The following is a 72,089-nucleotide window of genomic DNA, read 5'->3' as shown; positions in this document are numbered from 1 at the left end:
ATACGAAAAAAAAAAAAAAAAAAAAAAAAAAAAAAAAAAAAAAAAAAAAAAAACAATTGTATTGACAGCTCTTTCATTTGGGTTTGTTTATGTCAGGAGGATGCTTCCCTGTTCCCTCTGAAGTCTGGATCAATTGAGACATAGTTTAAAAAAGTAGATACGAATGTTGACTTACAACAATGATGTCGATAAACATTACACTATTTTTCAAGTAATGATTCATTTCTGTGTATCTCTACTATGTCAAATGACCCTCTAAAGTGAAAGGCTTTTTAGATGATGATAAAAGCTTAGTTTGCGAATGAGCGAAAACAAGTTAAGACATGATGAGAAATGAGCAATTAAAGGCAGAGAAAACTGACAACAATTTCAAAGAGTTTTCTTTTAAAAGGGGACAGAACAATGGGACCAAAGCTGGAAGTGAATGTGGGGGCTGAGACAGCTTTCTTTAAAAAATATGGGATCTGTGATATAATATTTGGATGCTGAATGCTGTTATCTGGTATGTAGCAAAATATTGATGTTGCAGCAGACTGGAGTCAATTGCATGAGCAAAGTCCTTGGGTAGACAAGGAGGCATGGGATACTGTGCCCTGATGAAGTATTACTTTACATAGCAGCCAGGACAGATCACCCGTTATAGCAATAGAGGAGTTGGGCTTTGTAGGGAAGAGCGAATTTAGTAAGGAAATGTGGTTAGGTTCCTGAGAAGTACAGAGTGTACAGTTGAGACTTGTGGCCCTAAATTTAATGTTAGACGAGTCAGTCAGTATCATTCCTGTTTTTCTGTAGCCACATTTGGCTGCATAGACAAAAGCTCCAGAGATTTATGTTTGAGGAGTGCTAGAATTTTGTCAATAAAGAAGAGAGAGAAGGACAAGGGAGTTACATTTACATATATTTAACTCCCTTGTTAACAGATGCTGTACTCTAGAAGCTATGGTGGGTAAGAGGAGAAGGAGGCAATAAACAGTTTAAAAAGCAGTGGGTTAGGCTGGGTGCGGTAGCTCACGCCTGTAATCCCAGCACTTTGGGAGGCCAAGGCGGACGGATCACAAAGTCAGGAGTTCAACACCAGTCTGAACAACATGGTGAAACCCCATCTCTACTAAACATACAAAAATTAGCTGGTGGTGCATGCCTATAATCCCAACTACTCAGGAGGCTGAGGCAGAAGAATCACTTGAGCCTGGGTGGCAGAGGATGCAGTGAATCAAGATCGTGCCACTGCACTCCAGCCTGGGTGAGAGAGAGAGACTCCATCTCAAACAAACAAACAACAATAAAACAAAAACAAAGCAATAGGTTCATTGTGTTATGAAGATCTTCATATGGTCACAAAGTTGGTGGAATGGATGTAGTAATATCAGCAATCTGGAAAGGCAGAAGAGAGTAAGAGATAGTTCACTTATTAGAGATACTAAGGTTTATAAAGTTGATCTTAAAATTTTTGCTAAGAATTGATATCATGTAGACCAGACAGTCAATAAAAATGTAGATGACTAATTGAACATCAGAGGTTTTAAAAATTAAAAGCAAATTGCTGAATAGTTCATGAGTCCAAAAATAGATCATGGTATTAATTAGAAAATGCCTATGTACAATAAGGAAAACGTTACATATCAAAACTCACTGGTCACAGCTCAAGTAACACATAGAGGGACATGTATAGTCTTAAAAATTCCATGAGGAGGGTGAGCTGAAAATAATGAGCAAATAATTCCAGATAATATGTTAGAAACCCAAATAAAGTAAAAGAAAATAATAAAGATAATAACAGGAATGTATTTAATAGAAACGTATGGAATAGAGAATCAACAAAGACAGAAGCTTAATATGTAACAAGATAATTAAAATTGTTAGATCGCAGGTAAATTTATCAAGAAAATAAAGAACAAAGAAAACTCAGTGGGGATGAAAAGATGATATAATGACACAGCAGTGGAGATTATGAGGTTAAGAGGATATTATAGACAATTTTATGACAAAGTATTTGAAAATGTATGCTATATAGACAAAATGCTAGAAAAAGAGACATTAGCAAATGTATTCAAGAAAAAATACAAACCTGGTTTTGTCTCATAACCATAAAAGAAATGAAATCTGCATTTCAAAGTCTTTCCATGAAGAAAACATAAGGCCCAGGTGGTTTTATAATGGATTTTTATCAGTAGTTTAAGGAAGAGATACATTTAGTATTTGCAAAATTCTTCAGTAAATATAAACAAATAAACAAAATATCCTTCTTTCCATGAGGCTAGTAGAACCATACTAGCAAAGAAAGCAAAGAGTACTATGAAAAATGCCAAGTACAGCCCATCTCACCCAGGGACGTAGATGCAAAAGTCTTCAAATATGGAAGGTAGGCCGGGCGCGGTGGCTCAGGCCTGTAATCCCAGCACTTTGGGAGGCTGAGGCGGGTGGGTCACGAGGTCAAGAGATGAAGACCATCCTGGTCAACATGGTGAAATCCCATCTCTATTAAAAATATAAAAAATTAGCTGGACATGGTGGCACGTGCCTGCAGTCCCAGCTACTCGGGAGGCTGAGGCAAAAGAATTGCCTGAACCCAGGAGGCGGAGGTTGCGGTGAGCCGAGATCGTGCCATAGCAACCCAGCCTGGGTAACAAGAGCGAAACACACTCTCTCTCTCTCTCATATATATATATATATATATATATATATATATATATATATATATATATATATTTGGAAGGTAGATCTTCCAGTATGTCCACTAACTGAGCCACTTCTCACTGCCTCTATCATTACCACCCTGAGATGAGCCACAATCACCTTTGCCTCAAATTAGTATTCTAATGATACCCCTGCTGTTTCTTTGCCCCACATTCAACACAGCAGCCAGAGGGATCCTTGTGAAATGCGCTCAGGTTTTATTCTCCTGCTGCTCAGAACTCTCCAGTGGCTCCACATCTCAATCAGTGAACTCTAAAGCCCTCACAATGGTCTTCAAGGTCCTAGAGCAGAGGCAGGCTAACGGTGGTCTGTGGGGCAATTTCAGCCTGCTAACTATTTCTGTATGGCTCATGCGGGCCAATCATTTAAAATTTTTATTTTAATATTTGAAAAAATAAAGAGAAGAAAATATCATGATGTGAAAACTGTTTTAAATGCAAATATCAGTGGTTTCAAGTAAAGTTTTATTGGCACACACGGACACCCATTTGTTTATGTAGTATCTAAGGCTGCATTGTGTAACAGTGACACTGACACCTTTATTTGTTGAAAATGCAAGACATGCTTCTGAAATTGCTGCCCCCTCTGCCTGGATTGCTCTTCCAGTTAACAGAGTGGCTCAAACCCTCGCCAATTCTTTCACATTACTTATCACTGAGACCTTCTTGGCCACCCACTATAAAATTGAAATCATTCCATCCTGACATGGCAAGTCCCCACTCCATTTTCCTGATTTGTTTTTCTCCATTGCATTTGTCACCATCCAAATTTTTTTCTATATTTTACTTATATATTTTGTTTATCTTTTTGTCTCATGATGGGGAGTATTTTTCTTTCATTGACTACTGGCCTGACATATAGAAACAGCTCAATAAACGTTGAGTAAAAGAATAGGTAAGTTGGTATTTAATAAAAATAGCCAGAATTATTGCATAGTCACTATAAGTTAGACACTGTATTTTAAAATATTTGTCTTGAATTCACAGAGCAATAGTGCAGTGTGGGCACCAGTAGCCCCATTTTCGGAAGCAAGTAGCTAAGGTTGAAAGAAGTGACATACCGAAATTTAAGGAGGAACACAGAAACTGAGGTCACTAGTGAACATTATGGACCTTAGAAGAAAGGCATTAAGAGAGGGGGAGATTATTTTGAGAAGATTCTGGGCTGACCAAGTCCCCCTGGTATCCTGTGCTATTAACATATTTAAGATACAGATTTTGCTGTTTTGAAAAGTGATTTAAACAGGGACAGGGATCTTTATTCTATTTGCAGAGAAGCGAATCAGATTCTATAGCAATTCAAAAGAAATTTAAGTTTAGAAAAAGACCTCTGAATAAATCAGTCACTAGGCAGGGATGACAAACCTGCTTATCATGTTTTGGTAAGTGCCGCCTGTCATGGTGATACCACAGATGACGACTATAAAATAAATATCACATGGAGTTCAGAAGAGCTATGGAGATAGAATGCAATGCAAAGACCCAAAAAGTAGTTCGAGTGAAATATTTCATAATATTCAAATGAAACTAATAACGGTTATTATGGATCAACACTGCTGCACTGAGGGACAAATATTCCATTTGCTCTGAGGATTGAGGAGTCGAATTTTATAGTTGGTAATTTTATGGCTGCACAAAGTTCTTTTTTGGAACCATGTAGCAATATTTAATATTTCAGAATCAAATATTGTATTTATTTGTTTCTCTTTCTTCTAGGGAAATTAAAGTTGCAACTGCTTTTCCTGAAGTTTATCAAGGATGACAAGTGAAGTTTTATGAATATGATTTCTACATCATCTCTTAAGGTTTCTGCAGTAAATATCCATAAGGTAAGTCAAATAAGTACATGAAGTTATTTCAGTGCCTGATGCTTACCTGTGGGATCACATTAAAACCACCTGGAAACCTTTATAAAGGGCTTATGTCTGCCTGGCACCGGAGATTTAAATACATTTCAAAAAATCAGCTTTTTGTCTCCTTTATCTTTTGCGATCTATTTTTTGCTTCAATTTCATTTATCTCTGCTATTATCTTTGTTATTTTTTTTCTTCTGCTGGATTTGGATTTTTTCTGTTCTTGTTTCTCCAGTTCCATGAGGGTTTCTGTCTTCATGACCTGTCTAGTGCTGCCAGTGGGATCTTGAAGTCCCCTGTATTATTGTGTTGCTGTGTTTCTCATTTTTAGGTCTAGTAGCAATTGTTTTATAAATGTGGGCATGCCAGCGTTAGGTGCATATATAAGTAGAATTGTAATATTTTCCTGATGGACCAGTCCTTTTATCATTGTATAATGTTCCCCTTTGTTATTTTTTACTGTTTTTCCTTTAAATTTTATATTGTCTGATATAAGAACAGCTACTCCTGCTCGCTTTAGGCATCCATTCCCATGGAATATCTTTTCCCACCCCTTTAATTTAAGTTTATATGAATCCTTATGTTTTAGGTGAGTCTCCTAAAGATAGTCATTACTTGGTGAATTCTTATCCATTCTATACCTTTTAAATGGAGCATTTAGGTCATTTACATTCTATGTGAGGTGTGAGGTACTATTCTATTCATTGTGCTATTTGTTGCCTGAATACCTTGGTTTGTTTATATTTTTGAGACAAAGTCTTTTTTTTTTTTTTTTTTTTAAGACGGAGTTCCACTCTTGTTACCCAGGCTGGAGTGCAATGGCACGATCTCGGCTCACTGCAACCTCCGCCTCCTGGGTTCAGGCAATTCTCCTGCCTCAACCTCCTGAGTAGCTGGGATTACAGGCACACACCACTATGCCTAGCTAATGTTTTGTATTTTTAGTAGAGAAGGGGTTTCACCATGTTGACCAGGATGGTCTCGATCTCTTGACCTTGTGATCCACCTGCCTCGACAACGTCTTGCTGTTTTTCATGTAGGATCTCAGCTCACCGCAATCTCTACTTCCCAGGTTCAAATGATTCTCATGCCTCAGCCTCCCAAGTAGTTGGGATTTCAGACTTGGGCCCAGCTATTTTCTGTTTTTTAGTAAATACAGGGTTTCACCATGTTGGCCAGTCTTGTCTCTAACTCTCAGTCTCAGGTGATCCCTCCATCTTGGCCTCCCAAATTGCTGGAATTACAGGGGTGAGCCACTGTACCTGGACAGTTTTTCCTTTCATTGTGTAATTGTTTTATAGGTCCTCTGGGATTTATGCTTTAAGGAGGTCGTATTTTTGCTGTATTTCAGGATTTGTTCCAACATTTAGAGCTTCTTTTAACAGTTACTATAGTCCTGACTTGTTAGTGGTGAATTTTCTCAACATTTGTTTCTTTGAAAAAGATTGTATCTTTCCTTCAGTTAAGAAGGTTAGTTTCACTGAATACAAAATTCTTAGCTGATAATCGTTTTGTTTAAGGAGGCTACAGATTGAACCTAGCTATAGGATTTCTGCTGAGAAATCTGCTGTTAGTATGGTAAGTTTTCCTTTATAGGTTACCTGATGTTTTTGCGTCACAGATCTTAAGATGCATTCCTTTATCTTAACTTTAGATAACCTGATGACTCTATGCCTAGGTGATGGTATTTTTGCAATGAATTTTCTGGGTGTTCTTTGAGCTTCTTGTATTTGGATGTCTAGATCTCTAGCAAGGCCAGGGAAGTTTTCCTTAACTATTTCTTCAAATATGTTTTCCAATATTTTAGATTTATCTTCTTCCTTCAGAACACCAACTATTCTTAGCTTTGGTTATTTAACATAACCCCGGACTTCTTGGAGGCTTTGTTTGTTGTTTTTAATTATTTTTTCTTTGTCTTTGATGGATTGGGTTAATTTGAAAGCCTTGTCTTCAAGCTCTGAGGTGTCCTTTTCTACTTGTTGGATTCTATTGTTGAGACTTCCCAATGTATTTTGTATTTCTGTAAGTGTGTACTTCATTTCCAAAAGTTGTGGTTATTTTCTATTTATACTATCTATTTCTTTGGAGAGTTCATCCATATCCTGTAACAGTAAAAAACATTATTTAAGTGGGTGTTCACCTATCTTTGGTGTCTTCCTGAGTAACAATAGACCTTCTGAATTTTTTTTCTGATAATTCAGAGGTTTCTTCTTGGTTTGGACCTATTGTTGGTGTGAGCCCCAAATATCTGAGACAGGTCTCAGTTAATTTAGAGAATTTATTTTTCCAAGGTTGAGGACATGTGCCCATGACAGCCTTAGGAGTTCCTGACAATTACCCAATGTGGTCAGAGTACATCTTGGTATTATACATTTTCGGGAGACATGAGACATCAATCAACATATGTAAGATGAACATTGGTTTAGTTTGGAAAAGCAGGACAACTCAAAGTGGGGAGGAGGCTTCCAGGTAATAGGTAGATAATGGTTGTATTCTTTTGAGTTTTTGATTAGCCTTTCTAAAGGAGGCAATCATATATGCATTTAAATCAGTGGGCAGAGTGTGACTTTAAATAGAATTGGAGGCATGTCTGCCCTAAGCAGTTCCAGCTTGAGTTTTCCCATTAGCTTAGTGATTTGGGGGCCTCAAGATTTTTTTTCCACACTGGTGAGCTACTGTGATCTTTTGGGGGATTTAAAGAACCTTGTTTTGTCATATTACACCAATTGATTCTGTGGATCCTTCTCGTTTGGGTAGACTATGTCAGAGGGAAGATCTGGGGCTCAAGGGCTGCTGTTCAGATCCTTTTGTCCCACAGGGTGCTTCCTGGATGTGGTGCTTTCCCTCTTCCCCTAGGGATGGGGCTTCCTGAGAACTGAACTGCAGTACTTGCTATTTCTCTTCTGGGTCTAGCCACCCAGCAGAGCTACCAGGCTCCAGGCTGGTCTGGGGAGTGTCTGCAAAGAGTACTGTGATATGATCCATCTTCAGGTCTCTCACCAATGTATACCAGTACCTGCACTGGTGGAGGTACCAGGGGAGTGAAGTAAACTGTTCATTCCCCTGGAAGTGGGGGCTCTTTGCTGTGTTTTTGTTTAGTGCATTAGTTTTGTGCTGGTTGGCCTCCAGCTAGGAGGTGACGCATTCAAGAGTGCATCAGCTGCAGTAGTATAGGGATGATATAAGCTTGTCCTAGGATTAGCTGGGTAAGTATTTGGGATTATCTGGTGGTCAGGGTGGTCACAGAACTCCCAAGAGAACATATCCTTTGTCTTCAGCTACCAGAGCAGGTAGAGACAGACCATCAGGTGGGAGCAGGGTTAGGCGTATCTGAGCTCACACTCTCCTTAGGTGAGGCATGCTGTGACTTTTGTGGGGTATAGGACTGTGATAGTCAAGGCAATGGAGTTACATTCTGATGGGAAATATGATTGCCTGTGCTACATCATACAGGCCACTAGGGAAGTGAGAAAAAGCCATTAGTGACGGGCCTCGCCCTGCTCCTATACAGCCAAAAAGGCTGGTCTCACGCCCACCATGCCCCCAGCCCCCACCCAACAGCACCACGTTTATTTCCAGGCAGCCAGTGAGCAGGACTGAGAATGTGTGCTAGGCTACAAGACTCCCCACTGAGAAAGCAAGCAGGGGCTTTCAGGTTTCATGCCTCCCCACCTGCTGTGGCTTCCGTGCTCAGGTCTGCAGTTCCAGTCCCAGTTCATTCTCTTTCCCAGATACATCAAGGAAACTTTACATTCAGTCAAAGTTGTTACAAAGTTGAGCTAAAAGTTTTTTTCTCCCTCCAGTCTTTCCCCAATTCCACTGGTAACCCTCCCCAAGGACCTTTGTGAGATCAAGTCAGAAATGGCTTCCCTGGGGACTGAGAGTGCCCAGGGTTTGTATTGCTGCTTCCTCTACCTCTGTATTTTGCTTGGCTCTCTAAATTTGTCTCAGCTCCAGATAATGTCAAATTCTTTGTCCATAATATGGACCTTTGGGTTTCCCAGTGATTTGTGTTAGGGGGCAGACATTCCCTTTCTCAAACTTTGGATGCTCACAGTTTTTTGGCCGTCTTATGGAGCCTGCAGCAGCAAGCTGCCTCCTTCAAAGGGTCTGTGGATTCTCTGGGCTTTCCTGCTATGTTTCCGCAGTAGTTCTTGGAGCAAAAGTTCATGATGTGAGTCTCCACATGCTGCTGTCTATCCAAGCAGGAGCTGGAATTTAACTCTCCTTCCTATCTGCTATCTGCCATTTTTCTCTAACTCTCAATTAATTATTTTATTCAGACTTCTAATGAATTGTGATATGAATTCCCAGAGACTAAGAATCAAAGTAAGGAATGCAGGGATTTTTCTACTTCACTCTTCAAAGTGCCAAGAAAAGACCAGTAATATTCACATGAATGAATTTGATTTCATTTCACCAGATATTAGATGTTGAAAGGAATTGACTAACAGTGGTTAAGAGTACAGGTATGGTAGACAGTCTGCGTAAGTTCAGTTCCCAGGTCAGCTACTAATTAACTCTGTGTATTGTGATAAATTACATACCTTCTCTATTCTACAGTTTTTATAACAGTTCTAACAATAATTTCTAGTGTAAAATAAGACAGTTTTCTCTAACAAATATTATTAGAGTTGTTTTGTGCTAAATGAAAGCTATAGCAGAAAGCCTCAATGAGAATGATGAAAAGGCTTAGCTTTACAAGGAATCTGTTCTGGATCCAAGAAGACTCTTCCACTTTTCCTGGGGAATCTCATTCACTCCAATTAAAATAATTCTCATTTGTATGTCGATTCTCTTAAATCAATAGTCCCAGCCCTGATTGTCTCTTAAGTTCAAATTCCATACTGTACTTAGAAATTTCTCTGGGTCATCTCCAACTGGATGTCTCATAAAAAATTGCAATCATCATGCCTATACTCACATTTACTCAATCACATTCCAGTTTATTCTACCTCTTCCATTGTCAGTGTTCGATAATAGCCTCACCATCTACCCCAGAAAAACTTACTATTTCAAGCCCTCTTCACCATCCTTGTCATGTCTGCTTTATTCTAGGCTTAGAAGGCAGCATGACAGAGTAGAAAGAGTGATGAGTTACTTTTTACTTGTAAAATCATCATGTAAAATCTACCTTTGGCAGCCAGAAAAAAAAAAAAATGGAAAGCTTACAGACTACAAGATCTATTCCAACTCTGCTACTTACATGATGTATTGCCTTGGCAAAATTACTAAATCTTTTATCCTCAGTTTACTCATCTGTAAAATTGTGATCCTAATACCTACCTTGAGTATGACGACCTGAGTAATGGAGACAGATAAGCGCAAGGAATGTAACCCTCCCTTTGAATCTGTTGTTACATGTCATCTGATCTTGTAAGCAGCCTAGCTGAGCAGCCGAAGAGCAGTTTAAAATAATTTTCTTCTTTACTAGCATCTCTTGATGAGTGTTGGTGTGAGATCTAACTCACAATCCATTGGACTCAGCCTTAAAGTCTTCTTCTTCCGTTCCTTAATTCCTTTCAGTCACATCTTCCTCAGAGCCATTCCCATGTCTGACATATCTCTTCAACTCCAAACTTGACTCAATATGATTAAAAACAAACAAGCATACAATCAGACCAAAAACAAAACAACCTTTATGTCATTTTTTAGCTCTTCTACTTCTTTATATCCACTCATCCTCTCTCCCAGAAAGCAAGATTCCTTAGGTTTCCAGAAGGTAAAGAAGCAGAGCAAGTGGCTGTGTGTGCTGGTGGTGGGAAAGAAGGACAAGGGGAGAAATCAGGAGGGAAAATGTAAAGTTCTCTTTTTCTTGGAGTGAGTGGCAGGCTGTAAACCTTCAACATTCAACAAAGCAATGTGTATGCTGTCACGGAAGCCATTATTCAAACCATTAACTGCTCTCCTCTATTGCTATAGCCTCCTAACCTGATCTCTATCTCGCTCCAATCTCTCAACAATCAAGCCGTCTTTTATGCTACCACTAGAGTATATATTTTTCCTGAAAAAAAAAAGCTCTTGAGATAGCAATACTTCCCTGCCCCTCCCACCCCAGGCTGTCCACCAACTATATGATAAAGTCCAAAGCCTCTAGCCTTCTATATGTTTTTGCTTTTTTTTTTCAAATTGTCCAATTCCACTGATTCCCTTCCTGCCCCCACCCCTGTGACTTAATCAAGGTACTAACTAGTGAGAACACATTGTCTTGTAAGTGTCAATAAATCTGCACATAGTATTGCCTTTGACTGGAAGATAATTCTGTCTTTTTTTTTATGTGTAGGTTTGTGTATTCATACTTGAGAGCACTAAGTACTAGGTTTTTCTCTGTTTTTGGTTATGCACAGGGAGGTCTACTTCTGATCTTTTGTGTAACACATTCATTAGATGACAACTACTTAGCAAGTGCCTCCATGCCCCAGGTCACAACATATCTCCTAGAGCAGATCCAGGAGTGGAAATGTTGCTTCTCTTTATATTTCATATCCTGTATTCTCTCCGCTACACCATGTTGCATTTTTAGTATCAGATTCTATCTTAGGAATTAAGGATGAAATCATTGTGGAATGGTTATCTGTTATGAAAATCTCTTAGTGTATATATGAAGTCTGCTTGACTTAAGTTATAACTAAAGCTTTCTGACATTCCTTAATGACACTATGAAACAGAATCCTATAGCTGGTCCCATTTGCATTTTTCTATAACTGTGTCTCACCCTGTTAACCACAACTGAGACATAATTTTTTATTTATTTATTTTTTTGCTGGTGTTTACATGCATCCTTTTCTGTAACAATTGAAAGTGCATTAATGATTATACTATGCTTTCTGACAAGGAAAAAACATAATGACCTTGTACAGCCTCAGGGAGGCAAGTGGATGAAACCCCAGCTGGATCACAGAGTTCCAATTTACTGCCACTCTGCTGATTACATGCTTGCATATTTCCTGAAATAGTGAAAAGCTGTCAAGTTGTAAAGCAAATAGACATGATGGCCAATAGTGACGGTTTGTAACGTGAGAGAATATGATGAAGTGAGCATTGGATAGCTGTATCGATGCTCTCAAACTGTGAGGAATGTTTATACCACTTAGGAATCATAAAGTAAGGTATTTTTTTTTTTGAAGTGTTCCTATTTCAAGGTGAATAGGTGAATGTGGCTGATAGAACATCAGCTACCAGAAAGCAGACCAAGAAATAAAGATACTATTGCATCCAACATCACAGTATTTGGAAAGTCTATACTTAACGGCATTCGTGTTTACCATGCTTGCTTTTTATCTTAAAGGTACTCTTATAAACTCTGTTTAATTTAATCCTAATGGCAACTGTAATGTAAGGACAGTAATAATTATAATCCTTGTACCCATGAGGAAACAGAGGCACAGAGTGCAGATGACTTGACCAAAGTCACTCAGCTTGTAAACAGTAGAGCTCAGGTCTATCATTTTACAGTATCACACTGCTGACTTTCTCTTAAATAACACATCTTTATAAGACCAGAAGATTGAGAGAGACGAGCAGAAAAAAAGGGAATAACCAGCTATGAAATTTTGCTGTTAACTAAATGCTGTGCTAGCTGCTTTTTATCTTCTTTTAACCTCTGGAAAATTCTATTAGGTCCTTGTCTTCCTGCAACTGAAGAGGTTGCCAAGATTTCACAGTTTCAGTGCTAAAACCAAAAAGATATAGTCAACATATATAAAATGTTGTGAATTTCATTGAATGGATGTGAAATTTGAGTCTTGGCATGATTGGGTGACTTGTCCCCAAAAACGTATGGGGTTATTTTGTCTGTCGTTGTTGTTTGTTTATTATTATTATTATTATTTATTTATTTATTTATTTATTGAGATGGACTCTTGCTCTGCCACCCAGGCTGGAGTGCAGTGGCATGATCTCCGCTCACTGCAACCTCAGCCTCCAGGGTTCAAGCGATTCCCGTGCCTCAGCCTCCCAGGTAGCTGGGACTACAGGTGCGTGCCACCATGCCTGGCTAATGTTTTGTATTTTAGTAGAGACAGGGTTTCACCATGTTTGCCAAGATGGTCTTGATCTCCTGACCTTCTGATCCACCTGCCTCAGCCTCACAAAGTGCTGGGATCACAGGCATGAGCCACTGTACCCGGCCAAAATTTCACTGTTAGCTAAATGCTGGGCTAGCTGCTTTTAATCTCCTTTCAACCTATGAAAAATTCTATTAGGTCCTTTTCTTCCTGCAACTGAAGAAGTTGCCAGGAGTTAGAAGTTTCAGTGCTAAAACCAAAAAGATGTAGTCAACATATGTAAAATATTGTGAATTTCGTTGAAAGGATATAAAATGTGAGGCGATGTTTGTACCTATGGACAAAATAATTTTACAATCATGCTCTCAATAAAATTCATGTTTTAAGTGCATGTTTGGTGGGAATCAATATTCTATATTGGAAATATAATAATGAGAAGTAATTTTATTTAAAAAATGGTTTAAAAGAACATTTAATTAAAACATGAAAATTTACATTATCTAGAATCTGATATTTTATTACAGTTTTACAGCTTAAATTACAATAATACAGGAAGATATGGTATGAAAATTAAACCTTGAAAAGAGAAGGGCTTAAGAAGAGATAAAACTGAAAATGTACAAAGAGATGTCAAAAGGTTATTTTTTATATTAGCTTTAAAATTGTTGGTTGAAGAAAAGTTAGGAAAATGAAAAACCTTATTAAACTGTTACCTAAAACTATAAGATTCACTATCCTGGGAATAGTTATTAGAAAGGGGAAGTCCTGTGACTGAGGAATGGTTTGATATAATTACATAGGTGAATCAAAGCATCAGAGAGCAGGCTGGTTGGAAATAAGAGTAATTTTCTGAAACCTGTTGACCTACCTGTTGGAGGATGGGTACAATCTGTGAAAATAGATTTGGTTTTAGAACTGTTTGTTTTTCCAGTAATAAAGTTCTAATTTGCATGGCTGCATCATCAATTTCCGTATCTTTGGCAAGAAAACTAAAAAGACACAGAACTCAAAAATGTAATGGTACATACAATTTGAAACCTTATACATGCAGGCCACAGCTAAAACCTAATTTTCCTTTTAGGGAGGCTGTCTATTCAACCTAAACCCTCATTAGGAAAGTCTAACTATGAATGCTCACCCAAGGGTCCCTGACAATGCTGCCACCAGGAATCTTCAAGTGTCACAAGTTATAGTGGTTTTGACAGAGTAGTCTAGGCACTTGGAGAATTTATACAAAACCTATTTTCTGAAGGAATTCACATAAGTGAGAGGAGACTGACAATTTATACCAGAAATCATACTATATATAAACCCCAAAATGGCATTTAAGTTACAAATGGCTTCAATAACATGTGAATTAATAATAAAAATCCCTATGAGTAAAAAGTACTTTGTAAACTTAGTTTCAACACGATGTAATTAAATATACAATATAATAGTAAGCTACTTAATAACCTCTTATTTTTATCCTTGTTTCCTTAAGAATTTTGGTTAAGACCATTACTCCTCACAACTTTATGTATAAGTTTTTTCCTTTTCCCATTTTTTCTCTAACTAGTTTCTGGCAGCAGCCTAAACATAGATACTCCTTTAACCTAATTAAGAATGCATTAAGTTAATTAGGTCATGTATAATATTCTTTCCATATCAGTCAGCCTCAATCCTGGAGACTTATTTTCCCTCAGTCAATTTTCTGGCATTTCCTTTACCTGTCATGTCTCTAGAGAGTGCCTGTCAGTTTTCTTCATCCTCTGTCAGAAAATGGAGCCCAACCTCCTCTACCCCTTCTTTATCTAAATGTTTACTCAATTTAATGCTACACAAGAGTGTAAGCAGCTTATGTTCCTGCTTTCAAACAATTCCATTACATATTACTCAAGGTATCTGTTACCAGTAGGAATGTTGAAAGCACTCAATTAATATTCATTGACTTTGTTCTTATTAAATACAGAAATGCTCATCTTGTAAAAATCTACCTTTAGCAGCCTGAGAAATTGAGTGGACTCATTTAGGTGCTGACATCCCCACCTGACAGTATGAAAACTACAAGGGATGCAGCTATTCTGCTGAAGGATTATATGCGAAACTATCACAAACTTGTAACATACTAATATTAAACCATGAAACAAATAAAATGCCTGCAATGTAGCCAAATTTGCATAAATATAATAATGAAATTCTGAGTGGCTTCACTCTGTGAGTTTAGAGTTTAGCAATTGCACTTAGCTATCGCGTGCGTATTTCTTCTAAGGTAATATCACAACTATTTTAATTCCCTTCCTCAAATTCAAAGAAGATAATTTAAAATCACAGTAGATCACGCCTGGCAGAAAATGGGCACACATTACTGTTGAGTGACGAATCGTGACTAGAAAGAGATGTATTTTTTTTTTTTTTTTTTTTTTTTAGACAAAGTCTCACTCTCGCCCACGCTGCAGTGCAGTGGCATAAGGTGCCTGCCATCATGCCCAGCTAACTTTTGTATTTTAGTAGAGATGGGGTTTCACCATGTTGGTCACACTGGTCTCAAGCTCCAGACCTCAGGTGATCCACCTGCCTCAGCCTCCCAGTGTGCTGGGATAACAGGCATGAGCCACCATGCCCAGCCTATATGTATCTTTCTTAAGCTAATTTTTATAAACTTACACCCCATATCATTAATGAACTAGATAAATGAAAGTATGCCAGGCACAGGTGATCTGGTCTTCTTGGAGTCATTGAGCTACTTTCTAAAATCCTCTCAGGAGAAATAGATCAAAATGGCAGCATAGAAAGTTCCACTATCCCTGCAGAAAAGCTCATCCTTCCAGAAAAGCTGTGACCCTTATTATAATTTCCAACTTCTGGTTTTCAGTTTCTTGGAGACTTTTGTCAAGCTGGCAAATGATAATGGCTGCCAAGTGGTAATGGCACAGAAGTGTGGCTCATGCATTAACTATTTTGTAACTGTTAACTCCCTTTTATTTTTAAGTTCTGATAACTTGTTTATTATGCCTAATTATCAAATTTCACATATCTTTTAAACTACAAAGGCTATGAAGAAAACACAATTTTAGAAAAGCATTGTTTTCATTCTAGCTTTGTTTCTTTTTTTTTTTTTTTTTGAGACGGAGTTTCACTCTTGTTACCCAGGCTGGAGTGCAATGGCACGATCTCAGCTCACCGCAGCCTCCGCCTCCTGGGTTCAAGCAATTCTCCTGCCTCAGCCTCCTGAGTAGCTGGAATTACAGGCACGCGCCACCATGCCCAGCTAATTTTTTGTATTTTTAGTAGAGATGGGGTTTCACCATGTTGACCAGAATGGTCTCGATCTCTTGACCTTGTGATCCACCCGCCTTGGCCTCCCAAAGTGCTGGGATTACAAGCGTGAGCCATGGCGCCCAGCCCATTCTAGCTTTGTTTCTAAGATGATGTAGTGACAGCAAACTGATTTTTGTTTAGCTGGTAACAAATAGGAGGAAATAAAAGTTGTTCAAAAGAGGTAGAGAAATTCTGAAACCAAAAGAACTGAGCAGGTGGATGTATTTCCTCCTAGAGGGATAAGGAAAAAGACATACAGTATGAAATTCAATAGGACAAGAAAGGAAAAAAGCATATGTCAAATAATAAAATTAAGAAAAAATAAAAAAGATGATGTGTAGGTGAAAAAGACATCTAGACTTCTATTACTGACCTATAGCTGAAGTCTAGGGTGGTTGCAAAGCCTAAGTGGACATCTGGAGGAGGAGATGAAGATGGAGAGAGAGGAAGGAAGCAGAGTGGGTGGGGCGTGCAAAATAGAGCAAGAGAAGGAGAGGCAGAGGGAGGGAGAAGGAGGATTGGAGAGAAGATGGGAGCAAGGAGGGAGAGAGTGAAATGAAGAGGGGTGTTGAAAGAGGAAGGGTGGGAGGAGGAAGAAACGGAGCAGAAGAAGGGGGGATGTAGATAGAAGAAAAGGTTGGAAAGAAGGGAGAGAGGAAGGGAAACGGATGTGGAGAGAGAATAAGGGAAAGGAAATGAAAAGAGAAAGAAGAGTAGGGAGAGAGAGAGAAAAGAGAAGGAATGAGAAGAAAGAGAAGGGAGAAAGAGGGAGGGAGAGAGGGGAAGAGAGGGGAAGAGGTTTTTGATAGCTACTTTTGGTCCATTCGGTTCTTGATTGCACTCTACCACCTGTATTCTTGCCAACCAGCCAGTGTATGGCATAAGCAAATGTTTAAAGTTCAATTGAACATGCTCTCATTCATGATTAATTAGCTGAGTTGAAAGAGGACTGATGTTTCAATCAGAGTAAGTTTCTGCACCTGGTATTTGGAAGGTCTTATAATACCCAAATATATTTGATGCAATTGGATTTGAGAAAAAGATTTAGTAACCATCAATTGTGATGAAAAATATTGTTTCTTATAGTCCTCTCATACCTCCAATCCAAAATTGAGTGGCATATTTAAGGAGGGCATTTTGTATATATATTTGAAGTTCATGCTTTTTAATTAACTTTTTGTGTTTAAAATTTCAGCTTCTACTAATCAAACCATTAATAAAATCATCATACTGTTAAGGACATTGCTATATATCTCTTTCCTTGGTGATGCATTTCTGGACCGAAATACTTAGGTTATCTGCTGTAAAGAGCATTCTTTGATTAGAATCAAGATAGAGTTGTGATTGAATACTCTACTTGGGGTCAAACTGCCTGACTTGAAATCCCAGCTCACCATTTGTTCCTTTATTGGAAAAGGATGACTTCAGAAGATAGACAATGGAGGAACATACTTAAAATTTTTGCACAAGCTACTCATCATGGATGTAAAACCTGTTCTTGGGTGTAGATTCCCAGGCCATGGGAATACATGTTACATACGCTGGTATGACATGGCTTTTAGTTTTTGTTACACAAACACAGGCAAAAGACTAAATGACTTCTTGAACAGAGAAGCATACGGTATTATGGTTATCAAAGCATATCTTTCTATTGCTTTCCATGGCTGTGCTGTTCATTAAGAAGAAGTGTTATTATCATATAGTATCTACTTTAAAGATTCAAAAAAAAGCTCAAAGATATTACTTATTGAAACCTCAGCTTTTCTGACTTTTGCTTCATACTATGATGGGGAATCATGGATTTCTATGAAGCATTAATCCTCCTCTTATGACTTAACAAGTTACTTTAAAACTTAGAAACCATATAAGGGAAAATAATATTACCTCACAGCATAAATAATGGCAGGAGGTGTCATCTAAGGTACCTAACACTTGTTTGGCACATTTTATGCAGACAAAAATGCTACGTACTTTTATTTCCAGAAAATTTCCCTGCCTTTGATTATAAGCATCATCTTTTAATGATAAAATGTGTGATTATTTTTCCTAATCACTTTAACAGTGTTTTCATTGTCAAAGATGTAAAAACTTAGATAAGAACAAAGTAGAAAATTATAATCACCTATAATTTTACCACTCAGAGATATATAATACAATTTTGGCATTCAGGTGTATATATTTATAGTCGATGTAATGTATACATATATATACAACAGAGAATGAGTTTACAACCTGTGTAGTCAAACAGAGCCCCATGTTTAGAAGGGCACATGGTTTAATGCACTGCTGTTACCTTCTTGAAATTCTTAATAAGTTTTGAGTCGGGGAGGTCTCACATTTTCATTTTGCACTCTGCTTCACAAGTTACGTAGCTGGTCTGGCATTCACAGTAGAGTTTTTTAAAAAATTGGAATGGTGTTTGGAATTAGACTTGGAACATATGTTGTTTAGTAACCTGATTTTGCACATAACAAATTGTGTCCACTTTCCCATGTCATCAAATATTTTTATCCCATTATTTGCATGACTGCATGGTGTTTTCTATTGTACAGTCCATGAAGTCCCAATATTCAGTTTTTAGTTTTGACACTACTATTGGCTTCAGTTTATAATAGTCTGAAAATAAATAATTTCAGGACATTTAAAATACAATAGGAAGGTTTTATGTAAAATTCATTGGTACACTATGAATTCTCAAAAATGCTGTCTTTCAAGCCACATCAGAAGTCCACTTTAGCTATTGGAGGGCATTACCTTTCTAGGTCAGTAAAATTCTTACACTAGGACTATTAAATGTTGTGTTAGGAGATCTTACTTCCATTTACCCATGTAGGTAAGATTTTGCTTGCCTTTCCCAAGCACATCATAACTGAGGGAGAAGTAAAGAATGTATAGGTGACTTAGCAGTTATTCCTAAACTGAAGCACTCTATAAGGTAACTTGAGTAATCATTTATTCTGAGTAGAAAATCCTAAACTTGGTAATAAATCAGATCATATAACTATGTTAACAAATAGTTAAAAGGGATGAGAAATCTTCTTTTTTCTAATATCTGAGCAGTATGAAATGATAAGAGCACTTGACAAATGAATCCAATAAAAAATTCCCTAATTGCAGAAAAAGCAGTTCAAAAATGATTTTGCAAATCAAAGGGAGCATTTGGGATTAGCTCCCAAATGAAGACTAGAGACCTACATCTTTATTACAGCAATAATGGTGAGCCAAGCAAGCTTAAAAAGTGGTCACGTGAAAGAGTAAAAAGAATAGAATCTTGATTATAGTAAATTTAAATTTGGCCTGACTAGAAATGGTAAGTTTTGCAGAAAGGCAACGGAAATTACACTGGAACTTAGTGTAGCTCTCAGAAAGTAGACTAGATGAATAATAACAGCCAATTTCATGGCTTTGAAAGCTCAAAGAATCATGCTCAAAATATACATGCATAGTTCCTTTAAAAAGCCATGCTTTCTATCCAGCTTTGATTTTTGAGAATCTCTTTACAGATTCAGTTAAGTAAGTTATATTTATTTATTGCAAATGTGATTAATTTTCAGTAATGTTCCCTTGTGTCCATTTGGGATTCTTACTACTCTGAAGCCAATAATAGCATCAAGTACCCAAAACTGTGAATGATTGGGGTTTCATGGGACCTCATTTAATGGTATATGTCTAACAATTTCACTAACATACAACGATAATGCCTTTCTTACCACTCAGAATGAGTAGGTAAAGTGGACCCTTGATGTAGTTTACAAGTTATAGCATTTTTGAGAATTTTTAGTATGAGAATTAATTTTACATATCTAACTACTGAGAGTGAATTTTAAATACAAAAATATATATTGCATGTATTTAAAAGCAATTTTAACTGCTCCATAATATTTGTACATATTAATGAGGGTACATGTAATATTTTGTTACATGCATAGCAGGTTTTCATATGCCTCTTTGACATTTATATGTTTTCTGTTGAGAAATATCTATTCATATTTTTTGTCTATTGTTTAATTGGATTATTTGATTTTTTTTCCTATAGAATTGTTTGTGCTTCTTAAATGTTCTTATAATTAATCCCTTGTCAGGTGGGTAGTTTGCAAATATTTTCTTTCATTCTTTGGGTTGTCTCTTCACTTTGTTAAATCTTTCCTTTGCTATGTAGAAACTTCCCAGCTTGATATGATCCCATTTGGCTACTTTTGCTTTGGATGTCTGTGCTTGTGCAATACAACTCAGGAAATTTTTGCCCAGATCAATATCCTGGAGATTTTCCCCAAAGTTTTCTTGTAGTTGTTTCATAGTCTCAGGTCTTAGATTTAAGTCCTTAATTCATTTTGGTTTGATTATTGTATATGTTGAGAGGTAGAGGTCTAGTTTCATTCTTCACCATATGAATATTCAGTTTTGCCTGAACCATTGATTGAAGAGACTTTTTTTTTTTTTTTTAACCAGTGTGTGTTCTTGGCCTGTTTGTCAAAAGTAATTTCACTGTAGCTGTGTGGATTTGTTTCTGGATTCTCTATTCTGTTATTTTGGTCTATGTGTATGTTTTTATGCCAGTATCATACCATTTTGGTTACTACAGCTCTGTAGTATAATTGGAAGTCAGGTAATGTGATTCCTCCAGCTTTCTTCTTTTTTCTTAGGATAACTTTGGGTCTTCTGGGTCTCTTGCGGTTCCATATACATTATTGGTTTTTTGTTTTGTTTTGTTTTTGTTTTTGTTTTTGTTTTTGTTTTTTTTTTTTTTTTTTTTAAGAAACTGATGTTTATTTTCTGTCAATCTTATTTCCAAGTTGCTTAAGAGCCTATGCAAGAACAGCGTAAGACCATTCAGTGGTTGTTCCTACCCTTTCAGTGGCCTGAGCAGTGGGAGGTGCAGACCAGTCTTCTGTGGCAGGCTGGGTACTCCAGTCTTCAGTAGGGAACTGCTGGATAGTCACAGAGGGCAGCTGCATGCCTTCAGACCATTTTGCAACCTCAAGCTGAGTAGCAGTGAACTCAGGAGCTGGAACACTCCATTCACCCTGAAATTCCTCCTTGGTCACAGCCTTTTCAGCAGCAGCCTGCTCTTCTTTTTCAGTCTCTTCAGGATCTCTGTAGAAGTAGAGATCAGGCATGACTTCCCACGGGTGTTCACGGGAAATGGTGCCACACATGCACAAAACTTCCCAAGCCAGCATCCACCACATCAAACCCACTGAGTGAGCTCCCTTGTTGCTGCATGGAATGGCAATGTCCACATAGCGCAGAGGAGAATCTGTGTTACACAGCATGTTAGGTAGTTTAGCATAAGATACCTCCGCGAGAGGCTGGTGGTCAGCCCTGGGGTCAGTAACCACAAGCAGCTGTGGCTCACGGAAGGCTGCCTGGATCTGGTTGGTGAAGGTTCCTGGAGTGAAGTGGCAGCAATTGGAGTGGCTCCAGTGGCAGCAGCAAACTTCAGCACAGCCCTCTGGCCAGTATTCCTGGAGGATATGACACTGACATCAGCAGGGTTTTCAATGGCAACAATGGCACGAGCTGCCAAAAGAAGCTTCTCCGAGGTCCTCTTCAGATTTAGGATGTAAATGCAATCACTTTTCCTTTTATAGATGTACTGTTCCATCTGGAAGTCAAGGTTGGTGCCACCTAAGTGGGTTCCTGCTTCAAAGAACTTAAGGACGTCCTTCTCCTTCATTTGCAGAACATCAAGGCTTCAGACATTATGAAAGTTTCCTTTTAAGTTATGGCAGGAATCCAGAAAACCATGTGGAGCCCTCTGTGCATAGCGTGGAAAGGCCCGTATACATTTTAAGATCGTTTTTTGTATTTCTGTGAAAAATGTCATTGGTATTTTGATAGGAATTGCATTATATCTGTAGATTGATTTGAGTAGTATAGACATTTTGCTATTGATTCTTCTAATTGATGAACATGGAATATCTTTCCTTTTTTGGTGCCCTCTTCAATTTCATTGGTCAGAGTTTTATACTTTCATTATAGAAATCTTTCATTTCTTTGGTTAATTCCTAGGTATTTAATTCTATGTAGCTATTGTAAAAGGATTACTTTTCTGATTTCCTATTCAGTTTATTCACTGTTGACATATATAAATGTTACTAATATTTGTATGTTGATTTTTGTGTCCTGCAATTTTACAGAATTTGTGTATCAATTTGAATATTTTTGGGTGAGTCTTTAGGCTTATCCAAATATGAGATCATATCATCTGTAAACTATGATAATTAGACTTCTTTTTTTTCCCATTTAGATAACCTTTATATTTTTCTCTTATCTGATTACCCTAAGGCTTCCAGTACTATGTTGAATAACAGTGGTGAAAGGGGGCATCCAGATCTTAGAGGAAAGGCTTTCTATTTTTCCTCATTTACTATAGTGCTAGTTGTGGGTTGGTCATATAAGGCTTTTATTATGTTGAGATATGTTCTTTCTATACTCAGTTTTCTAGTGTTTATATCACGAAGCGATGTTGAATTTTATCAAATGCTTTTTCAGCATCAATTAAAGTGATCATATTGATTTTGTCCTTTATTCTGTTGTTGTAATGTGTCATGATGATTGATTTGCATATATTGAACCATCCTTAAATTCCAGGGATAAATTCCACTTGGTCCTGATGAATGATAATTTAATGTACTGTTGAATTTGGTTTGCTCGTATTTTGGTTCACAATTTTGCATCAATATTCAACGGTTATATTGGCCTGTAGTTTTCTTTTTTTAATGTGTCTTTGTCTGCTTTTAGTATCAGGGTAATATTGGGCTCATTCAATGAGTTTGAAAGTATTCCCTTCTCTGTTTTTTTTTGGAACATGTTTAATAGGAAGACTATTAGTTCTTTTTAAGTGTTTGGTAGAATTCAGTAGTAAAGACACCAGTTCTTGGTGGTTTCTTATCAGGGAAACTTTTTTATTATGGTTTTGATCTTTTACTTGTTACTGATCAGTTTAGGTTTTGGATTTCTTTTTGGTTCAATCTTGGTAAGTTATATAAGTCTAAGAATTTGTCAACTTTTTCTAGATTTTCCAAGTCATTGGTATATAGTTGCTCATAGTAGCCAGTAATTATCCTTTGACTTTATGCAGCATCAACTCTAATGTGTCTTTTTTCATATCTGATTTTATTTATTTTGATTTTCTTTTTTTATGTCTTAAAGTCACTAAAAGTTTGTCAATTTTGTTTAATTTTTCAACAAAACAACTTTTCATTCTTTGACCTTTTGTACTGTTTTGTCATTTCAAATTCATTTATTTCTGCTCTGATCTTTGTATTTCTTCTGCTAATTTCAAGTTTGATTAGCTCATTTTTTATTCTTTTATTTTTAAATTGTTTATTTGAAGTTTTTCCACTTTTTTGATGTAGCCAGTTGTAGCTATAAGTTTTCCTTTTAGTACTGTTTTTATTGAATCCCATAGGTTTTGGAATGTTGTGTTTTCAATTTCATTTGTCTCAGAAATATTTTTAGTTTCCTTTTTCATTTATTCACTGGTCATTCAGGAGCATATTGTTTAATTTACACATATTTGTATAGATTTCACAATTTCTAGTTATTGATTTCTAGTTTTACTCCTTTGTGAGTAGAGAAAATACTTGACATTATTTTAATTTTATTGAATGCGTTAGGACTTCTTTGTGATCTCGCATATGGTCTATCCTTGAGAATGATCACTGAGCAGAGGAAAATAATGTGCGTTCTACTGCAATTGGATAAAATGATTCGTAAATATCTATTAGATTCATTTGTTCTATAGTGCAGATTAAGCCCTATGTTTCTTTGTTGATTTTCTGTCTCAAAAGTCTGTTCAGTGTTGACAGTGCAGTGTTGACATCTCCAGCTATTGTTATAATGAAGCCTATATCTCTCTTTAGTTCTAATAATATATGCTTTATTTATATGGGTGTTCCTATGATAGGAGCCCCAAGCCTTGGCAGCTTTAATGTGCTGGTTAACCTGCAGGTACACAGAAATCAAGAATTAAAGTTTGGGAACCTCTGCCTAGATTTCAGAGGATATATGGAAACACCCGGATTCCCAGGCAAAGGTTGGCTGCAGGGGCAGGGCCCTCGTGGAGAACATCTGCTAGGGCAGTGCAGAAGGGAAATGTGGGGTCAGAGTATCCACACAGAGTCCCCACTGGGAAACCACCTGATGGAGCTGTGAGAAGAGGACCACCATCCTCCAGACCCCAGAATGGTAGATCCACTGACAGCTTGCATTGTGAACCTGAAAAATCCATAGTCACTCAACACCAGCCTATTAAAGCAGCCAGAAGGGAGGCTATACCCTGCAAAGCTACAGAGGCGGAGCTGCCCAAGGCTGTGGGAGCCACCTCTTGCATCAGTGTGAGCTGGATGTGAGACATGGAGTCAAAGGAGATCATTTTGGAGCTTTAAGATTTGACTGCCGTGCCGGATTTTGGGGGCCTTTAGCTTCTTCATTTTGCCCAATTTCTCCAATTTGGAATAGCTGTATTTACCCAATAGTTATACTCCCATTGTATCTAGAAAGCAACTAACTTGCTTTTTTGATTTTCCATGTTTTAGGCAGAAAGGACTTGCCTTGTCTCAGATTGGACTTTGTACTGTGGACTTTTGAGTTAATGCTGAAATGAGTTAAGATTTTGGGGGACTGTTGGGAAGGCATGATTGGTTTTGAAATGTGAGGACATGAGATTTGTCAGGGACCAATGATACGGTTTGGCTCTGTGTCCCCACCTAAATCACATCTTAAATTGTGGCTCCCATAATTCCCACATGTTGTAGGAGGGACCTGGTGAGACATAACTGAGTCTTGTGGGCAGTCTCCCCCATACCGTTGTGGTAGTGACTAAGTCTCACGAGATCTGGTGGTTTTATAAGGGGTTTCTGCTTTTGCTTCTCTCTCATTCTGTCTTTCCATGAAAGAAAGAGAAAATGCTTTTTGCCTTCCTTCACGATTGTGAGGCCTCCCCAGCCATGTGGAATTGTGAGTCCATTAAACCTGTTTCTTCCAAGTGTCATATATGTCTTTATTAGAGGTCTACAGATTTGTCATTGGTTTTATTAAATTATGCCAAAATAATGTTTATAAGCTGTGTAATCATAGACCAACTCATATATTTTCTGATTTGTTTTGTTCTTTTTTTTGTCATTGGGAAAAATTTAGAAAATGTAAATGTAAAGATGAAAACTAAAATTATATATTTGCTTCAAGAGACAACCACTATTAGCATTATCAAAGATATTAGCATTATCAAATATATCAAAGAGGAGATATTTGACAAGATTAAATATTCTGTGAGATTATATTAAAGAAATATTATGGCAATATTCAAAGGAATATTCCAAAAATGAGACCCTGAGAAATTCCACAGTGTCAAGTTCACTTTAGAAATAACTGTCCCTAAATACATTGTAACAAAAGCATAAGGAGCATACATTAAAAAGTTAACATACAAAGAAACAACGTTCTTCTTGAGGTGAGTTTTCCTATTGCTTTTATATTTAGAGGGTTTTCTTCCCTTGAATATTCTGATTTACCTTTTGAGAGTCCTAAGACCAAAACAACACATTTGATGTGATACAAAAGAACACAATCCAAAGAAACAACTTGATTACAAGATTTTTTTAACAAGATTTTATTTTTCTATGACACACTTCATGCCATGGAAATTCTTCCAGATTTAAGAGAAGGACGCTTTTACAAAGATGGTTTTTAATTGTTTAAAGCTGAAATATTTCAACAGTATCTTATCCAATCTTCTTCCAGCAGCTCTCCACTCTATTGTAATAGCAAAACAAATAGCAAAATGATATTGCCCCCCTATTAATTTTGTTTAATGTTGGAAATTTCATGTTTTTATACCACCATCTATAATTTGTCATTATACCTTTAAAATATTAGATTATCTAAATTTATATATCAACAGATATACCTATGAGATATATTTGAGAACTAAAAAATGTAATCAAGCCAATTTTCTGGAAATAAAATGAAGCGATAAGTGACTTTACAATCCTGTGGCTAGTGTCCATTATTTGGACCAGAGGAAATAATGGGGATAGAGAACTATCTTAGTCATTTTGGGCTGCTATAACAAAATCCATAAGCTGGGTGGCTTATAAACAATGGACATTTATTTCTCACAGTTCTGGAGTTTCCAGGTTGGAAATCAGGATGCCAGCATTTTCTATTTCTGAGGAGGATTCTCTTCTGAGTTGCACACTGACTGACTTCTTGTTCTGTATTCACCTGGCAGAGAGTAGATCAAGGAAACATGCTCTCTTGACTCTTATAAGGGCATTAAACATATTTATAAGGCCTTCACCCTCATGACCTCATCTAATCCTATTCACTTCCCAAAGGTCCCATCTCCTGATACTATCCCAATGAGAGGTAGGGTGTCAATACAGGAAACTTGGGAAAATTTAAGTATTCAGCCTCATATGGTTTGGCTGTGTTCCCACCCAAATCTTACCTTGAATTGTGATCCCCATAATCCCCACTTGTGGTAGGAGAGGCTGATGGGAGGTAATTGAATCATAGGGTCAGTTTCCCCCATGCTATTCTCATGGTAGTAAGTTCTCACAACCAAAATATGATGGTTTTGTAAGAGTCTTCCCCCTTTGATTAGTTCTCATTCTCTTTACTGCTGCCATGTGAAGAAGGACATATTTGCTTTCTCTTCTGCTATGATTGAAAGTTTCCTGAGGCCTCCCCATCCCTGTGGAACTGTGTCAATTAAACCTCTTTTCTTTATAATTTATGAAGCCTTGGGCAGCTTTTTATAGCAGCATGAGAATGGAACAGTACAAGTACTAAAGCAAAAGGGTTCTATCCTTTAGAACTCCTCAGTTAATATTATGATTTGTAATCATAATATATACAAATTCTTGAACATTATGTTAAATATACACCTATATGTTCTTTAGTGTTTTCATGGCTTCTTCATTTTAAATTCAGCTTTAATCCATTTGAAATTTACCTTAGTATTTGATTTGAGGTGAGGATATACTTAAGAGGTTTTCCAATATTTGTCTTATTTGTTTGATATCATTGAAGGAATATTTTGCTTCCATTGTTTTGTGGTAATTTACTTTTAATTTGTTGAGTTTGTTTCTATAATAAAGTCTGTTTCAGAAGAATATAGTTCGTGCAATTTATCTGTCTATTGATTCTTACATCAGTACCAAATTCTTAATGCCTGTGACTGACAGTCATTTTAGTATCTGGTTGAACAAATCTCTCTGCAATGTCCTTTTTTCACTTCTTCAACAGGTTCCTAGCTATTACAAGTATAAAAGTTTATTTTTATAGCAGAATATTAGAATATAATTTTAATTCAATTTTTCCTATGATAGTTTTATTTTAATTTGGAGGGTTCAGAAGAAGATAGAAAGATGAGGGAAAGTTTGGAACTTCATAGATACCTTTTTAAAACTATAAACTAATTTTACAAAAATGAATGTATTTACAGTATGTAATATTCTTATTCAATGGATCATTACAAATTTTGATGGATCTTCAGTTATTACCATATTTTTCTAAATAAGCTTTCATATGTCATTTTTTATTTCCCTTTAGGTACAATAATTTTAAGATCACTTCTAGATATTTCATGTCATTTATTTCTGTTGTGAATGTAATTCTCTGTATAATTAGTAACATTTATATTTACTTTTTATAATAATTATTGTCTGGTACACTGATATTTTAAACTAGGAAAGCCCTAGAACTCCCATATAATTTTATTATGTTTCCATTTTTTTTTCTGGTGTATATTCCAGGTAGATCATTAGATCATATTGTACTTTTCCTAGTTCTGTTTTTCAGAGCATAAAAGTTCATGGCTGTTACTTCTTCATGGTGAAATAAAACTTTTGTCTATGAATCATATCTCAAATTGGTAAAGGTGACCTAGGTCACAGCCTTCTTTTTCCTCAGAACTCTGTAGACACCGCTTCATTTCCTTCCAGTCCTCAATATTGCAGAGCAAAATTCTGACATCAGATTGGGTTTTGTGTTCTTTTGTGAGTTGCCTGAATTTTCTGCTGAGCTGTATATAGAATTTTTTTTGTCCATGTAATTCAAAAATATCACAAGGATTTGTCTGCATATTTTTCTCTTTTCATTAAATTTAACTGAAATACAATTCACATTTTTCTTTTTTTTTCTTTCTTTTTATTTTTTTCCAGAAATAGCCTTACTTTGTTTCCCAGGCTGGAGTGCAGTGGTGTGATCTCAGCTCACTGCAACTTATGCCTCCTGGGTTCAAGCAATTCTCCTGTCTCAGCCTCCTGAGTAGTTGGAACTAGAGGTGTGTGCCACCACACCCAGTTTATTATTTCTATTTTTAGTAGAGACAGGGTTTCACCGTGTTAGCCAGGATGGTCTCCATCTCCTGACCTTATGATCCACCTGCCTCCCAAAGTGCTGGGATTACAGGCGTGAGCCACCAAGGCCAGCCCAATTAACTTGTTTCATCAGCAGAGCCATTCTTCAGCTCAGAAAAATTTTCTTCTACCATGCCTTTAGTTATTCTTTTAGCTTCATTTATTTGAGTTTCTTCCTTTGGGTAGACAATTACCTGCAAATCAAATTTTGGCTGTCTCTTCTCCGATTCCTCATTTTCTTTCATTCTTTTCATCTCTTCCTTCTTGTTGTCTGTAGCTTAGTGTGGGGCACATGCTTATAGAATTCAAGATCTGACAAAGAGTAAGAAACCAGGAAATAAAGAGTATAATTATTATATGCAAAGCCCATTTTTACCCAGACTTTATTCAATGAATGAAGGTGTTAAAATTTTTATTGTTGTGGAAATTTAAGACTAATAAATCATTTCACATACATAATTTTATTTGATTCTCATAACAAACACTTAGAAGGGAGATATAATTATTCCTGTTTTATAGATGGAAAAACTGATGTTCAGAAAGGTTATGTAATTTAAGATTGCACGACTGGGTTCTGGTGGATCTAAGAACAGGGACCTCAGTCTAGAGAGTGCCAAAATCATTCCTCTTTCCTCTCTTGGGCAGCATTGATACCTGGTAATGCTTCCTTCCGAATATAAAACCCTCCAAAGAAAGAATTAGCTATGGAATTTCAGCCTGAGGTATTTGTACTTTCAAGAAGCAAGAAATCATTTGTCATATTTTTCTTTGTTTAAACTGACGTCATGGCATTTTCTGTTCTTCTTCTTCAAACATATTCTAATCACTCGAGCAATATAAAGCAATTGTAATCACAGATGTACTTGATTCTTCTTGCTGGTTCTTTTTTCCAAAAATAGAATCTTTGCTTCAGAATCCCCATGAAGTAGTACAGTTAAGCCTTTGTGTTTAAAAATCCTCATTATTTGAAAATAGCTTTATCTGCAAACTGCAATACCATAAAAAAGAGAATAAAAATATAAGAAAAATGAAAACCTTTAACACAGTTTTTTGACATATCTCACACATTCATGAAAAACTTTGCTCACACACTAAATGGCAGTTGAATATTTAAATCTGAAATTTAGTATTTCATATTTATTAGTACAAATATTATGCTTTTTGTCTCTAAAATCATAGATCATTATTTGTTAACAAAACATTGCATTTCTAAAATCTGTTACATGAATATTGCATTGAGAATTTATATATAAACTCTTTCTCAGTTGTGTATAGGCACTTGTGGCTGTATTGATAGTGAGCTCTGATGCTAGAACATCCTCTGCTTCCTGGGCCTTCTTGACAAACACACACACAATCACAAACACACACAAACATCTACACAAATTGTAACCTCCAAGAGTCCAAGACTAATGGAGACAATACAAAGACTCACCTTGTTTGGAAACTTTCTTACCCCTGTGATGCCAGAAGATTTGCTGGAGAGAGATCTGTGAAGCATTTTTTTTTCTGTAGCGAATTACAGAGAGTTTTTTGCTATGCCCCTTCTAGGGTAATATCTAGGAGTGTACCTCTCTGGCTAAGACTCAAAGAAAGAGCCAAGAAATTTCCCAGGCCTTGTACCTTTATAGAAATTCTAATCCCAAGCTACGTTCCTTTTGATGAGTTGGCATTCTTTATAGCAGGCGTCCCCAAACTTTTTACACAGGGGGCCAGTTCACTGTCCCTCAGACCGTTGGAGGGCCACCACATACTGTGCTCCTCTCACTGACCACCAATGAAAGAGGTGCCCCTTCCTGAAGTGTGGCGGGGGGCCAGATAAATGGCCTCAGGGGGCTGCATGCGGCCTGCGGGCCGTAGTTTGGGGATGCCTGCTCTATAGCATTTGACTGCTTCAAGCAGAATACTTGAAAAACTAGAAGCATCATGCTACTTATTTTCAAAATATATTACAAAGCAATAGTAATCAGAACAGCATAGTATTGTCATAAAAACAGATACATACACAAATGAAATAGAATGAAGAACCCATAAATAAATTCACACATTTACAGTCAACTGATTTTTCTCAAAGAAGCCAAAAATGCACACTGGGCAAAAGATAGCCTCTTCAAGAAGTGTTGCAGGGAAAACGAGATATCCATGTATAGAAGAATGAAATTGGACTTCTATCTCTCATCGCTTACAAAAATCAACTCAAAATAAGATAAAGACTTAAATATAAGACCCCAAACTGTAAAACACAGGAAAACATAGGAAAAGATGCTTCAGGACATTGCTCTAGAAAAAGGATTTTTAGGATAAGACTTTAGAAGCACAGGCAACAAATGCAGAAATAGACAAATGGGATTGCTTTAAACTAAAACACATGTTCATAGCGAGGAAACAATCAACGGAGTGAAGAAACAACCTGCAGGATGGCAGAAAATGCTAACAGAATATCAAAATGGCAAGGAGTTAATATCTAGAATATATGAGAAACCCAAACAACTTAATAGAAAAAAAAATTGGATGGATATGGCTTGGATCTGTGTCCCCACCTAAATGTCATGATGAAATGTAATCTCCAGTGCTTGAGAATGGGGCCTGATGGTAGGTAGTTGGGTATGGGAGTGGTTTCTAATGGTTTAACACCATGCCCCTAGTGCTGTTCTTCTAATAGGGTTTTCACAAGCTCTGGTTGTTTAAAAGTCGGTAGCACCTTCCCCCTCCCTCTATTCCTCTTGCACAAGCTATGTAATATATGCCTGCTTCCCCTTTGCCTGATGCCATGAATGAAAGTTTCCTGAGGCCTCCCCTGAAGTTGCCATGCTTTCTATATGGCCTGCAAAACCATGACCCAATTAAATATCTTTTTAAAAATAAATTACCGAGTCTCAGTTATTTCTTTATAGCAATGGAAGTATGGACTAATACAGAAAATTGGTACTGAGTTGTGGAGCATTGCTATAAAGGCACCTGAAAATATGGAAGGTGTTTGGAGCTGGGTAATGGGCAAGGCTGAAACATTTGGAGGACTCAGAGGAAGACAGAGATGAGGGAAAGTTTGAAACTTCAGAGATACTTGTTTAATTGTTGTGATTAAATTACTGATAACTGTACAGACAATGAAATTCAGGCTGAGAAGCTCTAAATTAAAAATTAGGAACTTATAGGAAACTTGAGAAAATGTCACCTTTGATATACTTTAGCAAAGAGGTTGTGGGTATTGTGCCTCTGCCCTAGGAATATGTGGAACTTTGAACTTGAGAGAGATGATTTAGGGTATCTGGGGAAATAAAATTTCTAAGCAACAAAGCATTCAAATGTAGCCTGGCTGCTTCTAATAGTCGATGCTTCTGTACATGAGCAAAGCAATGATGTAAAACTGGAACTGACATATAAAAGAAAAGGAGAAGGGCTGAGCATGGTGGCTTACACCTGTAATCCCAGCATTTTGGGAGGGCAAAGCAGGCAGATCACTTGAGGTCAGGAGTGTTAGAACAGCCTGATCAACATGCTGAAACCCTATTCTACTAAAAATACAAAAATTAGCCAGCATGGTGGCACATATCTATAGTCCAAGCTACTCGGGAGGCTGAGGTAGGAGAGTCGCCTGAATCTGAGAGGTGAAGGTTTCAGCAAACCAAAATAATTCCACTGCACTCCAGCCTTGGTGACATAGGGGAACTCCATCTCAAAAAAAAAGGGAAGTAGAGCATAAAAATTTGGAAAATTTGCAGCCTGGTCATGTGGTAAAACAGAAAAGCCTATTTTCTGAAAAGGAATTCAAGCTAGTTATAGAAATGTGCCTAACTATAAGGAAGGCAAATGCTAATAGTCAAAACAATGGGAAAGAGGCCCAAAGGGATTTCAGAGATGTTTTTAGCAGCCCGTGCCATCACAGGCCCAGAGACCTATGAGGAAATAATGGTTTTCTGAGCCAGGCACAGGATTCTGCTGCCCTGCACAGCCTCTGAACACTGCTTCCAACTCCAGCCAAAAGCTTGGGCTGCTGCTTCAAGAGGTACAAGCCATAAGCAACAGCAGTTTCCACGTATTGTTAAGCTTGTGGGTGTGCAGAGTGCAAAAGTTGAGACTTGGGAGCCTCCACCTATGTTTCATAGAATGTATGAAAATGCCTGGATGTTCAGGCAGAAGTCTACTGCAGGGATAGAGTCTTAATGGAGAACATCTACTAGAGCAGTGCAGAGGGGAAATGTGTGGTGGAAGCCCCACACAGAGTCCCCACTGAATCACTGCATAATGGAGCTGTGAGAAGAGGCAACCCAAATTGGTAGATCCACTGACAGCTTCTACCATGCACTTGGAAAAGCCACAGGCATGCAATGCCAGCCTGTGAAAAGAGCCTTGGGTGCTGTTCTCTGCAAATCCTCAGCGGTGAAGCTGCTGAATGACTTTGGAACCCACCTCTTGCACCAGTATTCCTTGGATGTGAGATATGGAGTCCAAGGAGATTATTTGGTGCTTTTAAGATTTAATGACTGCCCTGCTTGCTTTCAGACTTGTATGGTCTATAGCCACCTTTTTTTTTGGCAGATTTAACCCTTTTCAGAATGGGAGTATTTACTCAATGGCTGTACCCCTACTGAATGTTGGTAATAGCTAACTTGTTTTTGATTTAGTAGGCTTATAGGCAAAAGGGACTAGCCTTGTCTCAGATGACACTTCAGACTGTGAACCTTTGAGTTAATGCTGAAATGAGCTAAAACTTTGGGGAACTGTTGAAAAGAAATAATTGTATTTTGAAATGTGAGAAGGACATGAGATTTAGGAGGGACCAAGGGCAAAATAATATGGTTTGGATCTATGTTTGATCCAAGGTCTCATGTTGAAATGTAATCTCCGATGCTGGAGGTGGGGCCTTGTAAGAGATTATTGTATCACGGGTATAGAGTGTCCTCAAAATACTGAAAATAGAATTACCATATAGTCTAGCAGTCCTACCTCAGGGTATATATTCAAAAGACATGGAATCAGTACATTGCAGAGATATCTGAACTCTCATGTTCATTGCAACACTCTTCACAATAGCGAAGAAATACAATCCACCTAAGTGTCCATCAACACATGAATTTTAAAGAAAATGGTATCAACTGCCTCAGGCTCAGCCTGGCTGCTGGGTAGTCTTCCTCTAGGTTCCAGTTTTTCCAACAATTTTATTGAAGAAACTGTTCATTTCCCATTTTGTGTTCTTTGCACCTTTGCTGAAAATCAATTGACCATAATCACTGGGGTTTATTAATGGGCTTTCTGTTCTGTTCCATTGGTTGATGTGTCTATTTTTATAACAGTACCATGTTGTCTGATTATAATTGCTTTATATTTGAAAATCAACCAGTGTGATGCTTCCATCTTTGCTCTGTTTGCTCAGGATTGCTTTGACTATTCAAGATCTTTACTCTTTCCATACAAATTTTAGGATTTTTTTTTTTATTTCTGTGAGAACTGATATTGGGATTTGGGTAGAAACTGAATCTGTAGAATATATTAGGCAATATGAACATTTTAACAACATTAATCCTTGCAATTTATTAATGCTGATATCCATTTGTGTATTCTTCAATTTCTTACATCAATGTTTTATAGTTTTCAGTGTGTAGATCTTTCATCTCCTTGGTTAAATTTATTTTTAAGTGCTTTTATACTATTGTAAATGGGATTGTTTACTTGATTTCTTTTTCAGATACTTCATTGTTAGTGTATAGAAATGCTACTGATTGTTATTTGCTAGGTTTTTTGTTTCTTACAGCAAAATTCACACTGTTATTATTACAAAAAATATATAAATCTAAGAAAACTTAAATGTAGCAGATAATTTGGCATTTTTCTCGACAACATAAGCTTAATGTTCGAAATTTTTTAATTATATTTTTTTCTGTTTAGAGCTAAAAAAGAAGTTATGGAACTGTATTACTGGTAGTCATGAATAAAGTTTGACAGAGAAAAAGAAAATTATATATATATACATTATATATATATATATCATATATATATTATATATATGATATATATATAACATTATATATATATCATATATATTATATATATATATATATATATATATATATATATATATATATATATATAAAATACATATACACACAATGGAATACTATACAGAGTCCTAAGGAAAAAAAATTCTTTCATTTGGTACAATATGGATGAACTCCTAGTACTCATTACGTTAGGTGAAGTAAGCCCAGCACAAAAAGAAAAATAACACATGATCTCACTCATATGAAATCTTAAAAACTATCTCATGGAAGTAGAGACTAGAATAGTAGTTACCAGATGCTGGGGAGAAGAGGGAGGGACAATGGAGACATATTGATTGAAGAATACATATTGGGAATTCTCTGATTCCTGGGAAATCTCTGGCTCCTGGGTCCAGGGGAAGTGCTTCAATCCAAGAAGGAGGCAGAGGTTGGAGTAAGCCAAGATTTGCACCACTGCACACTGCACTCCTGGGCAACAGAGCGATACTCTGCCCCTCCTCACACAAAACAAAGTTATTCAGGGCCTTAAGTCAACACTGGGCTAAATGGACCTCGTAGACATCTACAAAACTCTCCACACAAAAACAACAGAATATATACTCTACTCATCACTACATGGCACTTACTCTATAATAGACCACACGACTGGACATAAAAGAATCCTCAGCAAATGCAAAAAACGAAAATCATACCAAACACTCTCTGAGACAAACTGCAATAAAAAATATAATTCCAGACTAAGAAAATTGCTCAAAACCATACAATTACATGGAAATTAAACAATCTGCCCGTGAATGATTTGGAGTAAATAATGAAATTAATGCAGAAATTGAGAAGTTCTTTGAAATTAATGAGGACAAGTATACTACATACCAGAATCTCTGGGACAAAGATAAGACAGTGTTAAAAGGGAAATTCATGGCACTAAATGCACAAATGAAAATGTTAGAAAGATCTCAAATTAATAACATAACATCACAACTAAAAGAACTAGAGAAGCAAGAATAAACCAATGCCAAAGCTAGCAGAAGACAAAAATTAGCCAGAATCAGAGCTGAACTGAAACAGATTGAGGCACAAAAAATCATTCCAAAGATCAATGAATCCAGGAGCCGATTTCTTGAAAGAAAGAAATAATAAAATGGATAGACTGCCAACAAGACTGATAAAGAAGAGAGAGAAGATCCAAATAAACACAAGTGGAAATGACTGAGGGGATATTATTACTGACCCCACAGAAATAAAAACAACAATCAAAGATTACTGTGAACACCTATGTGCACACAAACTATAAAATCTAAAAAATAGAAAAGATAAATTTCTGGACACATACACCCTCCCAAGACTGAACCAGGAAGAAATTGAAACCCTGAACACACCAATAATGAGCTTCAAAATAGAATCAGTAATAAATAGCTATATTCGTTAATTTTTCCATTGATATAAAGAAATACTTGAGACAGGGTCATTTATAAAGAAAAGAGGTTTAATTGGCTCACTGCTCTGCAGGCTGCATAGGAAACATAACATTGACATCTGCTGCTGGGGAGATCTCTGGATGCTTACAATTATGGTGGGAGGTTAAATGAGAGTTTTTGCATTACATGGCAAAAGCTAGATCAAGAGAGAAGAAGGAGGAGGTGCTACGCACGTTTAAACAACTAGATTTTATGAGAATGGACTATTTCAAGGAGAGTACCAAGGGAATACTAAACCATTATGAGTAATCCGCTATCCATAATTCAGTCACCTTCCCCCCAGCAGACTCCATCTTTAACACTGGGGATTACAGTTCGCCATGAGATTTGAGGGGAACACAAATCCAATCGACATCAATAGCCTACCAACCAAAATATGCCCAGGACCAGATAAATTCTCAGCCAAGTTCTGCCAGATATTCAAAGAAGAACTGGTGCTATTCCTACTGAAACTATTCTAAAAAATTGGAGAAGGCTCCTCTCCAACACATTTTATAAAGCCAGCATCACCTTGATACCAAAATCTGGCAGAGACACAAGAGCAAAACTTCAGGCCAATATCCTTGATGAACATTAATGAATAATTGCTCAACAAAATGCTAGTGAACTGAATCCAGCAGCACATCAAAATGCTAATACACCATAATCAAGAAAGATTTGTCTCTGGGATGCAAGTTTGGTTCGACATAAGCAAATGAGTAAGCATGATTCATCACACAGAATTAAAAACAAAAACCACATAATCATCTCAATAGATGCAAAAAGGCTTTCAATAAAATTCAACATCCCTTAATGTTAAAAACTCTAAAAAACCTAGGTATTGAAGGAGCATACTTCAACACAATAAGAACTGTCTATGAAAAACCCACAGCCGATATCATACTGAATAGACAAAAGCTAGAAGCATTCCACTTGAAAACTGGCACAAGACAAGGATGCCCTCTCTCACCAGTTCTGTTCAACGTGGTATTGGCAGTCCTGGCTAGAGCAATCAGGCAAAAGAACAAAAATAAAGGGCAACCAAATAGAAATAGAGGAAGTCAAACTGTACCTATTTTGCAGACTACTTGATTCTATATCTAGAAAACTGCCTAGTCTTGACCCAAAAGCTCCTTTCGCTGATAAACAACTTCAGCAAAGCTTCAAGATACAAAATCAGTGTACAAAAATCACCATGATACCATATACCAAAGGCAGCCAGCCTGATAGCCAAATCAGGAATGCAATCCCATTTACAGTTGCCACTAAAATAATAAAATACTTATGAACACAGCTAACCAGGGAGGTAAACTGTCTCTACAGCAATAATTTAAAAAACAATGCTAAAAGAAAGCAGAGATAACACAAACAAATGAAAAATCATTCCATGATCATGGATAGGAAAAATTAATATCATAAAAATGATCATACTGCCAAAAACTATTTACAGAGTCAATGCTATTCCTATCAATCTACCAATGACATTTTTCACTGAATTATAAAAATTTGAAAAAATTTTTCAAATTTATATGGAACAAAGAACCCAAATACCCAAGGCAATCTTAAGCAAATCACAAAGCTGCAGGCATCATGCTTACCAACTTTAAAGTAAAATACAGGGTTACCATAACCAAAACAGCATGGTACTGGTACACGACCAGACTCACTGTCCAATGGAACAGAATGGAGAACTCAGAAATAAGACCACACACCTATAGCTATCTGATATTTGACAAACTTGACAGAAACAAGCAATGGGAAAAGGATTCCCTATTCAATAGATGGTGCTGAGATAACTGGCCAGCCATATGCAGAAGATTGAAACTGGACCATTTGCTTATACCACGTACAAAAATCAACTCAAGATGGATTAAAGACTTAAACGTTTCCCATGTTTTAGGCTCTAGAGGGTTAGGTTATCTTAAAATAAAAGACATATACTTTGTAAACTTCACTGTTTTACACTCTTTATATTTTCCATTATTCATTTCCTTTGAGGATTTTGCCTAACTTCAGCAATGTTTCTTTTGAAAACCCAGCCACTTTCACTTCTGCTGAGGGTTCTTGGCTTTATCCATACTACGGTTATCATCTTCAAAGGTCAACAAGGACCCATGGGAGGACAAGAATGCTGGTAGCAGTAAACATCAAGAAGAATAGGAATCTTCATTGTAGCAAATTGCTATTGCTTGATCCTCTTGAACTACATTTACCCACTCGAGATTTCTTTCAGAACTTGCAGAACTTTGTGCTTAGCTTTAACTGAAACAGATATTTCATTTTATGTGGAAATTTACTCCTTTACATATCCTGAATTTATTTGACTTTGTTTTGCAAAATATCCATCAGGTAGAGCTTAGGTCCATACCGATAATAAGTCAGGTAGTACCTGGCATTCTCACAGATGACACCTTAATATGTTGACATTTTTGTTTTCTATAAAAATATAATTAATATGTCCCTGGATTTGAAAATAGTCTCTATAAAGACAAAACAGTTACATTGATCCGGGGTATTCAGGGCATCATAAATTATTTCATTGCAAGCCTAGTTTTCAGAAATAATGCACCCCAGATGGAGAAACCTCTTTTTAAAGGACACTCAATGCCAAATCAACCAACTTAATTTGACAGATGTTGCTTAGCAAAATGTTTACAATACCAATTTCCAGATCTGAATTTTGTTGTTTTAAGTAATAATGTATGTACTGGGGGAAATAAATGAAAGTCAACACAAAACTGATCTCTCGTGTGGGGTTTTAAATGCCTGTCAAAGATGAAATGGAAGCATAGGTGCTGAACTTCCCTGTAAATTCCTACATCATAAACAATGCAGCATTTTTAGACTACTCCTCCCCCCTCTCCTGAGTTTCTGCATTTAATAAGACAACAGTGAAAAATATTAATAAATACTTTTGTTCTAAATAAATCTGTTAATATTTTAAAATAGTAACAAAAAAAAAATAAGTTGTTTGAATCCGAAATGATTTTAGAGCTCTCTGTAAACATATCAAATGTACGCCAGACTATTTTGAACTAATATTTGTGTTTTATTCTTTAATTGATTGTTTTCTTTCATCTTCTATTGTACAGTTCACGTTTTTCTTGTACCTCAAATATTTAATTTTCCTGCTTATTCTTAAAGTCTATTTTTGAAAGCAGAGATTTCCTCTGTAGTTAAAATAATCAGCCAAGTCATGATACCCCAGGGGCCCTGAAAGGCATTACCTATTATAGTCTCTGTTCAGGCACTCTGCTCTCTCCCTAAGTTTACGGTAATAGCATAAACAAGCACAGAAACCAATGATAATAGAAAAACAAACATATACACAAAATCAGGGTGTCTCAATCTTCTACTTGCTCTCACTCACATTTCCTTCAGCTGGAAGCTTATGTTATTGAACATGGGAGGAACTGCCATCTGTTAAGTATTTGACAATACTTAATACTGATACTGTGTTAAGTAGATAGAGCTGATTGTCAAATACTTAATCACACAAAAGCTGATACTTTTCGCTTATGTCTGCATGGTTATATCAAAGAGCGTTATAAAAGTATCCATCAGTAGAAATGACCCTTCCAGTATACTCAAGTAGATTTTTGTAACTGCTTATTAATCTAAAACGTAGTTTTGTTTCCTATAAATACCGACAGAATTTGTAAAGGTTATAAGGTTGAAATTGAAAAGGTAATCTGAAAAAAAAATGAAATAAACATGCTTATTAACTGAAAATCACATGGAAAAATGTCTTATCTAAATGTGAGGGGCACCTGCCATTACTCTTATCTTTCCAGTAAGTGGTCTCCAAAGTACACACCTTCCACCGTTTCTCGACCACTGCGTGAGTGCAGCTCTATTCACAATAGTGGAATTGCACACTCATTTGCATAATTCTTTTTTTTTTGACTTTGATTTTTTGTTGTATTTTTCCTTTTTTTCTCTATGATTATTATTCTTTAAGTTCTGGGGTACATGTGCAGAGTGTGCAGGTTTGTTACATAGGTAGACACATGCCATGGGGGTTTGCCGTCACCCATCACTGCATCATCTACACTAGGTATTTCTTTTAATTCTATCCTTCCCCTATCCTCTCACACCCTGCCATCCCTCCCCTAGCCCCCAACCCCCCAACAGACCCCAGTGTGTGATGATCCCCTCCCTGTGTCAATGTGTTCTCATTGTTCAATACCAATTTATGAGTCAGAGCATGTGGTGTTTAGTTTTCTTTTCTTGTGTCAATTTTCTGAGACTGATGGTTTCCAGCTTCATCCATGTCCCTGCAAAGGACATGAGCTCATCCTTTTTTATGGCTGCTTAGTATTCTATGGTGTATATGTGCCACATTTTATTTATCCAGTCTATCATTGATGGGCATTTGGGTTGGTTCCAAGTCTTTGCTATTGTAAACAGTGCTGCAATGAACATACACGTGTATGTGTCTTTTTAATAGATCGATTTATAATCCTTTGGGTATATACCCAGTGATGGGATTGCTGGGTCAAATGGTATTTCTGGTTCTAGATCCTTGAGGAATCACCACACTGTATTCCACAATGGTTCAACTAACTTACATTCCCACCAACAGTGTAAAAGCATTTCTCCACATCCTCTCCAGCATCTGTTGTCTTCTGATTTTTTAATGATTGCCATTCTAACAGTCATGAGATGGTATCTCAATGTGGTTTTGATTTGCATTTCTCTAATGACCAGCGATGATGGCTTTTTTTCGTATATTTGTTGGCTGCATAAATGTCTTCTTTTGAGAAGTGTCTGTTCATATCCTTTACCCACTTTTTGATGAGTTTTTTTTTTTTTTTTTTTCCTGTAAATTTGTCTAAGTCCTTTGTGGATTCTGGATATTAGCCCTTTGTCAGGTAGGTAGATTGCAAATTTTTTTTCCTATTCTGTTGGTTGTGAATGGGACTTTGCTCATGATTTGGCTGTTTGTCTGTTATTGGTGTATAGGAATGCTTGTGATTTCTGCACATTGATTTTGTATCCTGAGACTTTGCTAAAGTTGCTTATCATCTTAAGGAGATTTTGGGCTGAGATGATGGGGTCTTCTAAGAATACAGTCATGTCATCTGCAAATAGAGACAATTTGACTTCCTCTTTTCCTAATTGAATACCTTTCCTTTATTTTTCTTGCCTGATTACCCTGGCCAGAATTTCCAATACTATGTTGAGTAGGCGTGGTGAGAGAAGGCATCCTTGTCTTATGCCACTTATCAAAGGGAATGCTTCCAGTTTTTGCCCATTCAGTGTGACATTGGCTGTTGGTTTGTCATAAGTAGTTCTTACTATTTTGAGATACGTTCCATCAATACCTAGTTTATTGAGAGTTTTTAGCATAAAGGGCTGTTGAATTTTGTGGAAGCTCTTCTCTGCATCTATTGAGAAAATCATGTGTTTTTGTCTTTGGTACTGTTTATGTGATGGATTATGTTTATAGATTTGTGTATGTAGAACCAGCCTTGCATCCCAGGGATGAAGCCAACTTGATCATGATGGACAAGCTTTTTGATGTGCTGCTGGATTTGGTTTGCCAGTATTTTATCGGGAATTTTTGCGTCCATGTTTATCATGGATATTGGCCTGAAATTTTCTTTTTTAGTTGTGTCTCTTGATTAATGTTTTTCTCCTCCAGTATAGGATAAATTTTCTATCGATGGGGCCACATCAGTTTTCTTCACTGCCATATCCTCTGTGCCAAGCCAGGAATCGTATCTGGCTCACAATAAGTTTTCCATTCATGTAAAGGAAGTCAGTACTTCTATGAAGCAGGAAGTTAGGGAGCTATCTTCCAATGTTAGTTACTGGAAATTCAAAAGTTGAAAAGACCAAATGTAGGAGGTTCTGTGGAGGGCAGAATTTGGCCTGACAAATTGACCATGTCTTAATCTGGGGAACCTGTGGATAAGTGATCTTACATGCCAAAAGAAACATGGAAGATGTAATTAATTTACTAATCCTGAGATCAGGAGATGATCCTGGATTATCCAGAGTGTCTAATCAAATCACAAATAGAAGATAGAGGAAGAACCCAGAGTGATGCAAGGGGGGGAGGTCTGAAACTCTCCATTTCTGTCTTTGAAGATAGAGGAAGGGATCATAAGCCAAGGAATACAAAACACAGAGATGAGTTTCATTTTTAAAAGTACAGCATATAGAATGACAAAACACGGAGATGAATTTTGTTTTAAAAATCATGTGGACTTCTGTCATTCAAGATCTCCTGCTCAGTCCTGGCAAGTGTCACCCATGAGGCTAAGCCTCCATTCTCACAATTAACACTCCTGAAGCTTCACGTCTCTTGCGGTACATGTCCCCGAAAAGGAAATTGTATGCAAATGCAATTGTACCACTGCTGACATCGGAGGGGGCACTGCTTTAGAGTACAGGGAGCATTTGAGTGATAGAAGTGTTTAGTTAACAGAAAAGACATATTAACTTATTTTTCTTCTTTAATAGAAAGAATGCAATAGATTTTCCTATAACATTGCTTCCCAGTACTGCCAATCTTTGATTTTCTTTTTTTAAAAAGTTCATATTTCTAGAAATACACACCAATTAGCATGGTATTCTAACAGTTACATAGCAACTGAAGAACATTTTTCAATATTAAAAGACTCATATTTTATAGCTTTCTATTTATATAGGTTTAGAGCTAATAGATCCAAAGTGTAATATCATTTCTTTACATGAGCAAGAATAGACATTGAAAACTGGAATGGTTTTGTTTAAATAATATTAATAAAAAATTTCTTCTAAAGGTATGTTTTATTTCCCTAACATTGATTTTAGATTTTATATTCATTAATTATAAGTCATACATTTTAATTTAATTAGGTTTGAAAATTTAAGAGAAAATAATTTGTACACATGTTAACAAATTTTTATTTTTTAAATATAATTTACATTGTTATTAAGATATAGTAAAATTCTGTACACTTTGGGATTTAGTTTATTTTCAGCTATACAAAAATCTTGATTGTAACAGCATTATGAAAGATTTTGGTGAAATAAAGTTGAGAAAAACAAATCCCTTTGAATAAACACATAATATTTTATTAATAAAAATACAACTCTGTTTTGGTCTCCACCCAAACATTGACAGTCAATGAAAAGCAAATCCAGATTTGTGTTATATTTTTAGTTCCTTTTGACATTTTAACAACTTTAAGTGATATGAAAACCATACTGGCAGGGCACGGTGGCTCACGCCTATAATCCCAGCACTTTGGGACGCCGAGGCGGGTGGATCACGAGGTCAAGAGATTGAGACCGTCCTGGTCAACATGATGAAACCCTGTCTCTACTGAAAAAAACAAAAATTAGCTGAGCATGTTGGCACATGCCTGTAGTCCCAGCTACTCAGGAAGCTGAGGCAGGAGAATTCCTTGAACCCAGGAGGCGGAGGTTACGGTAAGCCGAGATCACGCCATTGCACTCCAGCCTGGGTAATGGGCAAAACTCCATCTCAAAAAAAAAAAAAAAAAAAAACATAGCTTTGTATTTTTTGATATAGTTATTATGGATCTATATTTATCAAGATTAGAGAATACAACATATTTAACTGTTTAATAGGTTGATTTAGAATTTTAAAATATTTATATACATGGACCTCCATTTTTTTTTTCTTGCTTCAAGGTCTTGCAAGTCGCAGACCTAATTATTATTAATTCCATTTTACAGCTGAGGAAACCAGGGCTTAGAAAGGCAAAGAAACATGTTTCTCAGTCAATGATATGCTGGTGAAAAGGCTCTCCAAAATGAATGTATGAGTGAATGGTTTAGAAAAATGCTAATTTGTAGCATTTGATGATTTCTGTGGTGTAAATAGCATCACCAGTATTACTTTCAACCTGTCAATATTTCTTCTACCAGCTTAAAAATATCTCCTGAAATTTTAATATGCTTTTATAAATAACATGGTTTGGCTTTGTCTCTCTACCCAACTCTCATCTGGAATTGTAATCCACATGTGTCAGGGAGAGACCTGGGGAGAGGTGATTGGATCATGGGGGTGGTTTGCCCGATGCTGTTCTCATAACAGTGAGTGAATTCTCATCATGAGATCTATTGGTTTTATAAGGGGCTCTTTTACCTTTGCTCTTCCATTCTTCTCTCTGCTGCCTTGGGAAGAGGTGTCTGTTTCCCCTTTGCCTTCTGCCAAGATTGTAAGTTTCCTGAGGCCTCTCCAGCCATGTGGAACTGTGAGTCAATTAAACCTTTTTGCTTTATATATTGCCCAGTCTTGGGTAGTTCTTTATAGCAGTGTAAAAATGGACTAATACAATAAATCAGCATAAAGCTAGCTCTAGCCCACCACTACCAAGTCACAGGCCTAGTAATGTGATTGAAGCAGATGTTTGTTCCTGAGCTGTCCTTGGACAATAGGCCACTGCCCCCAAGCCATGAGCATATGCGCCTTGTGTCTCAGTTCCATGGTCTTCTATTTACTAATTGGGAAGTGACCTCATTAGCCTACCTGTGCTGAGACCTTTTAAATCCTACTCACCTACCCACTATCAGTTTGGAGGAAGTGAACACAAAATATGTGTCACTACATTATTGTAAATGATTTTGTTATTGTGTGACCATCAGAATGTACTTACATAGACTAGATGGTATAGCTTACTAGACATGTAGGCTGTATTTTATAGCTGACTGCTTCTAGGCTACAAACCTGTACAGCATGTTACTGTACTGAATATGGTAGACAAGTGCAGCACAATGGTATTTGTGTATCTAAGTTTTGGATGCTGAGCTTAGCGCTGTGCCTTATTGGGATTTCAGCTGAGTTCTTTGTTATTCAGCTATATTGCTACTTCATTTGCATTTCAAATGGAAAGCCAGCAACTACTCCTTTTTATCTAGGATTTTCTTCACCACATATTTACAGATTAATGTCCACCAAGAGCAAGGTCACTGTGCATGATTTAGAATGCAAAAGATATATAGATGACATTATTTTCAAGAGGCAATTTACAGGCAGACATGGGAAGGCAAAAGGCTTGAAACCAATTAGTGGGGGAGTTTCTTCAGAATCACTTGCATCCTGAGGGATTTCCAGAAAGCACTTAAGAACAACCTGCTTTTGTCTTTTGTTACTGGGTAGGCTGTCTGCGCTGACTTCCTTGGTCTCTTCTGTGGCACTTTTGATTCTTGTATTAATTCTCCTAAGTCTGATAGAAACAAACAACCTTTTGAATAAGAGTATATCTAGTGGCTTCTATTTTCCTGATTAATCCTTGACTGATATAGAATTCTAGGTGAAAGGGGCTTTCTCCCATTCTCCTTGTATAATTTCTAAAACAATAACATTTCCAAGACTATTTTATTTCATAATTTTGCTAGATGTGAAATTGATATTTTACTTAGAGAATATTTACAGTCAGCCATCTTTTCAGAACATATATGACATTACTTCACAGGGGTACGTACCATAGTTAGCTATCCCTATTCCTATTGATGAACATTTGAAAAAATGTTCCAATTTTTAGCTCTGCTGTACACCACTGTGATTAACATCTGTGCACTTCAATCTCTGAATTTTGTATTTTCCTTAGCACACATTCTTATCCCAAATATAACTATTTGGAAACAACTTTTGTCTTTTCTGTTCAAAATACCTATCTATTGCTTTCTATTGGCCAGACATTGTATTAGTTACTGGGGATGCTATATTGAAACAGACAAACATAGACTCCTCCCTAACTGAGTTCACAGTTTGGCTGGACTACAGTACAGTGAAAAGGCAAGTAACATAGTTTGCGACTAGCCTGGCCAACATGGTGAAATCCCGTTTCTACTAAGAATACAAAACTTATCCAGGTGTGGCAGCACATGCCTGTGATCTCAGCTACTCGAGAGGCTGAGGCAGGAGAATTGCTTGAATCTGTGACGGAGGTTGCATTGAGCTGAGATTGTACCACAACACTCCAGACTGGGTGACAGAGCAAGACTATCTCAAAAAAAAAGGAGGGGGCCAATAACAACTGTTATGACCCTTATGCAGACGAATACATAGTAAAGGGTAGGAAGACCTTCTGGAGGAAACGACATTTACTGCAATTAAGGAATATACAGGAATTAAGCAGTGAAGCATGATGGCAGAACCAAAAACAGTAAAGGCCAGCTTGTGAGAGAACAGGGTATTTTTATATGATTGAAAGAAGTTCATAATTCTGAGAGTAGAAGACATGGAACGGAGACCATGGTGTAGGTGAAAGTGGACACGTGCTTAGGAGCCAGCTCTTTCAGGGCCTGATAGGCTCCCACGGGTTTTAGATTTTAATCTGAGTGCAATGGGTAGCCATTGGAGGGCTTTTGGCACTGTAATTGGGAACACTGATAAGCAGTACATGGAAGCAGAAAGATAATAGGCTCACTGTTGAATAAATTGAATTTGAGGTACTTGTGGGACATCCACGAGAAGCTTGCTAATAGAAGGTTGAATATGTAAGTCTAGACCTACAGAAAGGTGATCTTATTGGAAATACAGATTTGGAAATTATTATATATTGAAGCTGGATATGTTTAGGTGGATGAGGGTCATCCGTGGCATAGTCTGGCTACTGCCTACGTCAGAGTTATCTGCTCTCTCTTAGAAATGTATATACCAAAATAGTACCTCAGACTCGATGAAGCAGACTATCTGTGAGAAGCATTTAGGCAATTTCCATTTTTAACAGGGTACTCAGGTAAACATAAAAACATAAAACATAAAAATCATGGTCTACAGATAGCCTGTATCAGGAATCCTCACCCTGGCTGCATATTGGAATTACTTGGACAGATTAACTCTATGTTGTATATATGCCAAGGATCATTCCTGAACATTTGGTTTGACTCCTTCCCAGCCACTTGGTCTCAGTTTCTCCCTGTCTTCTGCTATGTATGGGAATGCACTCCCCAAATTAACCTAGCAATCCTTGTTTGATATTTCTCAGACAAGCCATCCTGCCTTACCCTACTAGCTGTCCCTATTCTGCGGTACTGTAAGCAACCCATTTTCACTTGGCTAGCCTCTGCTCAGTCTCTTAGACTCAGGTGAGATATCGTCTCTTCCAGGAAGCTTTTGCTGATGGCACCCGATCCTCTATATTGGGTGACCCTTCTTTGTGCTCCTAGTGGCTCTTCATATGTCTGAGCACTTAGGTCATTGCATTGGAATTAGAAGTTTGCATGTCTGCTTCTCTACCAGTAGGGGAGGTCCTCAAGATTTTGTCTTATTTTATTCTTCTTTCTAGTTTCCTAAATCTTATACTGTGCCTACCACGTAGTAAGCCTGTAGGATGTGCCATGTTTGTTGAACTGAACTGAACTGAATTTTGGCTCCTCTACTTATTAGTACTATGTATTTGTGCAAATCAATTGACGTCTCTGAGTGTCAGTCCTTTAATCCATGCGTCAGTCCTTTAATCCATGACTCAGAGATGTTTTCTGCCCTGTCTGCATTGCATCATGGAATTTTTATACAGATTACATGAGATTAAAGGTGAGAGAATGCTGTGTTTAATATAAAGCCCTATTAAGCCATGAGTTAGTTATTATTACAAAATGATGGTGTTAAGTACAATATAAAACATAAAAATAAGTTATTTTGGAATACCATCTTGCTGATCTACCTGCTTAGGTTCAACATGGACCTTTATTCCAAAGTGGATACTAACTTTCTCTTCCCCCGAGGTGAGTTCCCAGTATTATCTGAGTATCCTTGTATTTGCATGAGGCTTTTTGACTTTGGACGATAAATAATGGTGTCATCATTGCTCAAAATACTTGTGGATTTTGTTGCACTCTCTTTGCTGGTTTATGACAGTGATCTGAATGTTTGAAGGCTGCACCAGTCTTGAATACAATCACACATACTTGGCTCTAGGCATCCATGCAGCTTTGTGACTGTGCTTCCTTCCCTGTGGGCCTGGGTGGTTTACACTGCTCCTAGGCAGCCATGGTAATGTTCAGATCCTTCAAAATCAGCATCCTTTCATGCAGTTCCTACAGCTGTGTTCTATATTCATGAAGGGGAAGATGGCTTTCCACCAAGGTATTATAGCCATTTCAATCAACCTTGAGACACGAAATAACTATAGATCTTACAGTCTCAGGAAGATTCCTGATTATTTTGACTTTCTGAGCCCTTCTGTGAATAAATGTAAATAAGTTATTTTGGAATACCATCTTGCTGATCTACCTGCTTAGGTCCAACATGGACCTTTATTCCAAAGTGGATACTAACTTACTCTTCCCTCGAGGTGAGTTCCCAGTATTCTGAGTATCCTTTTCATTTTCCTACTGTGGACAATACTGGAGAAATTTTGATCCCCCAGTGATATGCCTTTTTGTTTCATGTCCCCAAATCACTTTAAGTCAGAAACTAAAGCTGTAGCCTTTTTTGGCTGGTGCAGTATCTTTTATAGAGTAGATGATAAATATTGGCTGAATTGAATCACTAAAGCTCTCTTCTCATTATTATACAATCATACTTCATATACTAGACCAAAGATATTCTTCCTTGTTCCAGAAATCAATTCAATTAGACATATTTTCAGAAACCAAGGTTGAAATTGAATATTTACATTTCTCCCAAAACAAGGAACTCTAAGAAATATATGTGATATCTACTTGCCATACAAATGTGCTCTCCTTACATACTGTTCTATGCTCGACCCAGTACGAGGAGGCAAAATAAAGTGAGCGTTTTTTTTTTTTTTTTTTTTTTTTTTTTTTTCCAGTAATGAACTTAAATACATACCAATCCAGACTTTGTTATTTGTCTTCCTGACTCCTGTGGCTTGTAGTTTTGGAGCCAGTTTCTAGATATAAAGAGCATTGGAAACCTAATCAACTCAAGTGGGGAATCACAAGTAAGCCAGGTCCAATGCCATTTCCCAAGAGTCTTAAGTGGAAGAATATACCTCCTGTCTGTTCAGATTTCAGGTGGTAGGCCTAAAACCTCAGACACCAAGAAAGGTCTGCTTTGCTACATAATACAAGCACATCACTTGCAGGTAATCTGAGACATTAAAAAGCAAGTTAAAAAAAGAGTGGCCGAGCAGCTGATCCTGCAGAGTTTTTCTTCTGACCAGCTTCACAACCCTTCAGAGGCAGATGGGACACTAAAGGTGTCCTGCTTTTACCCACAGGTAACATGGAGCTTGAGTGAGCACAGCACAGCAGTTATAAGCATGGACCCAGGAGCCTCATGCAAATCCCAGCTTCAAACCTCACAAACTCTGTGAGCTTGGGAACCCCCTTCGAGTTTCCTGATCTTTATCTCTCAGGTGGGTCAAATGAGCTAAAGAGTCTGATGCAGTGCCTGAGAGGCAAAGGGATCCAGCTGTAGTTCTCGTCAGTCTGTTTCCTCAGCTAAGGGATGTGTTCTGGACTTCCCGCGTCTATGTTCCTTCCCTCTCTCGAACCTCCAGGAACCACAAGCACCTCCCCAGCTTCCTTCCCGAGGCCAGGTTCAGGCACTGCTGCCTGTGCCGCAGCCAGCAGGTGACCAGGGAGCAGTGCTGGATGGCCTGTGCATGGCAGAATAACCTCCCCCCTTCATTGGAATGCGGGACTTGAATTAGCCACAGTGAGGGACTTGAGTGTAAAAGGAGAGGCAGGTGAATCTGCAATCTGAGTCAGAAAATATCCCTAGAAGGGAGTTAGTTATCCAAATCTCATGAGAGAAAAGTGACAGGGTGCCAGGTAATAGCATGGCAAGGTAATAGTGGGGAGGATAGAGGGAGGGCAGCAGGATATCAGGGCTCAGGATTTGGTGGATGCGTAGAGGAACGCAACTTCACTCCACTCTGCTTCAATCACACTGGATTCCTTGCTGGTCCCGGATCGTGCTAGGCTCCTTCCCTACATAATACAAGCACATCACCTGCAAGTAATCTGAGACATTAAAAAGCAACTTAAAGAAGAGTGGCCGAGCAGCTGATCCTGCCAACTACTTGTTCTGACCAGCTTCACAACCCTTCAGAGGCAGATAGGACACTAAAGAACGTCTATTCCCATTGTCTGCTTTTACCCACAGGTGACATGGGGCTTCAATGAGCACAGCACAGCTCCCTTGCACTGGCTGCTGCTTCATCCTGGGATGATTCTTCTTGATACATCCATGGCACTGACCCTCTTACACCTTTCAGGTCAAATGTCACAATTTCATTGAGGCTTACGCTGGCCACCTTTCTTAAAATTGCAGGCTTTCATCACTCCAAGGCACATCCATTTGCTCTACACTACTGTGTTTTTTCTTTATTCCACAGAACTTATGACCTCCTAACCTATTATATAATTAACTCATTCATTGTGCCCATGGTCTCTTGTCCACCTCATGCCACTAGAAGCTTAGGACAATAGTCTTTCTTTTGTTCACTGATACATTTCACATTTCTGGAATAGTGCTTTGTTCAAAGCACAAGCTTCAAAAATATTTGCTGAATGAATGAAGGCCAATCACAATATAACCCAGGGCTATAGGTTTTATATAGCCTAGAATGACTACATACACACATATGTACACACATGCATGTATGAATATCAAAATTATGCCATCTTAGGCTTTGATGTTCTATTATTAGTAATGCTAATTCTGACTGATTTCACAAGTATGACTGACTAATATTTTGGAACTACTTCTGCTAATTGTGACTGATTTCACAAGTATGACTTACTTTAATATTTTAGAACTACTTCCAAATGAATGTAGTAGAATTAAATAGTAAAAGTGTGTTGTTCAGTGGTAATGGATCATGAAAGTTTTGGAAGATCTGGTTATGTAATTGAATAGATTGCATTCCAGTTTAAATGACTGCAACTCTAACATTCTAACACTTTATAACACTCTAACAACTTATAACAATTCACAATGTAACTATATACAACTATAGTTAGAACCAAAAGCTATAATTATAAATACAACTACCACTAATTAATCCCATAACTCTACATTACTATACTCATAATCAGCTTTAACTACAACCAACCACAAGTAAACCAAACCTAAGTATAACTAGCCACAACTCCAATTAGCCATAACTAGAAGCTGCAACTAGTTGTTAGCCACAGCCAGTAACCACAACTAGTTAACAACACATAGTGACCACAACTACATAGAGTCCACAAAGTAGAAATCATGAGTACTTAGCACCCACAAAGCACCAATCATAAGTAGTTTGTAGTCACAAATTCACAACTACAATTTATCACCTTCAACAAGGTAACCAGCACTAGTCAACAGTCAGAAGTGAGTACAACATTTTAGTAGCAACACATTGTAGCCATAGCTAGTTAGCAGTCATGAAATGGTAAGTAAAAATTATTCTCAACCCAGCCGTCCCAGCTAGTTAATGACCACAAACTAGAAAACTTCAACTAGTTAGTAGCCCAACATGGTAACCAGCACTAAATAGCAGCCACAAATTTGGTGTCAGTTACTAACCGTTAACCTGTTAGTTAACTATGAGTAGTTAGCAGCCAGAATCCAATAACTACCACTAGTTTTTAACCACAGCACAGTAACCATAACTAGTTAGTAACTGTGCCTAGTAACAATGGCTAGCTAGCAGTTGTAAACTAGAAACTGCAACTAGTTTGCAGCTACAACCAACAACCACAACTAGTTAGTACTTATAACTATAATACTAGCCATAATTGATTATAACTATAGCTGATACCCTTAAAAGGTAGCATTTGTAACCAACCATAACTAATAATAACTAACCATATGACTACAAGTATAACTAAATATAACTATTACTTTTACAAACTTGGAAAAAAAAAATCTGACGGTACAGAAACTGCCTACCTAAAGCTTTCTGGAAATATATTTAGATGCAGTTGGTGTTAGGATACATAGGAATGTGAGGAAGAAGGGAATGTTGAGTGCTTTGGGAAAGCTGGACTGCCAATAGTGTGGGTAGGTTCTGCTCTGCGGTTTATGCTCTTTAAGAAAGGCTACTATTCTGGAGGCTACTCCTTGGATAAAACAAAGGCAGGCCGGGCGCGGTGGCTCAAGCCTGTAATCCCAGCACTTTGGGAGGCCGAGGCGGGTAGATAACAAGGTCAAGAGATCGAGACCATCCTGGTCAACATGGTGAAACCCCGTCTCTACTGAAAAAAAAAAATACAAAAAATTAGCTGGGCATGGTGGCGCGTGCCTATAATCCCAGCTACTCAGGAGGCTGAGGCAGGAGAATTGCCTGAACTCAGGAGGCGGAGGTTGCGGTGAGCCGAGATCGCGCCATTGCACTCCAGCCTGGGTAACAAGAGCGAAACTCCCGTCTCAAAAAAAAAAAAAAAAAAAAAAAGGGCAAAGTAGTCCAACTTTAGTCTGTGATTAGTTCAAGGCTCAGAAGTTCAGCTAGTGGGGCTGAAGCAGAGAGAATGACTGTGAGTTCTGGCTGCTCTGCCTTTGGAGCAGCCCGTTCTTTTTTTCTTTACTTCTCTAATAAATTTGGTTTCACTTTCCTTAAAAAAAAAAAAAAAGAGAGAGAGAGAGAGAGAATGACTGTGAGTTCTAAGAATAGGGCCTGGAGAAATGACACAAATAAAAGCTGACTGCTCATGTATGTAAGTTTAATCATTGTAAGAGATGAGTTTGGAGAAGTAATAATATCTGTTGAAAAGCATGTATCAACCCAGGAAAGCAGAACAGGGCATATATGTAATTGAGTGTTTTGTTGAAAGAGGTTTTTTTTGTTTTGTTTTGTTTTGTTTTTAATTTTTATTTTTTAAGTAGCCAGTAATGGAGAAACAGAGTGAGATAGAAGCAAAGATTTGGTTCTATATGGGTATTGTTTTACTCGGCATAGAGCCACTTCAGATTATGTTGGCTCTTCTGTATCCTGGGACTAGCTAAGCTTAGAACAAAAGTGTCTTATGGCATTCTAATAATATTGGAGCACAGATAATCAATGGATCATCTGTTGGCCTACTCTTCAAAAGGTCCTGCTCTTCAAAGTGACTTGACTCCCATTCAAGGCTGACTAGCACTGGGCTGATATTGGTAAGTCCTCTGGAGAAGTTTTCTGAATGTGTGGGAAATTAGACAACTAGTGACTTCTACCAACTCATGTTGCCTCTACCCTTTCTTTGTACCTATTATTATTCTGGAAGATGCTCTCATCCATGGTTATCAGGTAGACATAGTAATTGGGATGAAGTTGTCCTCATACCTATCAGAGTGAGCTTGTGGCAATAATATTTTATAGTGGGATGGCCACTTTCTCTAACTCTATGTCCTGACCCTGTGTTAGGGTAGGTTGGGGTTTAGGATATGGAGTCATATTTGTGGTGGCACTGGATTCAGTGGTCACTGGTAGGAGTATCTGGGAAGTACCTAGATTGTCTCAATTGTGCACTTGGAGTAAGGACTGCAGACCAGGTAAACCAATCACAAAGTTGTAAACATCTGGCCTCTAATTCATTTAGAGAAGGAACTTGCAATGGCTTGGTAATAGAAGAGGTATGAGGTGGACAGATGATAACAGATGAGTGGCCAATCACAAAATTGTGGTCTGGAGGAGAGGAGCCATATTTGGAGATGAAAGTGGGGAACAGTGATCAGAGATCAGGTGCGCTTGAGTGGAGCTCCTTTTACTGTGTGACATTGAGGAATGGAGTGGTGAGATAAGCCAGACAAAAGCGGGATCCCCCTGAACCTGGGCAGTGGCTGCCTTGGGGCTATGATCCAACTTTCAGGTGTCACCCTGAGAAAGATAATATCTGATGGAAGTTAAAGAATGTGAGGTTTTTCAAAATAACAGAAGTGCCCTCTTACACCTGGAAGCAGTAATTTATATTGTGTGACCGCAAAAGCAGAAATTTGAATCATGCACACATATTCAATGAAAGGGACAGGAATGATTGTCTCACATAGTTCAAAGCTACCTGCCACTGGACATGCTTAAAGAAAGGCTGAACAAACAGCTTTCATGGATTCTGTAATCCGAGTTAAATGTTTGGATGAATGACGTCGTATCCTTCTTACTCTGAGATAATATGATCCTTATGTGATGAAAATAATAAAATGATAGACTCACTAAGGCAGCCATGTGAGAGTTACCAAATTCCATCCACATGTCTCCATCCCATAGCACATTCTTATTCCTCTTGTTATTTGATTTTTAATAGCACTGAGAACAGTTGATTACTCTCTACTTTCTGAAACACTATCATCACCTGACTTCTGGGACACTGCTCTCTCCCGGTTTTCCTCCTCCATTTCTGATTGCTCTTTTTCCATCTCCCTTCCTGGATCCTCCTCATCTCCTCAGCTTGAAAACATTGAAGTGTCCATGACTTGAATGTTTTCACCTTTCTCCCATCCAAGTACTAACCAGGTCCAACCCTGCTTAGCTTCAAAGATCAGCTGAGATAAGGCAGGTTCAGGGTGTTACAACTATAGACTGGTTCTCTTTTACAGTTCTTATACTGCCTCACCCAGGATCATGGCTTTATATGCCACCTGTATTCTGATGTCCGCCCCCTCCCCGAGATTTATATCTTCTGCTTAGACCCCTGCGCAGAATTCCTGATTCACATATTTAGCTACTCGTGGAACATCTACAACTGGATGTGTTAGATATTGCAAAATTAATCTGTCTAAAACCAAAGACCTGATTTTCCCAGCTAAATCTGCTCCTTTCATGGGTTTCCTTATTTCGGGAAATTACACTGCATTCCCTTAACTGCTCTGGGCAAAAATACCCGGACTCACCCTTCTTTTTCCTCTCTGACACCCCACATCAAACCCATTAGGAAATACCACTGCCTGAAATTGGATAATGTATCTGGCATATGACCACTTTATGCTACACCCATTCATTTGCCATCAATATTCTTATAACGGGCTACAGAGCTCTATTCCGTGTGTCACTTTGCTCTGTGACCTCATATCCTATGACTTTCCTATCTAGTTTCATGGACTGTTGCCGTATTAGTCTCTTGTTACAGACAATAGGCATGTTATTGCCTCAAGGCTCTTGTTTCCATTTACTGTTCTTCTATTTTGGAATGTTCTTCCTTTAGATATCTACATGGTTCGTTTATTCACTGCCTTTACATATTTACCGAAATAAATGTCAGTGAGACCTTCTCGAGCTACCTCATCTAAAATCGCAGCTCCCACACCATCCTTCCTCTCCTTACTATATTTTTCTCCATAGCCTTTTGCACCATCATCTCACATCCTCTATATTCAACTTCTGTTGCCATTATGTGTCTCCACTGCTAAAATGTAAGCTCTGGGAGAGTAAGGATTTTTGGCTATTTAGTTATTACTTTATCTTCAAGGCCAAGAAGAGTGCCTGGTATATAGTAAGCACATAGTGAATATTTAGTTAGAATCTAGATGTGGTTGCTAGAATAGAGACCCAAAGTTAAGAGTGGCTTAAACAAGATTAAAAGTTTTTTCTTACATAACAGGATTTATGTGAGAACTTAATAGCTGCCGTGAGTGATACACAGGGTCAGAGACTCAGATTTCTTCTCTCTTATTATCCTCCTGTTTTTAATGCATTGAATCAGACAGCATGGTCCAATATGGCTCACCACTTCACTAAGTGTTTATTCCAGTGTGAAGCAAAGGGAAAAGAAGGAGGAGGTGACCCTTCTACTCACATCTCATTGGCCATGACTTTATTACTCTGTCACACATTGCTGAAAAGGAGGATGAGACATAGAGCCTTTATTTCTGGGGAACCCTATTTACAACTAAATCAGGGGTTCTTTTACTTCAGAAGAAGGAAAGAAGAATTAAAAAAAAAAAAAAAAAGACGGGATTTGGTGATCAACTCGCAGTGTCTGGATCTCTGCTATTGCACCCCATCCACAATCCAGGTAAATGGCCCAGGGGTTAATTAACATCGTTCAATCTGGGAGAGTACCCGGGTGTTTGTAATTCTTTTCTTCATCCTTGAAAGATTCCAAAATGGCTAATCAATATAAATTTAAAAGGAAAAAAGACACTTTTATTAAAGTATAAGACATTAATATCTTTTGGGCACAAAAGATATTCCTGGCCACACGGCCCTTGGCCTGAGCCTGTAGGCTTGTGACAGTAGTGTACATAACATTGTATTTCCTCTGGAAACAAGCAGTGAGCTACCATCCAGCTTTCACCAACTTATGATTTGCCTTCCTCTCTCTACATTTCTGTCTCGCACATCGACACACTCTCCTCATGTAGCCCAACACAGGATATTCTGCCATAAGCAGCCCCTGTTGGTCTCCCAGATGGGGCCTGGATGGAACCTCTCTGCTCCCAGGGCACAAAACCTTTCCTAAAATTTGGCAATATTTTTAATCACAGGTTTAAAGTACTCTAATAATTTACATTTCTTTCAACTCTTTCCCATGATAGCTCTGTTTTGATAAAAGCATCTTTCTTTTCCTTTTTCCTGGAAATAAATTGTTCAGTGATTATGGTGCTCCCTATTCACTTCAACCTCCGCCTGTTCCCAGTGAATTGATGTAATAACTCAAAATTGCATAAGTATTTTCAAAGGTATGTATGTGTGTAGGAGGGATTGAGATCTGTGATTTAAAAAACCACACCTACTCAGAAACATAGCATTATATTGGATTGAAATGGAAAAAATTGGCCAGACACAACTGAAATTCCAGAGAGAGATTACAGTACATTCACAAAGCATGTGATGATAGCTGTACTAGTTTACTACTGCTACTACAAATCCCAAATGAAATCCCAAATGAAATAATTTTATATATTCATTATTTCTTATGATTCCATTTAATTATAATTTTGATGAGGGAGCAGGGCCTACTTGGTAGTAAATACAGAAGGTTCAAAGTAAAAGTCATGAACTGTGATCAGCAATGTCCCTGTGTTATTAACCAAAATGTCAAGTTACAGTGGCAGTTTTATTTTTTATGCCTACAGTTGAAGGACGACTCAAGGAAAAAAGTGCAAAAGCTTCCTAAATGCTCATTTATCGGTTCTGGCAAAATCCTGTCCCTCCTACCTGGTTTCATAAACTAGTAGAACTCCATTTAATGGCTTCATGTAGTTTGAGTTGATGTGTCATTTGGTACCAAAATAATCTTGATGACTGAATCACTGTAGTTGCAACCAAAAGCAACAAAAGAAAAGGATTGATTTTATGTTTTAGTAATAAAGGGGGTGCATGAAAATGTCCGATCTCTAGTATTATATACATACAAATAAGTTATAATGTTTTGTTATGCATGACATTCGTGGCCTCCAAAATGAATCAATAATGGAAAAATATATTTGAAATTTTAATTACTTTAATACTCTTTTTAAAGTATTAAGCTCTCTCCTTTTCTTGCTCACTGGGGTGCTGACTAGGCATGTTCTTTCCTGCGTTGTCTTGCCACTGCTACTGTTTTGGTTCTTTTTACCTGCTGCTACACTGACCTTGTTCTGCTGCTACACTGTGTGTGTGTGTGTGTGTGTGTGTGTGTGTGTGTGTGCGCGCGTGTGCTCGCATGCACGCATGCGTACAACAAGGAAGATATCTGCTTACCTGCAGAACATTTCTCAGATTTCCTGCTTTACCATGTGGCTCTTAGCTCTTTCCTGTATATTAGCCTATGCTCCTATTCTGGAGAAAGGGGGCTGGTTTCTTTGTAGGGGTCTAAAATACCTTAATTCCCTTGTGAATGAGGAAAGTTACAGCTTTTTGAGTTTTCCCACAGTATAGGTTGCCCGAAATGTAATGAGCTAATCATTTTATGGCGATGCAACTTATATCCAAATTAGCAGTGTCCAGTTACCCATCATGCCTCCATGCATTTTCTATCAGCTGTCCACCTCACCACACATAAGGCCATTGTGTGAAATTGGAGCAAGAGGTTCCAACATAAAAAGAAAATAACACAGCAAGGAAAATAAAGCTGGTCAGGTGAGCCCCATATTCTCATGAGGATATGCCACTTCCAGAGCCAATGTGGAGGTTTAGGTTTTATTCCAGAAATTTCTGCTGCTGCCTTCAGAAGCCTACTACAGCTTTGAAGATGGACGTGCTTTTTGCATCCACCTTCAAACTATTTTATTCTTGCTCAGGCTTTCTCTGTAAAAATTAGAAAAGCTCTTAATAACATTTTGTGACTTGAAGATGGTAATGACACCTGATGTGGGGCTTATAATTCATGATGGGGCCACTGTGTACTCAGTTTTTTTTTTTTTTTTTTTTTTTTTTTTGATTAAAAAGTGGCATCAACTGACAGAAATGTATGTTCATAGAGGCTTTAGAGAAACTGGAATAAAGTGATGAAATAGCATGCTGTTATTCCATTTACTTGTTATTTATCAGTAGTTTTTGACATATGTCATGTATTCTGCATCCATGTGATAAATATTTTGACTACACAGGTTCTTTATAAGTTATAATATTCTTTTTAAATACATGTAAATATAATTTTTAAATTTTAAAAATTATGTTAAATACAACTATTTGCAATTTAATTTTCCTTCAACATGAACAGAAGGAGTTTCTCTGAAATATTATAGAATTAAATTTATACATACCAAGACTGAGGGTCAATATGTTTTGGTAGCTCATCTCTTACCCCTTAAAAATGTTCCAGTTTTTAGAGCCAGGTGTGGTGGCTCACGCCTGTTATCCCAGCACTTTGGAAGGCTAAGGTGGATGGACCCCTTGAGCACAGGAGTTCATAACCACCCTGGGCAACACGGGAAGACCCCTTCTATAACAAAAATACAAAAATTAACCAGGCATGGCAGACACCTGTAGTTTCAGCTACTCCAGAAGCTGAAGTCAGAGAATTGCTGGAGCCAAGGAGGTGGAGGCAAACCTAAGCAAAAAGAACAAAGCTGGAAGCATAAAGCTATCTAACTTCAAATTATACAGCAGGGCTACAGTAACAAAAACATGATGGTACTGGTACAACAACGGGCACCTAGACCAATGGAACAGAATAGAGAAATCCAGAAATAAGACTGCACACCTACAACTATCTAATGTTTGATAAACCTTACAAAACAAACAATGGGGAAAGGACTCCCTGTTTAATAAATGATTGAGATAACTGGTTAGCCATAGGAAGAAGACTGAAACCAGATCCCTTCTTATACCATATATAAAAGTTAACTCAAGAGGAATTAAATGCTTAAATGTAAAACCAAAAACTATACAAATACTGGTAGACAACCTAGGCAACACCGTTCAGGGCATAGGAACGGGTGAAGATTTTATGAAGACAATGATGAAAGCAATTGCAATAAAGCAAAAATTGACAAATGGGATCTAGTTAAACCAAAGAGCTTCTGCACAACAAGATAAACTCTCAACAGAATAAACTGATCACCTACAGAATGGGAGAAAAATTTTGCAAACTGTACATTCAACTAAGATCAAATATCCAGCAACTATAAGGAACTTAAACAAGTTTACACAAAAAATACCCCACCAACAACCACATAAAAAAAGTGAGCAAAAGACATGAACAGACACTTTTCAAAAGAAGAAATACAGCCCGGTGTGGTGGCTCATGCCTGTCATTACAGCACTTTGGAAGGCCAAGGCAGGTGGATCACCTGAGGCCAAGAGTTCAAGACCAACTTGACCAATATGGTGAAATGTCCTCTCTACTAAAAATGCAAATTTAGTCAGATGTGGTGGTGGGCACCTGTAATCTCTGCTATTCGGGAGGCTGAGGCAGGAGAATAACTTGAACCTGGGAAGCGGAGGTTGTGGTGAGCTAAGATCTCACCACTGCACTCCAACCTGGAGCCTAGGTGACAGAGTGAGACTCCATGTCAAAAAAGAAAAAAAAAAGACATACATGTGGTCCACAATCAGATGATAAAATGCTTAACATCACTGACCACTAGAAACATGGAAAGCAAAACTGGCAAAACTGCAATGAGATACTATCTCACACCAGTCAGAATGGCTATTATTAAAAAGTCAAAAAATAACAGATGTTGGCAAGGGGTGGAGTATAAGAAATGCTTAAACTTAAACATTGTTGGTGGGAGTGTAAATTAGTTCAACCATTGTGGAAGACGGTGTGGCAATTCCTCAAAGACAGAAATACCATTCAACCTGCTGATCCCATTGCTGTGTATTTATCCAAAGAAATATAAATCATTCTATCATAAAGACACATGTATGCATATGTTCATTGCAGCACTATTCACAATGGCAAAGACAGGGAATATCCAAGAATGATAGATTGGATAAAGAAAATGTGCTCTATAAACATAATGGAATATTATACAGCCATAAAAAGTATGAGATCATGTTCTTTGCAGGGACATGGGTGGAGCTGGAGGCCATTATCCTTAGCAAACTAACATAGGAACAGAAAACAAAATACCCTATGTTCTCACCTACAATTGGGAACTAAATGATGAGAACACATGAGCATATAGAGGGGACCAACACACATTGGTACCTTTTATAGCATGGAGGCATGGAGGCGTGGCGGGTGGGAGAAGGGAGAGGTAAAAAAAAAAAAAAAACAACTAATGGGTCTAATGGCTTAATACTTTGGTGATAAGATAGTCTATACAACAAACTCCCATGATACAAGTTTACCTATGAAACAAATCTTCAGTTGTACCCGTGAAGTTAAAATGAAAGTTAAAAAGTCATATATATATATATATATATATATATATATGTATGTATATAATTTATATACATGTAATATATATAAATACGTATTATATACGCACCACTCTGGCACTGCTGGTGAAGGGGCCGGGTGGTGTCAGTAATTCAAGCCTGTTTTTCTACCTCTTCAATGTCTCTTTCAGGGACATGAAGATAAAACTGGGTGCTGTGAGTGCTCACCTGATTTTTGTTGCTTATGAAGTTACCTTTTTTGTGTAGATATTTGTTAATTTTGTGTCCTTGTGAGGGGGACGACCAGTGGAGCCTTCTGTTCTGTCATCGTCCTCTGCTATAAGTTCTTCTGTGTCTCTGTTTCACCAAATTAAAAATTAAAATGTGATTTCCAGAAGCTTAAACAGTCTTACAATTCAATAAATATGTGCCACTTACTACACCACGTTACCATATTCAAATTCACATTACTCAATATACATTTGAAAGTGATGTTGAAGGTGGAAAACTGAACAGGCAGGGTAGCCCAGTAGCTCACAGGAAGTGGCTGAGAGGCAAGAAAACCCAGAGGGTTTATTTATAGGATCATCTTTATACTGTTTTTCTGGTTTCCTCTCACCAGTCTTGGCAACTAACACTTCAGGCCAAGCACACCATTAGCAGTACAAAAGTGCCTGAAGTTACCTCAGTAACTGTGCCCTTTACTTATGGCTGGTGCAGTATATTTGCTTCAGTTTTCTGGTTATCCACCCAATGTCATGAGGCCTGACAACTGACATGCATTTTGGAGGTCTACGTGATGTGCCCCTCTAGTATTTATGTCCTCTTAACACTTAGTGTTTATCTGACCTCTTGTCCAAACCCATTTAATGAGTTCAAACTTCTTTCTGTTCCTTTCAATTCCATTGCTGCCTACAATCCAACATGGCACTAAGATAGTAAATTGATCCAGCTAACTTTAAACACCTGAGTCACAAACTTGTTCAACCTCCAGAAATCAATAGCAAACAAAAATACTAAGAGAGGATGACTTATTATTAGGCCACTTGTAAAACAAATTTTTGTACAAGCTTTGGTTTTATCTTTGCAACCATTCTATTATCACTCCAGTAAATTATAGAGTTTTTCTGCACTGAGCAAAATGGGTATGCTGTTCTCATTTAGACTCTTTTAACTAGAAATCCCTCTCAAAATAGGCTCTTAAATAAGCCTGTTTGAACTATTTATGAAAAAGATGTAAGAACATCATTTTGTCATATATATCTACTCACTTCCATTTTTCTATACAGGAGCTAATTTGAGATATTTCTTGATAATTTAACAACAAATTTTTGATGTGGACTTTTTAGGTCATTCGTAACACATTTATTCTCAAATAGAAAAATGTTACTCATGGCTTATACTACATTTGTCTTCAGAAATAATGTCTGCTGATCCTAGGAAAAAATGGCTTGGATTAAGATGAAAAAGACAAGAGCAGCCAGAGACATCCAGATGCTGAATTGATACGATCACTATGTCTTTGTATTGCTTCAAAACAGTATTGCATTCTTTGCTAGGCTTTCGTATTCTCCTGTCGATGATAAGCAACGTCACAGAACATCAGACAAGGCCACTCTTTGACCATGATGGATCAAGACAAAAAGACAATTTCATAATCATTACTGAACATAAGCAAAACCCAAACATTGGCCAAGTTAAAAAATATCAAACATTCTTATCCTGGCTGATATGATTGACTGATACTTCTTTACTAATTACAGCTTTAGCTTCACTCTGGTCTACCTTTCCTATAGATTAGATTTATTAAAATAGCCAATCATAGAATTAGTGCACTTCCCAACAGCATGGAATCCAGAGCATAACCCTGATCCCTTAAACCTTCCTCAATATAATGTAACGTGAGCACGAATTTTATAAGTTCTTTCTATAGTAAGTTCTTTCTATGGTTCCATTCTTCATTCCTGCAGTGAGCGGTAAATACAACTTAATTACATATTCCTTGTGGTCTTTATTTGAAGGGCATTGACAGAAATAGAGGTTATCCTAAGATTTAGCTGATGTACTACTCTCTGCCTTGAACCAGGAACCTCAACTCAGTCCTAAAATGTATATTGGAGTTCCATGTCTTTCTGTTTGATATTCCACCTTGCCCACGGCTAAAAAGCAAACTCATGAATCCAGCTCTAATATTTCACTGAAGATCTTCAACAGTGGATTTTATTTTATTTTCCTAGAAATACAATAAGGTCACTTGGAGTAGTTTTGTTACCTGATGAGATGTGTATTATTTCTTGGTAAATTGTTTTGAAGCTTTATAATACATGCTCCTGAAGTCTGTCTGCTATCCTAATGCCTTGAATGTTGTTTGTCCATAAGAATAAAAGTCTATAGAAAGAAGACACGTAGTCCAGCAAATCATCCTTGACCTGGTTCCAGGGATTGAGGAATTCAGAATTCCTCCTCCAACAAGGGTCTTTGGGACAAAGATGATCAGGGGTCATCATTATGAAATCTGAAAAGGACCTCCTCCTCAGTCTTGCCATTGTGTTCCAGAGAATTGTTCTATTTAGTTTAAACTTCCCAGAATCCAGTTTTGTTTGGCCCTTGATTGGCGATGATCTACCTTTAGCTAAACACTGGATTTACTAAGTTACAAAAACACTGTTCTTACAGATCGTTCAGTTTTCACAGAATATTCTCCTTCTAAAACGATGCCTTTTACAGGCTGAATGCCTACTTCCGTTGTGTTTTCTTATTATAAGGCTAAATTGTATGCTTATTTTTCTAACTGGAACCATTTCAGCAGGGACAAGGTAGAGTAGTAGCAGTAGCCACTCTGGAGGAGCTTTTGACATGACCAAAATTGTTCATGTTGTTGTACTGGAGCCAGCATAGAAAGTCAACACCAAGACAAAAATATGCCAAATTGCAGGGTCTTTATTGCTGGCAGCCACGGAGGACTTGCGCCTCTCCAACCCATGGCCCCGAAAGGAGGGTGTCAAGACCTTTTATGCCTGTAAACCACCTTGGGGGTGAGGGTGAGGGGTGGGGGTGGGGATGAGGGGCTTCAGTAATTCCGAAGGCCAGTGGATTCTGTAAATCACCTCCTGGGCAGAGATGATGATGAGGGGCTCCAGACATTCTGAGGACTAGGGGACTTTGAACATTCCGACTGTTACTTAAGTGGTTTACAGAAGTCAAGATAAGCGTTAATTTACACATTGTCTGGGTAGGATGGAAATTACAGACCTTAGTTACTTATTACAAGTTGCAGGGGCCAAGATGGCATGAGTTTGGACTACTTGCCTGTCACATTAGGGTTACAGAGAACAGTTTCAACAGAAAGCTGTGGTATGGTTGAGGTATACAGTTTTATGGGGTTTTTACCATGTCACAATGTGAGGAGTGCCTTAGAATAAAAGCAGATAAACTCTCATGAGGAGACTGTCTGTCATGTTCATCTAAAAGAGACATCATTTTGTTTATTATGACAGACTTACTGGTTTTTTTCTGTACATTAAAGATTAATAAGTGTTGGCTTTTTAAATGTATGAGTTAAAATTGTCAAGGGCCCAACTCATGTCAAAACTGGCTGTATGATATTCTCTATTGTATGTGTATATGTCAAATCTCTTTTTCTACATTGAAACTTTCTTCCTTCTCTTTGCAGAAATAACATAATCAGGCTTTTAAAATAATAATTTCATATTTATCTGAAACTTCCTTCCTGTCATAATAATTTCGTATTCATCTAGAGCTAGTGCCCTTATCTTTTCTTTCCTCTCTCTTATGAAACTTTGATTATCTGATCAAAAATAATTCATTTGTTTTTATGCACTCTAAGAATATGCAATCTAGATAATCAAAATTATCTAAAAATGAAAACAATGAAACAAAGATATTAAACAGTGTTTCTTTTTGTGGACACTGAAAAGTGTATATACATGATAGCCTTTGTTACTATAGCTACAAGATAAATAAGAAAGGACTTTAGTTTCAAGGTAAAATAAGACATTGGGTATAATTCAGAGTTTACATAATATTAGTTTTCCATGTACAAATAATGTTAGCAAAATATTTTGGTTAATTCAAGATCAGGGTTAATTTTCTTGCAATTCAAATATTCTGTAATTCCCACATTGATTTAATGAGTTTAAAAAGGTTATTTTCACAAATTGTTTAAAATTTAAAAATATGTATAAAATTAAGCAATTATTTATAATAATGGACGTATTTTTAAAATGTTTAATTATATGAAATTCCAGACAATTTAAAAAGTAGATACCAATACTGGTTATTCCATATTTTAATTGTTATTTCTTAAAATGACAACAGACAAAATAGGTTAACAATAAAAATACAAGTGATTTTAGACAATGTCTTAGTCTGTTGGCGTTGCTGTAAGGGAATACTCCAGGCTGGGTAATTAATTTATTTTAAAAAGAGGTTTATTTGGCTCAAGGTTCTGCCAGCTGTACAAAAAGCGTGGTGCCATTATCCATTTCCAGTGAAGCCTCAGGAGCTTTCACTCATTGCAGAAGGCAAGCAGAGCCAGTGTATAGAGAACACATGGCAAGAAATAAGCAAGAGGGAGCAAGAGGAGGGATGCCATATTTTTTTAACAGCTAGTTCACATGTGAACTTATACAGTGAGAACTCACCGATTACCATGGGGACGGTGCCGAGCCATTCATGAGGGATCCTACATCATGACCCAAATACCACTCACTAGACCCATCACCCAACATTGAGGATCACACTTCAACATGAGATTTGGAGAACACTAACATCCAAACTATATCAGACGATATTTTAAACACCCATGCATGTGTATATTTGTTATTGCCTCTACCAAATTGCTAAAATAATCCAAAATATTTATTCATGGAAAAATCAGCAGCAAAATATTTCTTAACTTTTTTTTTTTATTTGCTACTATTACTTGGTCTGAAGTAAAAAAAAAAGTTGATTATGTTGGTTAAAGATTACAGTTATCATAAAGGGTTAATTATTCTAGGTCAATAATTGTAGAAAAATGTAGCTATATATACAAGGCAATCAATATCAGTTTCTTTTTCGTAAAGGTTGCTGTATATTCAGAAGGTGAATCTTATATAACATATAGATTTATTTAGTATTTTGAGAAATTATATTTTAAAAGCCATAGTTAAAAGCTTTAAAATTTTACATTTTTGTTCATGTATACATATGTGGTACCTAAATACATACATATCAAACTATATTAACAAAGTCTTTAACTGCAAATTGTTCCATGTGTCATATACAAAATTTCAAAATTGAGACAGAGTACTAAGATTATAAACCAAAAATAGAGAAAGTTTCAAGGGGAAATAAGGCTGTTTATGGATCAAAAGAGCAGAGAAGCCTAGAAAAATAAGAACTAAAAATATTGCATTCTTGCAATATGATGGAAACTGGTGATATTTGAAAATGCAGATTCATTACAGTGATAGGAGTTGAAATTGCACTGAATTGTGGAGTATGCGGGAAATAAGAACATGTAGATAAAATACAAATTCATCTTTCTAGGGCTGGGCATGGTTGCTCATGCCTGTAATGGTAGCAATTTGGGAGGCCGAGGCGTGCGGATAACCTCAGCTCAGAAGTTTGAGGCAAGCCTGGGCAGCATGGCAAAACCCCTCATCTCTACAGAAAAATAAACAAATTAGCCAGGCTTGGTTTTGTGTGCCTGTAGTCTCAGCTACTCAGGAGGCTGAGGCAGGAGAACCGCTTGAGCCTAAAAGGCAGAGGGTTTAGTGAGCCAAGAGACTGTGCCACTGCATACCAGCCTGAGTGACAGAGACCCTGTCTCAATTAAATAAAGATAGATAGATGATAGATGATAGATAGATAGATAGATGATAGATTAGATAGATAGATAGATGATAGACAGAAAGACATACATATATACGTGTGTGTGTTTCTTAAAGATACTTTGATATTAGGAAGGTAGAAAAAGCATAGTAGGTAGGAGATATCAAATTTATAGTGTAAATAGTATTAATTATTGCTCCTTCAGGCTAATATAAAAATGTAATTATGAGACCTAGTCAAAATCCCTTTTCAGCTTATATGAGATATACCTAATAAGTTCATCTTTATTTAAAAATTCAGAATTTTGATCATCTGTATAGCAATATACAGTTTACAAAGCACTATTACACCTAAAAAGTGTCTTAATATATTGGAAGGAGTTGAGTAACTTTGTCACTGTGTTCTGGCTCCAGTTCTGGAGATGACATTTTGTATTGTAGACCCCAAATACATGAGACAGGTCTCAGTCAATATAGAAAGTTCATTTCATCAGAGTTAAGCATGTGTGTCCATGACACAGCCACAGGAGGTTTGACCACATGTGCCCAAGGTGGTCAGGGCACAGCTTGCTTTTACATGTTTTATGAAGATAGGAGACATCAATCAATATATGTAGTAAGATGTACACTAGTTCAGTCCAGAAAGGTGGGACAACTCAAAGCAGGGAGGGAGCTTCCAGGTCATAGGTAGATAAGAGACAGTTGCTTTTTTTTTTTTTTGAGTTTTTGATGAGTCTTTCCAAAGGAAGCAATCAGAATTGCATTTAACTCAGTGAAAAAAGGGAGGACTTTAAAAATAATAATAGAGTTCTACTAAAACTGCTTTTACTTGTATCCTTTTCGAAAGATGGTTTTAAAATTAGCATAGGACTCTGACAGGTGCTCTTGAATGCAGGTTTTGGAGATGGTGACACTATAATAGAGAAAAATCTTCCATGACTCCATGGAGAGCTGCAATGTTCATGAATATCAAGCCAAACAGTCAAGTAGTCCCAGACTGACTTTTCCCTTTAACGTAATGATTTTGGGGGCCCCAGGTTTATTTTCCTTTCACAAATTTCCCCATTTTTTTCTAAAATCTTTTGGAATAAGCATTTTAGAAGAAAATAAGTCCTTGGTCTCAAGTTTCCTCTGATCTCTCATGGTGAGATAAGACAGTTTATTCCTAGACGAATAGGTCAGCCCATGTTATTAGGAAAGCTCATTTTCAGCAGGTTGTGAAGTCTCACGTTCTACAAAGAGAAAATAGGAGGAGGAAGGGAAAAAACAACAATAAACAAACAAAAAAGAGAATAATCCTGGAAAATCGATACAGGCCATATTACTCTGAAGTCTATGCATCAGTAGGAAGATATGAAAGTGGCTTAGGTATGTAAATACATTGCTGTTATTTTCTTCTGAAGTTTAAGTTGTACCATTTCAGTTCACAGGCCTTTTAAAAAACAGCTTAGTTTTCAGTGATTTCAAATTATGAAAAAAGGAAGAAAAAAAAAAGGAAAAATACTATTTTGGAGTCTTGTAGTCAGGGAAATTTTAAAATTCAGTCCAAACTGAAGAAAATAACAAAAATGTAGAAACATTAGGCAAGACTAGAATCTAAAAACAGGTGTCCTATAGTTTATTTTGGAACATAATTTCTCTCTCCAGTCCCTTTTTCACTAAAGACAAATTATAGCAAACATTCATTTGCAAAATAAGTTTTAGTCATATTATACTTGGCTGCAATATTTGCATAAGGTGAGCAGGAATAATTACTTGTCATACAGTGCCCTCCTTTTTAAAAATTAGTTTGCTAGAACTTTATAAGGAATCTCAGATTCAACTTAAATGCCTTAGGCCCAACCTGTACCTACAAAGACCATAGTAATTGAGTGAATTTCTCATCTAGAAGTCCCAAGAATTTCACCTGGACCTGTCAGAAAGTGAATTTTTTTACCTACCCCAAGTCAGGAACCTACACAGGAAATGTGTAGACAAGATATCATACCAGCTTTCCCAAGGGGCTTTTATTGGCTCTATAAGTAAACTTTGATTCCTTAAAGGAGTCTGTATCTGATATTATTCCAGTTCAGTTGAAACCCTGGCAAAATAACCAGTGTTTCCAGTTGTGTCCTGGTACAAAAGAAAGCAGTTTCTTATTGCACTTATGCAAATCACCATATTGCTATAAGTTAAGAATGCTCGCAAACTAGTTTCCAAAGTTCAAAGAAATTATTGCACAAAAATATATGCTCCAAATTTTGTTTATAGCAGTATCCTTTACTCAATTGTTAAAAGCTGTAAACACCTCAAAAGAAAAGTTTTATTGGCTCTGAAAAAATAAAGGATCAGCAACATTTTCAGCAAAAAGTCGTACAAGGATTATTTCAGGCTTCTATTGTTTCAGTCCATGCAGTTACCTCCTGTTTTGCTTGATATTCATGAAAATTTCAGCTCTCCATGGGAGTCTTGGAAGTTTTTTCTCTCTTCTAGTGTCAAAGTCTCCAAAACCTGCAATCAGGAGCACCTGTCAGATTCCCATGCTGTTTATAAAACCACCTTTAGAAAAGAATAAAAGCAAAACAACTGTGGATGGCAAAAGCCTTAAAGGAGTCATAGCTAAAGACACAATTGACAAGGAAAATTGGTTAGTTCTATGGCATACAGAAATTTAACATAATAATCGTAATTACTTTTAGATTGGTACAAAAGTAATTGCAGTTTTTTTCCATGAAATATAATGGCAAAATCTGCAGCTATTTTTCACCAACCTGTACTGACAACATATGCTAAAACATATCAGTATCACAGGAATTTCATACAATTCTGGAACATACACTAATAATACATTTTAATAAATATAATCCAAAGAAGGTCAAATAACATTTCATATTTAATAATACTTTCTGTGTATGATTTCATTATATCCAATAAGCTGAATATGTCTCTTTTGGACCTCAGGGGACTAATATCAAAACTTAATAAGGACCTAAGTTAGAATTTGACTTTGGAAAGTTTGTCAAATATAAAAAGTTTGAAACACTTGATATTATAATATAAAACCACAGGTCATTGTAAGATAGATCATTCATTTAGTCAAAGTGATAAACTCAAAGATTACCAAAAAAAAAAGTGAACACCTTTATTCTTTGGAGAAAAGACTTAAGTTTTCAAGCAATAAGCCCTAATAACAGCATGAGGCCAATTAGACTTGTTTTTCAAAATTTTATAAACAATCTATAAAATTTTAATCATCTTATACCATGAGATATAATTTCCATAAGCCTTTTTGTAACTTGTGTAACCTTTTTTAAGGAGTAAGTTAATACTTCAAGAAAACCTTGTGAATCTGACACAGGGGTCCATACGCTGGTCTTGCATCAGCGCACTTTTGACAATAATGGTTAATTTATAGAGAAATTGAATATAGTTTATCTCTCAAAATCGACCCTTGCAATCTCACATGCCCACCTCTTTGTGATAGTCCCTGGGCCTTGAGGAATTGAATAGTTTTGATTTATACCCCTGTGAATCATGAACACAGTTTATTTTAATCAGCATCTTCTATCAGTTCTAAAGAATAGGCTTTAATTGCTGTCAGTGTTTAAGATTTTGTAGCACTTGGCGTACTTTTTAGACCCAGGAGTCAAAGCCCCATAGCTTAATGGCACAATAGCTTTAAAAGCATATACAGAAAATTACACAGATGTATTAAGTGTAATTATAATTTTTTATATCTCAGTTTTCTTTAAGCAAACAAAGCTTAGTAATAATGACATAGGGATTATTTTGATAAAGCATAAGATCTGTTTATTAGGCCAGTTACCCAAAGGCAAAGGAAAAGACCTTTTGCAGTCCTACTTCTGTTCCCTATCAGGAATATTATGTTGATATTATGTTGGCAAGGAAACATTTCCTTTAGACCTCTAAGATAAAACTCTTTTTACATCAGGCTACCAGAGTTAGAACCAAAAAGGGGGAAAAAATTTTACAGGAGCTGAAAATGAGTTGAAGAATAGAGTTATTCTTTCAGCCCTTTTAAAAGGGAAGAGAAAGCTAAAAACAGTGAGACACAAGAAAATTTAAAATTTACTTTAAATATTATAACAACTTGTAATTTGTTAAGATTAAAGCAATACCTTAAAAATTTTTATAGTTTGAACCAATTATTTAGTGTATAAGTGGTTTTTTTTACTAACCAAAACACAGTCTTTACAAAGACCATTATCATTTCCCTTTAATAGACAACTTGATCACAAAAAAAGCTTTTTTTTTTTTTTTTTCCCAAACATTATCTTGCCATCACTGACACAGACCATTCATTCATGATATGCCTGAACTTTCTGGTTTGTCCTGAACATCACTGTTTCTTACACAACCACTTATTTTTATCTAGGAATAAAATTACCATACACGATTCTTTCTCATAAAAAATTATTTTTCTTTAGGCTTTCTTACCCCCAATACTTCTTTATTTCCATAACTTTCTCACATCTCTCTTATTTCCTGATTCTTTTTCTTTATTTTATACCTAACCTTGAAATAAGCTTTGAATTACAAAAAAAAATTATTTACTTTTAAAAACCACATGTTTTTAAGAAGGTTTTCCTACAATATTTTTATTGGAAAATACCCAATTAATGAAATGTCTTTTAATTTAACTTTAGATTCTAAATGATAATGTTTGTCTGCGAGTATTTATCCCATTACATTTACCTAATAATTTTAATAGTTTACTCATGAAAACTATAATAGTCATCACCTAAAATTATGAAACTGCCATCACAGAACTATAACTGAGACATTGTAAGAGAGCTGATGTAACTGATTCTGTCTTGCTTCTAACCTCTAAGCAGTCCTTGCTCATTCCTGGGTGTAGGCTGAACTAATGATGGAAGAAAGTAGTATATAGTTTAGCTTTTAAGCAAAGATACTAACAGTCCTTTCCCCAAACAAACCCCATTCCCACATGGGGACTAGACTGCCTAAAGTGACAAGATTAAATCTTATAACTTAGAAGGCACTCAGCTGAAGGCTTCAAGATTCTAAATATCCCCAAACTGCTCCTGGATATAACATCACTATTGTAAAATATAAGTTCAGTGCTTGAGACATCTTATAGATACTACACTTGATGAATCAGCTGACACTACCCAGATTAATAAACTGGCTTATCTTGTCCTGTGGACCCCACCCAGGAACTGACTCAGCATAAGAGGATAGCTTCATAGGAATATGATTTCATCTTCAAATCAACTAATCAGGACTCCTGACCCACTGGCCCCCTACCCACCAAATTATCCTTAAAGACTGATCCCCCAATTGTTTTGGAGACTGATTTGAGTAATAATAAAGGTCTGGTCTCATACACAGCTGGCCCTTTATGAATTACTCCTTCTCTGTTGCAGTTTTCCTGTCTTGATAAATTAGTTCTGTCTAGGCAGTGGGCAAGGTGAACCCACTGGGTGGTTACAGTTATTTCCTTATCAATCATTTTATAGCCTGTAAATTTCAGGTGTAAGGACCTTAATGTTAAATATGTGTATTTTTCTAAAAAATTCAAGATTTAGCTATTTCCATTAAATCAATATTGATGTTCTATTTATTAAAAATTACACAAGCAAAGATCATCTGTATTTGTCAGGGATAATATGAAATTAACTTGATCAATAAATGCAAACAAAAATGGATGCTGGCAATTCTTAAGACATTTCTATTATTACTTTACCAATAATTTGAAAGCTAGCTTATTAAATATTTTACTTTAGTCACATGAACTTGAAAATTATTTGGGCTTCTTATTTAATTTATGAGTACTCTTTAAGCCAATTTCATACCTTGGGGCCTCAAACACAACAAAATATATATACTTACATATAAATGCACACTCATACAACCAAAGATACTATAGATTTTACTTCAGAACTTTAGCCATGAGACATTAATACAAACTCACTGATTTCCAAAAATAGTAACAAAAAAAAAATGGTTGGATGAAAAC

The 72,089-nt window shown here is 37.0% G+C and overlaps 1 pseudogene; it reads right to left on the bottom strand.

Annotated features, from left to right (window-relative positions):
- Positions 1 to 20,660: 20,660 nt before the first annotated feature.
- On the bottom strand, positions 20,661 to 49,783 carry LOC101030789 (small ribosomal subunit protein uS2-like; annotated as a pseudogene).
- Positions 49,784 to 72,089: the final 22,306 nt, after the last annotated feature.

The sequence above is a fragment of the Saimiri boliviensis genome, chromosome X (assembly GCF_048565385.1).
Source record: "Saimiri boliviensis isolate mSaiBol1 chromosome X, mSaiBol1.pri, whole genome shotgun sequence".
NCBI classification, from domain to species: Eukaryota; Metazoa; Chordata; class Mammalia; order Primates; family Cebidae; genus Saimiri; species Saimiri boliviensis.
The sequence above is the reverse complement of the archived record's forward strand: the minus strand, read 5'-3'. Positions and strand labels throughout refer to the sequence as shown.